At 39.7% G+C, this 64,628-nt stretch overlaps 7 protein-coding genes and 1 long non-coding RNA gene across 10 annotated transcripts; 2 read left to right on the forward strand and 6 right to left on the reverse strand.

Annotated features, from left to right (window-relative positions):
• Nucleotides 1-1,651: 1,651 nt before the first annotated feature.
• LOC135619883 (IRK-interacting protein-like) lies at nucleotides 1,652-6,045 on the forward strand. The gene is made up of 3 exons (XM_065122338.1): nucleotides 1,652-2,052; nucleotides 2,170-2,518; nucleotides 4,487-6,045. Exons 2-3 carry the CDS (start codon nucleotides 2,252-2,254, stop codon nucleotides 6,008-6,010), a joined length of 1,791 nt encoding a protein of 596 aa, XP_064978410.1. The 5' UTR covers nucleotides 1,652-2,052; nucleotides 2,170-2,251; the 3' UTR covers nucleotides 6,011-6,045.
• Nucleotides 6,046-7,638: 1,593 nt separating this feature from the next.
• Nucleotides 7,639-11,246, reverse strand: LOC103996259 (probably inactive leucine-rich repeat receptor-like protein kinase At5g06940). The gene is made up of 2 exons (XM_009417140.3): nucleotides 8,559-11,246; nucleotides 7,639-8,214 (listed from the first exon to the last, which is right to left on the reverse strand). The coding sequence occupies exons 1-2, from the start codon at nucleotides 10,882-10,884 to the stop codon at nucleotides 7,847-7,849; spliced, it is 2,694 nt and encodes an 897-aa protein (XP_009415415.2). The 5' UTR covers nucleotides 10,885-11,246; the 3' UTR covers nucleotides 7,639-7,846.
• Nucleotides 11,247-11,389: 143 nt separating this feature from the next.
• On the reverse strand, nucleotides 11,390-16,384 carry LOC135619885 (uncharacterized). Of its 2 annotated transcripts, XR_010489521.1 has the most exons (3): nucleotides 15,562-16,384; nucleotides 13,424-13,465; nucleotides 11,390-11,789 (listed from the first exon to the last, which is right to left on the reverse strand). XR_010489521.1 is itself a non-coding variant. In XM_065122342.1 (2 exons), the coding sequence occupies exon 1, from the start codon at nucleotides 16,167-16,169 to the stop codon at nucleotides 15,600-15,602; it is 570 nt and encodes a 189-aa protein (XP_064978414.1). In that variant the 5' UTR covers nucleotides 16,170-16,384; the 3' UTR covers nucleotides 11,390-13,465; nucleotides 15,562-15,599. The 2 variants fall into 2 exon arrangements, 1 of the variants encoding a protein (XP_064978414.1); XM_065122342.1 differs by having other exon boundaries at nucleotides 11,390-13,465.
• A 1,963-nt stretch (nucleotides 16,385-18,347) lies between these two features.
• LOC135618469 (arabinogalactan protein 23-like) lies at nucleotides 18,348-18,635 on the reverse strand. Its single transcript, XM_065119332.1, has one exon. It carries the CDS (start codon nucleotides 18,565-18,567, stop codon nucleotides 18,385-18,387), a length of 183 nt encoding a protein of 60 aa, XP_064975404.1. The 5' UTR covers nucleotides 18,568-18,635; the 3' UTR covers nucleotides 18,348-18,384.
• Nucleotides 18,636-20,237: 1,602 nt separating this feature from the next.
• Nucleotides 20,238-27,347, reverse strand: LOC103996256 (E3 ubiquitin-protein ligase makorin). 2 transcript variants are annotated; one of them, XM_009417136.3, is made up of 5 exons: nucleotides 27,254-27,347; nucleotides 25,410-25,497; nucleotides 24,504-25,303; nucleotides 23,462-23,531; nucleotides 20,238-20,747 (listed from the first exon to the last, which is right to left on the reverse strand). In XM_009417136.3, exons 1-5 carry the CDS (start codon nucleotides 27,292-27,294, stop codon nucleotides 20,460-20,462), a joined length of 1,287 nt encoding a protein of 428 aa, XP_009415411.2. In that variant the 5' UTR covers nucleotides 27,295-27,347; the 3' UTR covers nucleotides 20,238-20,459. The 2 variants fall into 2 exon arrangements, with proteins under 2 accessions (XP_009415411.2, XP_064978415.1); XM_065122343.1 differs by lacking the exons at nucleotides 25,410-25,497; nucleotides 27,254-27,347 and adding an exon at nucleotides 26,405-27,238.
• A 12,507-nt stretch (nucleotides 27,348-39,854) lies between these two features.
• Nucleotides 39,855-41,951, reverse strand: LOC103996255 (zinc finger protein WIP2-like). The gene is made up of 3 exons (XM_009417135.3): nucleotides 41,900-41,951; nucleotides 41,214-41,808; nucleotides 39,855-40,408 (listed from the first exon to the last, which is right to left on the reverse strand). The coding sequence occupies exons 2-3, from the start codon at nucleotides 41,733-41,735 to the stop codon at nucleotides 39,962-39,964; spliced, it is 969 nt and encodes a 322-aa protein (XP_009415410.2). The 5' UTR covers nucleotides 41,736-41,808; nucleotides 41,900-41,951; the 3' UTR covers nucleotides 39,855-39,961.
• A 6,228-nt stretch (nucleotides 41,952-48,179) lies between these two features.
• On the forward strand, nucleotides 48,180-52,934 carry LOC135619886 (ADP,ATP carrier protein 1, mitochondrial-like). Its single transcript, XM_065122344.1, has 4 exons — nucleotides 48,180-48,312; nucleotides 50,458-50,970; nucleotides 51,667-52,038; nucleotides 52,386-52,934. Exons 2-4 carry the CDS (start codon nucleotides 50,464-50,466, stop codon nucleotides 52,680-52,682), a joined length of 1,176 nt encoding a protein of 391 aa, XP_064978416.1. The 5' UTR covers nucleotides 48,180-48,312; nucleotides 50,458-50,463; the 3' UTR covers nucleotides 52,683-52,934.
• A 487-nt stretch (nucleotides 52,935-53,421) lies between these two features.
• LOC135619887 (uncharacterized) lies at nucleotides 53,422-54,463 on the reverse strand. Its single transcript, XR_010489522.1, has 2 exons — nucleotides 53,735-54,463; nucleotides 53,422-53,655 (listed from the first exon to the last, which is right to left on the reverse strand). It is a non-coding gene; the product is annotated as an uncharacterized LOC135619887 (long non-coding RNA).
• Between the last annotated feature and the right edge of the window lie 10,165 nt (nucleotides 54,464-64,628).

Consider the following 64,628-nt stretch of genomic DNA (forward strand, 5'->3'; position numbering starts at 1 on the left):
TTCACTCTTTTAAGACCTGCATCTAATTCTCATCCACAACACCAAGTTGGTCATAGGGTACATTAATGTTACACTGCTACATTTATTTGCCATATTAGTGTCACCATCTCTGTAAATTGTGTCATTTTCTGTTCCAATACTTAAATGTACATTTGCCATATTAATGTGCTGTCTCTGTAAATTATAGGCCATTTTTTTTGTTCAAAAGCTTCTCATGCAAAAATGCATGCATGTGGCAAATTATAAATCCTCAAAGATCTTCTCCATCATCCATACATGGGCTTTGCATGTTATTTTAATTCATGATGCTCTCCCTTGATTCTCTGATGCAAATTAGATTGAAGGGATGAAGGAAAAGTAGGTGTTCCTTTTATTTCATTGGAGCAAGCATGGAATGATAACTTCAAGGGAGTCAAACCTCAACCAAGAAAAATGGAATTGGGTTGGAAACACTAGAATTCTCCACTGCAGTCTTCTCCATCTCAAGTCAACAAGGGAACAAAGCAGCGGCCGCCGCATTGCTCAATATTAATGGTGTGCTCACTGTCCAAGAACATGTATTAAAATGCTCTCTTCTCAAAGCCAATTACCTTCTTATCTTTTCCCCCAGCTGATAGAGCTATGTTCGAACAGGGAAAGTGTTCTCTGGGCAACGTGACGAGGGGACCAAGGCAAAAAGCTTTTTGCCTTCTTCTTCCTCTAAGCCGTTTTAGTGGACCTCATAATTCTATCTGGCAATGGCCCCTACCATGTACCAGAAGGATGCAAAAGTGACTGAGAACACAGCGGAAAGCATATAGGGGCCATCACTGGGTTGGTACTGTTTATGTTTGCAAGGCTTCAACAAGCAGCAGGAAGGAAAGAGAAAACTAGCAGAATAATATTCTGCAGAATATGTGCATCTCCAACCGCTGTTTCTCTTTCTTGGCTTCTTTACCTCATGAACTGTTGTAGAAGTTCGTTCTTATGCCTTGGATTGCAGGGGGGCTTTTTGTGGTTTGTAGCGGAGTTTTGACTCGCCCAATAGATGTGCTTCTCGAGTTTGGAGAAAGAAAGCACGAAGCAGAAGGTTTGAACTCTCGAGGAAGTGCGGCCTGCAAGCTCCTTTTTTGCTGCTGCTTACGGCGCATGCATGCCATGGGGCATTATGACAAGAAGCAAAACATGATTGCCATCTCTTTCTCTTTCTCTCTCTCTTTGTTTAGAATAGAAAAAGTATGAAGCAATTGCATTTTGCATAAAATCTCTCTCTCTCTCTCTCTCTCTCTCTCTCTCTCTCTCTCTCTCTCTCTCTATCTATCTATCTATCTACTTTTGTTAGTTGTTGTAACCTGACACAAATCGACTGTGGTAACTCTAGCCATAATAAAACTTGCAGCTGCTCACAGAGGTTAAAGAACGAGAAACTAATATGCTATCTTAGCTGGTTGATAATGACATCTTCAGCATCTATAACACATAATTGAAGCTCCATATCTCAAACAAATCCAATAAAGATTAGATGATGAATGGGGCACGTACTAGTGATGTGCCATCTCCAACAAACAGCCCACTGCTTGCGTCGGTTGTCCTAATAATGCCATCTCCCAACTCTGGAAACAAGCAAGCAACACTAACTCTTATTCTGCAGGCTGATAAGCTAGCTAGAGGACCATGGAAGAATGGATAGTGACAAATGCATCTTCTGATGTTGGACCAAATCCAACAGTCTTAAAGAACATATAGAACCAAGTCCAATCTTGTAACGTAAAAGCATTTTGGTGATTTAGGTTCTGAGATGAGCTCAAAGCAAGAGGAGTTGATGCATTCAGATCTCCATGCCACTCCATGTGATGTGACTTTAATGTTGGTGCATTTCTAATTTGCATCATCATGCAAGCAGCCCCTGGAGCTGCCAAGCAGATCCAGGTCAAAGAAGAAAGAGAAGGTTTCGTTCATGGAAGTAGTAAATAAAGGCCATGGCAAGTGGTGGAGATGGTGCATCTCTTCATGGTCATTCATGCCACTGAGCACTAAATTATGGAAAGGAGCTTTCTTTTTGGTGGAATACATGTATTTAATGCTTTCCTCCACCCTGTCCTTGGAGTTGTGTGTGCCTTTTACCCAGAACTTGGATTTGCTTTCTCACCCTCTTGTCTCTGCTTTTTTATGCTTCCCTTCCTGCCAAAGGTGGTGTTGTTGGATATGATCACCTCACTCAGGCTACAGCTAGTACCACCACCCCTTCCTGCCGTTGAGCTCGATCCCACCCATGCCATGGAAGATGCTGAGCTCCATGGATTTGCCTAGCGGCGGTGGTAGTGTTGCTGCTGCTGCGCAGGCTCATGGGATCAACAGGCAGCACGTCCAGGCGGCCATTGTAAAGGCAGCTGAGCTGAGGGCGCTCCACGCGGCGCTGCTCCAAGGTGGCTCCGGCGGTAGCCCCGCCGCGGTGAGGTTGCCCGCCGGTGCTTCCCCTTCCGTTTCTCGCGGAGCTAGCCAGTTCACGGTACCTGAAGATTACCCGGTCTTCACGCCGGTGAGTTCTTGCTACTCATCTGATTCGGCTTTTGCGCCGCTCTCGCTTGTAAAGTTTTGGTTTTTCTGTCGAGTGTACCGCTCTCCAGTGAGGAAGGTGGCATTTTGTTACATGCTTTCTTGATCGATTGGGGGGCATGTCATGGCATCTCTTGACAGATTCTTGCTGATTCCTTTGTTTCTTGTTGGATCAATGACGTTGAGCTAACATTACTCCTTTCTAACCAAGTTTATTGATCTCAGTGAGTGTTTTGGTTACGGTACGGATTTTAAGCACTTGGGCTTCTGCTAGCTTCCAGGGTTTCTGCATCCCCTTCAGTCTTGTTCTAATCACATTTTAATGGATTATACTATCACTGTATTGTATTCCCCATAGGAGCTGTGGGAGTAACTGTGTGTCTTGGTTTCTTTATTTGGATTCTTGCGTGTATGATGTGTAGTTGAATCATCTTATTATTGCCTTCGATACTTTGGCTGAATGGTTATTTGCTAGTTTACCAAAAGTTCATTACAGCTTGATGAGTGGTTAAAGTGTTTGCTAGATAACAATTACAAGCTTTTGGTGGCTTTTCTCATTAGATTGTCTTCATGTATGGAAATGAAACAAGGAACAAAATAAACTCTTGAGGAAAGGAAACCAAAAGCAACAAAAGTGAATACCAATGAGTAACAAATGGTCTGCATGACTTAACGAGAGGGCAAAATTGTTACTTTTTGAGAGGACAGCCTTAGTTTTGAAGCAAACCTTTAGCTGAGAAAATAATCTCATAGTTTTGAACCTCTCTTTTTAATGCTTCTATTTCATGTCCTATTGTGAGTATTTAAATTACCTGCATTAACCCAAGAGGAAGCACCTGTGTGGTTGTCTCTTTATGGTTCTTTACATGCTTAGAAATCCATGCAAAAGAATGAGAGAGCCGTGTGTTATCTGTTCTCTCTCAAAGTAGGAACTGTCTTGCAATTGTTTGAATGGATAGATTGGACTGCTAATGTCCTAGTTTTGTTAATCTCGCTTTATATCCTCTTGCTCTCACTTATCTTTGTTTTCCCTTATTTTTCTATAAATCAGCATATTTACTATCTTGCCGAACCTTTCACAACACCAAGATTGATCTGTGTTAGTTTTCCCAATTTCAGGTTGATGAACATCATCCTTGTCCCAAAATACACTCATGCAAACATGAGCATACTATATGTCATGAATCTTCATGGTGCTCTATACTCAGTTTCTCCTCTTTAATCAATTTGTGAGGATCTTGAGAGTATCAGAATATTTATTAACCTTGGTAGCTCTTTATTTTTTGACTCATTTATGTTATCCTTTGAGTTGACTTTGACCAATTCATGCAATGCAATATCTAAGCTTCTCCCAATTCCTTCTACCAATTAGTATGGTCATGTGACGGAGTGAGATCGATCAGTTCCTGAAGCTATTCTAATTAAAAGGGCCGCATTTTGGTTAATTTTCCATCTATTGTAGAAGAAATATGATTTTACATCTTTCTGGTTATTGTAGAGGAAACATGAGTGCACTAGAAATATTTTGTAATTTATTATCATCTATCTTGATCCTCTGTTGTACATAGATACTAGACGAGAATGAATGCCAGCATGAAACAAGTTACTCACTACATTCCTTTTTTATCTTATTTATTGGACATGCTTCTAGAGCAAAATTATGAAACAATTACTCTTAAATTGTGTTTTTATAGGATTCTCATGCTGGAATGTTAAAATTATTCAATTTGGTAATTTCCTGTAAGTTTCTGGTCTATTTCCAGAACATTTCACTGAGTTACTGGGGATTATACTAATTGTTAGATAAAACTGATAACATTCTAATTGCTCAAAAAAGAAGTGCTATTTGGAACCATGCTTCCAGGATTGTTGTCAATTGCTCTTCTATTCAATTTGTTTCATTGTGTGGTTTGTCAAATAATCTTCCCTTCTTTATTGAGACTTCCAACAGAGTTATGAAGAGGACCCCCTGCCCGGATACCACTATTTTCATCCGGAGAATAGAAGCTTATCGCAAATCTGGAATGAAATCGGTCTGGAAGAAGGAAAAGATAGTGAAGCAGTTGCCTTTGTTAATAGAAGTACGAATAAGCTTTCTCCATCAATCAGTGAACTGCACATTCCCTCTGCAATTGAGAATGTATCCAATGGAACCTCATGCGCTAACCATATGCCCCCGCTGCAAGCCTCTTCGGAAGCTGATGATGTCAAGTCCTTAGGTAGAAGAACAGAATCTGGAGAATATACAACAGTCTTGACAAACGATACATGCAACCAAGAAACTGTAAACATGGAAGTGGGTGGTGATCGGAAGAACCTCAAGAATGCCAAGAGCACAGAGGTCTCACACGATCCCGAGCAATCTGTAAAGACACACATAAAACACAGAGGGTCAGGTCTTTCATGGTTGTTTCCAAAATCAAAAAAGAAATCCAAGCCGGAGATGTCACCGAAAATGATGGAATCTGAGGGCATGTCCCAAATTTTAAAGGAATGGGGGGTTCTATCACTGGAATCGCTGAAGAAGGAGCTCCTCGAGGCCAATGAAAACAGGGATGCTGCACTGGCAGAAGTCTCAGAGATGAGGTCCTCATTGGGAGAGCTGCAACAGAAGCTAGTCAGTTTAGAAGCATATTGTGCAGAGCTGAAGAAGGCCTTAAAACATGGTATGCATCCAAAGAGTTCCCAGATTTCGGACAGATCTAATTTGTCAAAGAGAACAAAGGCCATGAGCAGCAACAGAGACAATTCGATGCCTGTGAGCCAAGAGGTAATGGTTGAGGGCTTCTTGCAGATAGTTTCAGAAGCCAGGCTCTCAGTCAAGCAGTTCTGCAAGATGCTCATCCACCAGATTGAGGAATCCGATGATGATCTGCCAGAGAAACTAAATTTGCTTCTCCAGCCACATCAGATGGCACTGATCACTGGTAAGTACTCAAAAGGAGTTATCTATCATTTGGAAGCATTCGTAAACCAAACTCTATATCAGGATTTTGAGAACTGTGTGTTCCATAAGAATGGTTGTCCAAAATTTCTGGATCCCCGGGAAGAGTGCAGGGAGAACTTCTCATCTTTTGTTGGGCTTCGGAATTTGAGCTGGAACGAGGTGTTGCAGAAAGGGACCAAGTACTACAGTGAGGATTTCAGCAGGTTTTGCGATCAAAAAATGAGCTGCATTGTTTCCATGCTTGATTGGTCAGCGCCATGGCCTGAGCAGCTTCTGCAATGCTTCTTTATCGCCGCCAAGTGTATTTGGTTGCTCCATTTGCTGGCCTTTTCCTTCAGCCCACCCTTGACGATCTTGCGTGTCGAGGAAGATCGTGAATTCAATCCCCTCTACATGGAGGATATTCCCTTGGACAGGCACAGACCGCAAGGCGCTACCCGAGTTAAGATCATGGTGATGCCGGGATTCTATGTTCAAGATAGGGTGCTGAAGTGCAGGGTCCTCTGCAGGCATGGTTCTGTACCATAATCATTCATTCCAAAGAATTCTTTTCTTTTTCTTTAGCACCACATTTCGGCTTTCTGGAGTGATCAAAATTGATGTTTCATCTCCATAACTGCATGCTTCTCTTTTAATCTCTCTTCTCGAGTACAGTTTGTAATATCCAACTAACCACAAGTGACCATTTGGAGAACTTGTAGTGGATCCTGTCATAATTATGAACAACTAAAGAAATTTGATCACAGTTACCTGATCGATTCATTGGATTGTGAATTGTTGAAAATATAGAGTTACCGAATGTCAACTATGATATTTGTCTGGTTTACACTAAAACTACTGCTTGTTCCAATATATAAAATGAAATAACATTTATTTATTTCATGTAATTATTACCTGATAACATCCATGCTTAATTGAGCAGATGAGGCCAATGAACACAGAGAACAGTAAACTTTTTGCTCAAGATCTTCCAAAGACGGCCAAAGTTTCGCAGCTCCAGCTCTCCTAGATTTTGATCCTAGAAATCAATGAGAAAAAAAGTGGGCAGAAGACAAGATTTTTCTTTCAGAAGTCTCTGAAACGATTGAATAAAGCAGAATAAAAGACCTTTAAAACTTGGTGAGAATAGAACTGCTATAAGTCAACGCAAATTGAGAAACAAAAAGGAAGAAAACACTATCTGCAGGCAGGAGCTCACCGATGTGAAATTTTCTTTCCATAAGAATTTTCTTTTCCTTTTCTTTCTAAAGGACATAAATCAATTGAAGAAACAAATAGCTAAAGCTCCAATATCAGAAAAAAATTTATAGTTCGCGTATATACTGAAATGTCAGTCATGAAGCTGCTTATGTTGAGTGCAGTGTTGTGAGCATCCATGGAGGTTTTGGTGGGTGTTGTGCTAATGTTCTTCCTCACTCAGAATCTGTTCCACAAGTCCTTAAAAGATCGAGACCATATCCATCGACTTACTGCGATCTATTCAGGTTGTAGATGTTCCCAACGAGAAAGGCCACCAAAAGAATCAACAGTTATTTACCTGATTGAACTGTTTGATGCAATAGCTTTCTTCCAAGCACCTTTGTGCTTCTAATATCCAGTCATGGAAAATTTGATGTAGCTCAATAAGAATCGTCAAAGCTATTCATTCTTGATGGCATCATCTATAAATATAACAGGTGCATATTAGAAGGAAGACGAAGGTATCGGGAGAAAAAGACTGTAATTTGCTAGCCGGGTTATCTTCTAATCTCTGCCATTGTTTCTTTGCATCTTCCAGTTTTGGGATTAAAGCTGCTGATGTGTTGAAGAAAAGTTTAGGATTCTGTCCTTTTCAGGCCACGCACAGTAGATGAGAGTTGACTTTTGTCTAGCTCGAGAGGGTTGAACTGTCCTCAAAGTCAAACATAAGCAGCAATAGGACACGAAGATCGGAGTTGCTTTCTCATATTTTTCACACGTTATTCAACTTTGTTTGAGGAAGAAAATCGAAAAATACATATTTCTAATTTTTGTAGGCCACGGGGGATGAGGGTTGACCTTGGCCAAGGGTCAAACGTAAGCAGCAGCATGTGAACACGACGATTGGGATTGCATTGTCATATCGTTCACAATTTCTTCTTGAAAATAATTATAAGCTGATAACTCAAAGTAGCAAGTCAAATCTGGTAGCTGATAACTCAACTGATGCAATAAGTACTACTCCATATCACTATTTCTCACTGTACAAACCTCTAAATCAAACTAAAAACCTCAGAAAATACAAATAAAAAACAACAACAAAATAGATTAAGCTATGTAAAACATTTTATCCTTTCTCACACTCTTTGCAGATTGGAACCACTAGAACTGGCAGAGAGTTCTTGTTCACTGCTGGCCCGAAGGCAGCAACTCACCGGAGCACATTGGAGGGTAGATGATTGGCTCAAGTGACTGCAAAGACCGGACAACCTCAATGATCGAGGGTCGCTTCTCGGGCAAAATAGCAGTGCAGCGAAGAGCAAGCTCCAGTACTTCCAACATGTCTCGCTGTGCCGTGCCAGAGATCTTAGGATCCAGTATTTGTGGAGCTCCATTGGTCATGTTTACTTTCCTTCTTACTAACTTGACGACGTCGAGCGTCTCCCGAGCTTCTGGCTGCTCAGCTGGCCTTCCGGTGATGAGTTCCAGTAGCACGACCCCGAAGCTGTACACGTCCATTTCCTCTGTTGGTTTCTTGCTGCTGCAACCATACTCTGCAACCATTATCAGCATACATTATCATGCAGTTTCCAGTGCCAACTGCTTATAATGAAGCAAGGCAATGTTCTTGGCATCTATAGCAAGTAGATCTTTCAGCTAAAGGAAATTATATTAACCATTACTAGAGTGCAGTGCATTACGTCTGTAGCATAAAAGAGACTCATCTACTATTTCAGTCAAGAACATCATGTGGCTGTAATTTGTATGTCATCAATGTTATCGTGATTTCAATCCACTTCAGTACAATTGATGCAAGAAGAGTAAAGGCATCTCATGATTAAATTGGCTTGACACCGAAAGAACTGCAAGCAATGTTTTCTCACATTATATAGCTTACCTGGAGGCATATAGCAGTAGCTACCCAACTCGGAAGCTACTGATGATTTGTATGAGGTCTCCCCAATCACACGATCAAGGCCAAAATCGGATACCTTTGGCTCAAAATCATCTCCAATGAGAATATTGTTAGATTTCATGTTCCTGTGAAGTATCTGCGAGACATAATCTTTGTGAAGGTAGAGTAATCCTTGTGCAGATCCAATTGCCAGTTTGAGGCGAAGACTCCACTCGAACGAAAAGCCCGGTCGACGAAGAGCATCTCCTAAGCTCCCCTTTCGCAGGTACTCGAAGATGAGAAGAATGGTGCCTTTGGAGTAACAAAAGCCCAACAGCTTGGTCAGGTTCCGGTGCCTGGCCTTTGCCAGTATCTTGATCTCCGACTTCACCTTTCTGAAAGATAAATTACTGGAGTTCAGCAATCTCTTGACTGCAACAAATTCTCCCCCTGGTAGCTGGACGACATGAACTTTGCCGAAAGCTCCTTCACCGATTGCATTTTTCTCAACTAAAGCCATCAGCAGTTCCTCCTCTGTGATCCTGAGAGGATAAAAGAACACCGATTTCCATGTACATGGATTCGACTTGCTTCGAGACAACCTATATACCACATACAGTCCTGCAGTTAATACCATGAAACCAACAGCAATGGACATCACGATTACTGCCCAAATCAATCTGTTGGTGTTGAATCTCTGCCTTCCCGGTGGCACATTGCATGGATTAGGCAACCCAGGTCCACACAAGCCTGGATTCCCCTGTAGAAATGAAGCTGGAAGACCAGAAACCAGAGAAGGTGGAACACTTCCTGATAGCTGATTGAAAGAAACATTGAACAGAGCAAGTTTCAAGTTTTGAAGCTCCAATGGGATCTCGCCACTGAGTTTATTGTTGGAAATGTCGATGTACGTCAACACCGGCAAATGTCCAAGAGAAGGTGGGATGTTCCCAGTGAAACTGTTGTCTGCCAAGGATAAAGAGACCAACTTTCTGCAGTTCCTGAGCTCCGGGATGGATCCAGTGAGAGAATTGTGGGACAAATTGATGATGCTCAAGACAGGCGAATCAAAGATGCTCTCAGGGAGATTGCCAGAGAAACAATTAAGCGACGCCGAAAACCTGTACATGGTGTGAACCAGACCGAGACCTCGAGGAATTCTACCCGTGAAGCTGTTGTTGTCGATCTGAACTTGCTCGAGCCGAGAAGACACTCCAACCAGATCGGGTAGTTCGCCCGAGAACTGGTTGTTCTCAGCTCTGAAGAGCTTTAACTCTGGCAATGACCATAAACCAGATGGAAGTTCCCCAGCGAAGCTATTGTCGTGCACCTGAAACCTCTCGAGACTCGAGCATTTCTCGATGATGTTAGGAATTGGACCAGTGAAGGAGTTATCGTGAAGACTGAGCTCGATGAGAGATTTCCCATAACAAACATCAGTAGGAAATGATCCGGAAAGCATGTTCTGAGAGAGATCCAGAGTAGTCAGCTTCAGAAAGGCCAACCCAAACCCCAAGGGGATTTTCCCTGTCAAATTGTTCTGGGAAAGGTCTAAAACCTTCAGTTCACGAAGACCAAGGAAGGATTGAGGAATGGCACCGTAAAGACCAGATCTTTGCATCAGAAGCCATCTCAGTTTAGCCAGTCTCCCGATTTCTTGCGGCAGTTCAGATGCCAAAGATGGGTTCTGAGACAGGTCAAGAAGGACAAGCTCACTCAAGTTTCTGAAGAGGGGAGGATGGAGGATACCTGAGAACAGATTACTTCCCAAGTTTAGAACCTGGAGGCTGCCCAAAGAACCCAAGCTGAGTGGTATCTGCCCTGCGATGCGGTTCCTGCTGAGATCAAGTGTGGTGAGATTGGAGAGCAGAACTATCTGGTCAGGAAGAGTTCCCCAGAGGAGATTGTTGCTGAGGTTGAGAGTGACGAGTCCGGCGCACTCAGAGAGCTGGAGAGGGATGAGCTGGTTGAAGAAGTTGTTGGCAAGGTTGAGGTGGGAGAGCTGAGGGAGGTGGCAGATGGAAGGAGAGATGTCACCAGAGAGGTTGAGGTTGTGGAGATCAACAGAGGTAACCAGAGAAGTGGCGTTGGAGCAAGTGATGCCAGTCCAGTTACAGTGGGTTGTGGAGTTTGGGGACCAGTTGGACAGAGCCAAGGTAGGGTCCTCGATGGAGGACTTGAAGGTAAGGAGGAGGTCTGATTCAGAGGAAGAGCCGAGGGTACTGAGAAAGGATAGAAAGAGAGGAAGGAGGAGAGTGCGGAGAGCTGAGGAGGAAGCCATGGCAGCAAGCTCTCTGGTGTTCCTTCTTCCCACTCCTTGTGTCTGCATCAGATTTGTATTCTGCTGCGAAGGAAGGATTGTGTTTGACTTCAGATGCAGTGACGCTGCGGCACTGTTTGCTGTCTCTGAGTCGCCGTGTTGGCTGTTAGATTTAGTCCTTGGGCATTAAAGAGAGACAGATACAGAGAGTCCTCCTCGGTCAGTGAATGTACTGCAGCAGTCAATCCGACTACATTAATCGATGATCAGTTATTCATTTCAACATCATTGTTGCTAAACAATTAAACATTGCAGATAAGACATGCTTGGGATAAACAAATGGAGAAGATTACTGCTGATAGGGATGCAGAATCCAAAGAACCCGTGAATCCGATATGACATGTCAGAAATCTCTGAAGCAACAGCGGAAGAGACAAACCGAGTCCACCCGCCCAGTTCTCTCTCTCTCTCTCTCTCTCTCTCTCTCTCTCGCTCTCTCCCCGATAGTTGATACAGCTACGTCCAAAAAGGCGCATCGCTGTGCACTTTAAATTGCTGTACTCGGATGCTCTGCTTTCTTTTTTCCTTTTTCTCCCCTCTGAAGTCTAAACCATAGGAAGTGGCAAGTCAATGCACATGAAATGTTTTTGGCTGGAAGCTACCCGTGATTGATTCAATTGTCATGCTCTTAATCTGCGGTGGATGTTGTTGTTTGATGACCAAATGCTGCAGCCCATCCAGCGTCGATGGACAAGAGATCTCCAAGAGCCACAACATCCTTCATCCAAGTTCTTTCTGAAGGTGTCAGCCATGAAATAAGTCTATGGGCTTAATGATCACAGACACAAAGACACAACCCACTCGAAGAACATGACAACACGGTGGTCTTTTGTGCTCAAGCACGTTCCCCACTAAGTCCAAACCTTAAGCAGGGGATTGCAATGTACTTTCCCTCTTCAAATTATCTTCTTTACCTGACAGGTAAAATGAACACTGATCAAATTGATGTAGTCTTGCTCTACTACCACTTCAAATTACATGATCTGATCTCCCAGAGAAGAAGAGAAATCCTAATCCCATCAAAGGGCTCTTTTAGATAACAGTGGGGCCATTGCAATGAGTTAATGGCAATGGGTGTGGCCTGCTGTGGTGTGATGACTGATGTCCCATGATATGGACCTTTCAAGTGGTGAGGACTGCGTCAGCTCTGAATGAAATAAATTCTTGAGCAGGAAGACCACTGCACACCAATATAGTAGCTCTTGTCCTGGAACACATGAATTTGGGGCTATGATGCAAGAGTAACATCCATGGAGCTGACCTATCTCAGCAAGGATGATGAAAATTGTTACATTGAGCATGTTCTTAATGCACATTTTGCACTATTATTATTAAACTATTATTTAGCATGTACACTGTTATGTTATTCTATGTTTGCAAAGGATTTCTTGATTGGTTTGGAGAGTTTGGTCTTCTCTGGGAATGTGAAGTTTCTATATGGTTTACTTGGGCACTGTTCTAAGCACTTGTACAAGGTGGGGAGCCCATTTGGACACTGAGGTAATTAATTGTATTTGGTCATATTTTCTTGCTTAATGATATGAAGTTATTTCACAGCAAATAGCAAATTTTACTAGTATGATGGAAGGAAGAGAACCCACATTCACTTTTTAGCTGTACACCATCCAAGGAGAATGCAACATGCCGAAGTTTAGATCACAATAATGTTGCAGCATGTAAATATGTAATTGTATGTATATGCTGCAAATGATATATTGTATGCAATCAAGTATTTGTAAGTAAATTACTTCTAATTAAATTTACAGATGGCATAGATTTCTAGGCAATCAAATAGCTTGTTAGTTCAAGCCTACATGCTAATTCATTGGGGGATATTATTCAAGATTATCCAAAACTATAAGTGCTGGGTTTATTTTGAAACTAAGTTCTGAGTTGTAGTTGAGGTGGTAATCTAAGTACAGCACTAGATGGGTTTACAAACACTAATTTGATCTTAAGCATTTTATGATAGTGATTAAAGCTTAATAAAGTTAGTAGATCTGTTATCTCATCAAGTGAATTATCATAAAATGATATCATAACTAACCTAGTACTAAACATGATAAGATATTTAAGTAAGAAAGGACTTTTGATCCTAACTTGACGATTCATCACGATGTGTGAAGTCACAATTGAACTACAACTTACATGCACCATGTTATATTTTGATTTTGAGTTATTTTTGTTTACATGAGAATATTAAAATACTAAGTGAGAAAGCTTGTAATGAAAGACGACCAATCAACTAATAAAGACTAGACAAGTCTACTACCATTAACACTAGCTTAAAATGGAAAGTTCGATAAGGTTGATAAATCAGTTATAGTTATCTGAACTGTGACATACCATCTATGTAAGACCATTTCTTTCATAATTATATGGGCATCTAATATGTAGAAGAACATGAATGGGGTTGCACAAGGAATATAGTCCAATCTAACAGGAGATTCTCATCAGCACTTTAGCCATTTAAGGGTAACCCAGAAAGAAGTGGAAGTGAAAACATGCAAAAATATTTCGAAACCAGTTGTAAGGAACTCACTCATACCTATCCTTGAGTAATCCATAGATCCACAGCCAGCATCATAACCTGTTCAAAAAGACCCTTTGGGTGGTTGAACATTAGAAAGATAAGGTCTATGGCATCATCAAGTTCTAATTTTATAGGCTGTAACGGAAAAGGTTACATTTTGAGGTCCTGACATTTTGCATATTCTTCTGACCATAATTATGCAAAACTGGGGAGTGAAATCTCTTTACCAGTTAAGTAGTGTGCAAAATACATTCACTATCAGAAATTTCAAGTTAAACAGCCAGTTGATTTTACTGGTCTCAGTCCATGAAAGAACAGAAAGGCAATGACATACTTTGAGAGTTTGAGTAACACTTATCCCAGTTCATTCTTTCAGCTTAGAGTGCCAACCCAAATGTCAAGCTGTTGCATAATAATCAATAACCCAACAATAGTACTTTCGGGACAGAGAAATATATCTCTGCTAACATGCGGCTCTAGTAATTGTTATCAGCTACTAGCCATAAATTACAGCAAATAGATATCTAAAATTGAAAAGGAACAGGTGCAAAATTATATTCAAAAGCCACATTTGCTTGTTAATGAGAATCACCAACAAATGATTTCTGGCATGAAATAGGACATTCATAATGACAACAGAATAGCATGCCATAAAGACATCATAGTGGTAAAGAAGAGAAGATAAAGATTTATGAGGTCCCCATGGTATTAGTCAGATACAGCAACTTCAAATACACTTGCAAGTGCCAAAAAAAAGAAAGTACTGCAACTCTGCATGGGATTAGTGATTATTGGAAAAAACATATGAAGAAGAATGCATAGAGGAAAAGAGATAGGGTGCCATAATTATGAAGAGAACCAAATAGGATGTATGGTCATGACCCATTAACTTGTTAAGCGACTTGGCCAAAGATGCTTAAAGTCAAGTTAATGATAGTACACTCATCAAATTCTTATAAGTGAACTCAACTATTTATCCACTACTAATATGGGATTAAATTTAGTGTTATAATTGCTGTGTTACAATCTTACAATGTATCACTTATCAAAAAACAATTTGCAATGGATGATTAATTGATTAAGTGAATGAAATCATAGTCAGATCTTTAGATTTTCTTTTTTCAATGGGAAAAAGGGTGGATCATATGTTTGCACCAGCAAAAGTTTCATGAAATATAAGCATTGATGGTCTTAGAGATATGTACTCAATAATGAAAGGCAAAGCAAAATTAACTGAAGCCGAATGATTAAAAAGCAGAAATTTTGGATTGGAAAGTAAAAGACAATTGAATAAATTACTCATCAGATACTTCACATCAAAGGACTGGAGAGAAACATAAGCCAACCAGCTAAGCTGAGGAAAAGAAGAGTGTTGACAAAAATAATGTTAATTGCATGGAAATCATAAAAGATACTGGCAGATGTATGCTACAGAATTGTTAGTAGGCAGATAAACCCTCCTTTACATTGAGGTCATTTAAACTGCCATTTTAGGTGCTAATGTTCTGTAAATTATGGAGGATCCTAGAATAAGGTAAGATATGACAATACAGGTATGCAGTCAACAAGATTTTTCCTTTTCACCCCATGATTAGCTCAAATTCAAGATGAATCCTTAAATATTGTGACTGTTCATCTCAAGATGAATCCTTAAATACTGTTCATCTCAACTCCAAGTGCATCGAGAATTAAACTGGTATCAGTTGATCGAGGGTAAAGATGATAAATGAATTTTATCCTTGTAACTAAAAATGATTCTACTTTTTATTGTTTCGACAAGAGAGGAAGGCCTCGAACAAGATGCGCATAGATATAAACTACCAATAATCCAAATATATCGAAAGAGAATTAAAATGAATCGCATATCCCATTGATCAGCAACCTCAAGTTTCCACAAGGAGGCAAACTCCAACAATTTCTATGCATCTAGTTCACCAAATCACACAATTGTAACACAGCTCTATGGTAACAAAAAGAAGCACAACAGAAGAACAACAACACATCCGAGCTTAGGCAACAACAACAAGGAATTGCTGACAGCAATTTCTGAAGCATTTCTGAGTACATTATCCAATAAAGGACCATCAACGACAACATCATAACCTTATTCTATGGATTTCAAATGGATCGCAAGAGGGGAACAACACCCTTACCTTTGTCTCGTGTTTGTCCCTTCACAGATTGCACGGCATCAGCAAGAAATGGCCGCGGAGGCCTCGGCCTCCAGATACTTGCAGATCCTCTCGACGACCTCCCTCCCCTTGACGCTGTTCTGCTGGAACCTCTCGGCGCACCGCTGCTCCACCTTCTCGGCGACGGCCGCAAGCGCCGAGAGCGGCTTGCACCGAATGCTGGTCTGCTGCCGGAAGGCGGTCCACCCCTCCGGCAGGTCCGGGTGGGGCCGGTAGGTGGACCGCTCCTCCACCTCGAGCAGGCCACGGAGGCTGGCGTTGCGGACCACGATCTCCATGGACCGCCCGCGTGCGTCGACCACCGTGGACTCGACGCAGTGACAGACGACGGCATCCTGGCCGAGGATCCGGCGGAGGATGAAGGGGAGGGGTGGCGACCGGACGGTGATGGAGCGGACGGCGTGGAGGCGGCCGGAGGCGGGGTCGAGGCGGCGGTGGAGGGTGTGGACGTCGACGATGTGGGAGAGGAGGGCCGGGGTGTCCGGATCCGTGAATTTGCGCCAGGCGGCCGTCGTCACGCGGTCCCACGGGTGGTGGTACACATGATCCTGTGTGTACGCGCGGACCATCGGGCGGCACCGGAGGGGGCGGACCTTAGGTTTCAGGCGGAACGGAGATTAGGCTTCTGTGACAAGCCGAGGAGCTTAGGGTTGTGCGGCGGCGAGGGCGTAGTGAGGAGGAAGAAGAAGAGATCAAAAATGGAAGATGGGGTTTTACATATGCATCTGAAGACAGAGAGAGACGGTCGGAGGAGAAAGGCATAGAGTCACTCGGGTCGACTCGGCCGAGTGGGAGCCGAGTTCAAGGTTCGGGTGGCAGCATGCGGGGCTCTACGGTCAAAACCCGGTCGGGTTTTGTTAACCCGACGAGATGGACTCGAGTGACAACCGAAGACCGTCTTTTTCTATTGATTGGGTCAGAAACGGAGTCTGAGCTAAACCCTTTTTTTCTATTGATTTAGATACGTGCAAAGCATACGAATAGGGAAGGCCTATACATTAATTTCTTACATACGAATAAATTGTTATCTTTCTTGATTCATTGTATGCTGTCTCTTTTAATTAATAAGCCGATAGGAATCACAATCGTAAAGTCAAGAAATGGTTGATCAGATGGTTCAAAATTTTTCTTTGCATTTTAGTACATCAGATAATTTTCCGATAGGGAATAAACTCTTAATATTGAGTTAATAATTACAACAATCATCTCACCCTTATAAATCTATTTATTTCTTTTGACTTTTAGCATCTATCTAAACAGAGAATAGAATATTAATAGTGCAAATAGATCTTTATCATATCATCATTGAGTCAACAAAAAAAATATTTTTAAGCAATGTGATAATAGTAAAAACTAGTTTTCTGATATTGGAAGAAAGTTGTATTGAGATTTTGGAATCCTTGATAGATTAAAATTTTATTATGTTCGTAGATACAACAATAATTGGTTTCCTCTAACATCTCAGTAATTATATATTTTTTTCTTGATCAAAGATTTAGTTTAAAAATATCTATGACAAAATAGACAAAGATGGTATCACAATACTTGTGACAAAACTCAAGATACTAACTCTTGCTAGACTTATAGCATGTTGTTCACCGAATCATGGTTTGATGATCATATGATTGCTATGAGTTAGTTCTCAAAGCATGAAGTGGTCACACAACTCACCCATGTTTCTTGTTAAGGGATCGATGCATGAAGTTCTCAGCTTTTTTTGTATTTTGTTTTTCTCGTTTGAAACTCTCTCAGCTTTTGGATATATGTTATCCTACATCTTGCATGATTTTCCAAGAGTTCAATTTATGGAGCTCATATTTGTAGAACGATTCCAAGAGTTGACATCCATCTTTCAGCTTGAACTCGGGCATGCTTCATAGTCTATCAGCAAGAGAAGACATAAAAGTAATCCAAAGTCAACTGTCACTCTTCTATGGCCTCTGAGTTCACAGCCTCACCAGTTGACTTGGCTTCTCTTTCTCTGCAGGGAAGATTTGTATGCAGTGTGACTGACTACCTACTGTGCTGATGCCGCCTCAGCTTGCATCTGCTATGCTCTTCTCTCATTTCTAACCTCCACAGAAACAGGGCTGTGATAGAATCAACAAGGCCTCAACTTTCCATATCACAAAGCTGAAACCATCCCTTAGCTCACTGTAATCACTTGCTAACTCAAATAAAAAAAAACAAGACACACTTTTGTTCTTGATTCATAAACAGCTAACTCTTCTCCGTCGACTCACCGGGATGATATTTTCGATCAATCATACAGACAACTGTTATGTTAATACTATTCGATGAAATTTTATTTAGAAAATATTCTCCCACATTACTCCACCTAAGAATAGTTTAGAATTCGAAACTTTTCCTTTGATTCTCGCATAGACCCTCGTACTGACTCGAGTATGGTAGTAGGCTTGTATTTAATATCAACACTTTGTAGAAGTATGGGACAAATTAGATCGATCGATTCCTACATTAACATCATTAGATCATAGTAAATTATATTGGTGATTTGTTACTTACGATTCTCGACCAGTTTGGTTGTCACAGATAGCAATCTCATAGGGAGTCCATTTGGCACAAACTCCGGAGAAGAATAGTGATACCAAAGCGATGTGAGAGAAAGACGAAGTAACATTAAACATCAACGTTGTTCGCCAATCACATTATTTGAAGGAGGAGAACAATGAATGCTAGAGATCAAAAGATGTCAACGGTAACAATAACCCCCACTCGTTCACTGTTCACGTAAGCCCTGCATGAGGCTCGCCTTCCCTTCTTCTACTGCAGGTAGAAGGCGAAGAAGGAGAGGACGGAAGCTCCGATGACGGCCCCAACCGCGGGGATGGCTGCGAAGGAAGCACTGGCGGGGCCTGGCGCCGCGGCCGGGGCCTCAGTCGCCAGGGCGGTGGTGGCCGCGGCAGCGGCGACGAGGACGGCACAGGCGATCTTTCTCATCTCCATCGCTGGGTCGCTACTGCTCTCGCCGGCGTGGAGGAGATGAGAAAGATTGGTTCTCAAAGAGTCTTTGTTATGGCAAGCCTGAGAGGAAGGGAAGGGATGAAGGGGGGTTTTAACGCGATTCTTCGAGGGGTGGAGTGATCTCTTTGGAAGCCGTCAAAGGATTTGTGGCCTCTGCTGCGTCTTCTTCGGGTGCACATTTTGAGGAGGGGTTGGTGATTGACGAGGGAAGGCTTGACATGGTTGCATGTGCTTGGAAGGTGGAGGGTTTGTTGACCACGCTGTTATTTTTAGGGCACCAAAAATTGAGTGGCTAATTTAGCACAACAGCATAGTTTTGGATAATTCATATGTATGATGAAATCAAGATGTTTTCTGTTGTATATACGCAGAATATTACAATAAACTTTCAACCTATATTCTTCAAGAATATACTCTTCAAAGAAAATATATATACTCAAAGTTACCTAATTATTTTTTATTAATATCTTTCTTGTTATTCGCTATGAAAGTACTTATATTAATTTGACAAAAATTGAGTGTTGATATCCTTTCATATTCTATTTTTCATTTGTCCTCCTTCCGACGAGTTAATTATATATTACCTTTTATACTTAGACTCTATTAACATTATGATTTTTTACTTAAAAATTTATATTGAGATCCCTATAATTCTGAAAATAAATAAATAATTTTATTTGAACATTAACTGTATTGACGAAAAACATAACACATGATAATATATGCTGAATCAACATGAAAATAATAGACAAAATGATAATTTTAATATTCCTTCCATTTTTTAATACTTAACTTGTAAAAAAAATAATTTTAACATTCCATATGCTAAAAATGAAAGAGATATTAAAATTATCTTATTACTCATCATCTTTGTATCGATCCAACACGTGATACTATTTGACGATATTTGTACAAATTAGATTATTTATTTCACTTTCATAACTATAAGAATCTAAATATATTTTTTTTAAATACAATATATAATTAGCCCTCTCCCAACTCTTATATCCTTTTTTTTATCTCAACATCCATACTCCCTCCACATCCTTCTTCTCCATTTTAGACTTCTACTCCAGTTTTTTATCGACTTACAACGTGACATCAACTTTGACTACGCCACAAAGTTCAGGTTTGATTGATGGTTTTCACCGTCATATTAAACATGTTGTCAGTGTCGTTTACTTTGGACAACCATGCACATTACAGACATAAAACAGTGATGAAAGGGTGTAAAAGATAGTTAAGAACAGTAGCACAATGAATTGCAACCAGCAGAAAACAAGCAGAAACATAAGAGGAGCTCAGCCTTAACAAGTGTTCATCAACTGGCACTTTATTTCATGCTCCAGAGGAGCTGCAGTTTGACTTTTACTGAGCTTCAACAACAGTTGAGGATTAGAACTCCCACTGCAAGTGGCCAACAAATCATGATGACCCCAATCACCTGATGATCATCTCTCCTGCTAGCCCTGGATAACATCCTTTAAATTCAAGAACTAAAGTTTATATCCATATTGGGCTGCTACTTGCAAAATATGGGAGATAAGGTCATGGAGACCTCTGGTTGGATCAATTTTAATGATATGCAAAAATCATAATCAGTCAATGACACTGGCATAGTGCCTCAGGAGAACCTTCTCAATAAGTGAATAGGCATCGACTAAATTCCAGTTGCTAGTGATTCAGAGATTTGTGCTCAGCTGTAAATTTTACACCAAAAACATATGGCACATGCAAGCACAAAACTAGATGACAGTAAAATGCTGCCAGATCAAGATTTGAACATAACTCCGTGATAAAAGTTGAAGGAAACTCAGGAGACTAGTAGTTTAATCCATTGACAAAATATATATGGCAGCAGCACATTATCAGAATTAGTTGTCGTCATCGCTTAGTAGTTCTTCATCATCCATATGCATAAGAAGAAAACTCATATGCATGAGTAGTAAACTGCCAAAATCCTCTTCATCAAGATCCTCAGATTCTTCTTCGTCCACATCAAGCAGAGCAGCAAGATTGGCTAACTCATCCTCCAAGGCAAATGGGTTGATAAAATCTTCTATTTCTTCTCTTTCCATTATCTGTCGGGACCTGTGTGGATGGGGCCTGTTTCTGTGAGGCCTATATGCACTTCGCCTATTTGCATGTGGCTTGTAAGTGTGCTGGAACATAATGAATTCGACATTGGTCATAAGTCCAAAACCTCCATGCATGTGACTAATAAAATTACAGAAAGAGGTACTCGAAAAAAATTGCAATGACAATGACAATAATACCTCGATTTAGAAAAAAAAAATTAACATTTTATCATACAGAAAAAGGACATACTTGGACTAACAAAGTATATGCTAAGATAAGGGTTCATCTTTTTTTCCATATGTCCTGAAGTGGAACATAATCTCATATCATCATCATAAGCAAAAAATTCAGGTTCTCAGCCAATCCGTAAGCACTAATTTGTGTGGTCAAGAAAGTCCATGTTACACCCCAGTTTTAGTTTGACGTTGGATGTGTGAAGCCAATTGAGTTGTTCCATCAGCTAAAGTGATGTGCAATGTAAACTTAGATTTAAGCACTTTGGATTATAGAATCCTAGGTTTATCAAGTTAATGGATCAATTATCCTATCAGACCAAAATAGTATTAATGGATCCAAGTGAAAAAGGGTTATCTGTTAAACTATTCAAGTGGGCTAAAACATTTCGACCGGAAATTCATGATCATCAAGTGAAAGGGTTAATTATCCAATTTTGGTGAGTCATGACAAACGTATCATCGAGAACCAAGAATTAGACATGATGAGGGATCCAAGTAGGAAAGGACTAGCCCATGGATGGAACAAGAGGCACCTCACGACATTGAGTTACCATTGTGCCTCGCATGCACCATACTAGAGTTTAATTTTAGGCTATAATTGCCAAGAAATCAACTGGGCAACCACAAGATCCACAATGGCATAACAATTTAATGGTGAAATTTCTTTAGAGGAACTTTGCACACAGACCATACAGTACATTGAAATATCCTGGTATTAACTAATGCCTGGCAGCAGTCATTACAAGTCTGACTTTTTAAGACGACTAAAAATTACATTGCTCTAGACATGATAATCTAAACAATCTCATGAAACGACAGGAACAGAAATTGCACATATGAAACATCACCATTTATCAAATATAGTAATCAGCTTTCTGGAAATTTAGTTGCCTAAGTATACCTAACTAGCCCATGATTTAACCAATAAAGCAGGGCGCTTCTGTCCAGTTTCCTTCTTACTAGTGGGGTATCAAGAACCAAGCCAAGAAAACAACAACGAGAACTTCTTGATATTAACTATCTCCTAATCCCACATATCGTCCCTCTCAAAGCCAGGAACATAAATTCTCAAGTTACAGGTAAAAAAAATACTCTTGATAATTGCATAACTTGATCAATCTCCCTAAAAATAAATTATGTAATAAGGAAAAATAAATAACTAGATTAAAAAAATCATTCTAGCAACACATAATAATACCACAAACACACAAATTCAAAATTGAAAAACTTCAAGACATGCATATTAATGGGGTTTGATCTGGGATTTGGAATACAAGTGCTTATATTCACAAATCTCTAGCCTTCATCCATGGTCTTTCAGAGCTAATCATTGCATTTTAGCAATGCATACTAATTAGGTATGGGCCACAGTCATGCTAATATAGGAAAGCTAATAGTCCACAATTTTGTAAGAACTTAAAGAATGACATGCGCTATACAGTCACTTAACTTCTATTTGGAAGATAGTTATTGGCAAATATATAGGCATATAATGTTTATTTGAAATGCTAACTAATAGTCTGTTGTAAATTAGACAAAAGCATTAACCATGCAGCCCATGCCAAACATTGCAATTTTGCTTCCACACGTCTAAATTAGGTAATGACCCAGAGATAGTATGCTAGAGTTCTTATTTGATTCAGCTGCACAATATGATGCTTGAGAGACATGCAAACACATGTTCACATGACTAAAAGAGAAAACATATGGCTGATGCAAGTAGTGTTAGCTGGATCCCCGATCCCAACAACAACACATTAGACACACATCACCATGCAATCAATGTGCCATAGACAGCATGCTTCAGTCCACTGACAGATGGACACACTGGGGAAGCTGAGAGGAAAATAGGAGGGAAGGATAGAAAGAAGCAAACGAGAAAAAGAAAATACCACTAATCACAGAAATATTCATGTCACTTGCAAGGGCAGTGAGAAGGGAGAGCCAAAGCGGGTGGGAAAGGAAGATGGATATGGGATAAAGGAAAGGGCTCCCTGATCCCATGACAGTTAAGGGAATCAAACTCCATCAACAAACAGATTAGTTCAAGTGGAGATCCTCTCTGTACTTTTGATAGAATTCTTATTTCACGCATCACAACTATCCACTGACATAAGCCCCACCTAACCAAGTTTCACATCTCAATTGTTGATTAAAAAAAGGTGAAAGGAGCAAAGGAGAGAAGAGAAACACAAAGGGGGAAAAAATGTATATATTAATTATATTTTGCCAGATTGGATAAAATTTTCTATCATAGATAATTTATTCTAAAATATATTAATATAGAAGATAAAATTCTTCAATGACATCTACAAATTTATGTTTCTAGCATATAGAATATAATTAAAATGCATAAAAAATAATTTTGTATGCATATCCAGCATTCCTTTCTTTTTTTATATATTTACTTCTGCCTAGCAAGCTATGCACACATATCCAGAAAGAAATGTACCACCTTGAAGCTATTTTTCAATTTACATGAAGTTGTTCCCATGATTTAAAACATTCGCATATAACACCCATGTGAAACAAAGAAAGCCAAAAGCATAAACCACACTAACCTTGTAGAAACAACTAGCCCCGAATGGACATGTTCCGTTACCAAAGTCAAAATATTTACAATCAATCAACCTGCCAAAAAAATGGTATGAATCCGACCACATTGTGCATAATTAGATTAAGAAATAATAAAATTTGATCATCATTTGAAGTCCATAGAAGCTACTACATGATTGCCTAAGTTATTAGAACAGCTTCATAAATAATAATATAGCATTGTCTTGCAATGAAGCATTGTCTTGCAATTAATTTTAAATTATTCGTAATAAGATTTATTCCTTGTTAACGTATTCATCTTGAGTTACTTCACAGCTTGTATGTACAGTCCAGCAATATAGAGTCCAGCTTAATTTTAAATTGTCAGCACTTTAGTCAGCTTGTATGTCAGAAGTGAGTTACTTCAGAGTTTGTTTTGGTCATTACTCTTGGGAGTTTCTAGGTTCAAAAGCTAAGCAAATAACCGAATAACAAATCTAGCTGATGCACAGACATATATGCAACATAGATATCGTTGTTTATGTATAATTTACACCAGTGGAAGCTCATGAAGCACCCAAAAGAAAGAAGCAAAAACCAAAAGTGATAGAGAGTCAGGAAGCTTAGCAGATATAAGAATTGATAATCTTCTGGGATATGTCACTCATGCCTATATTATTTAAATGGCTTAGAAGATAATATCTGAGTCTGAGCTGATAATCAAGCTGAATTTTCATAATCCAAATTTATCTGTTTCCATTTAGGAGAAATTGATAAAACACATTGGGGCAAAGCAGCATTTATAACTAAACAACAGGAATTTCGTAATACATGTACTCATCATTTATATAAAGATGAAATCCCATAAAATGGAAACTATCATATAAAATTATACTTACAAACAGAATAACTAATATGTAGTCATAGATTACAAAGGCATTAGATTAATTACTTCACCACAAATTTTCTAACATTACATAGTCCACATGAAAAAAAAAAAAACTAGGTTAGTGCAAATAAAATGCAAAACAACTTGAATCAGTATGCGGATATGTAAACTTTACATACTTGAGCTTGTCTTTGTAGCTAGTGATTATTTCTTGTTTTTCTTCCTTTGTGGTGAACCAAGTAACACTGGGAACAACGAAGTATGAATGCTTTCGGCACACCGGGCAGGCCCTTAGTGCAGTGTCCAAATCAATCCCAGAAGCTGGAGAATTCCGACGCCAGTTCCGAATACATGAAATGCAGAATGGGTGGTCACACTCAGATAGTATTCCAAACTTCCGTTCAGCATCTGTGGGCTTAGAAAGTACTCGCTCCAGACAGATACTGCATTCTATCTCCTGACTGTATTTCGTAGTTTCATGGAGCTTGTTATTTTTCTGACACATTGTTATGTGTTCTTCTCTTTTGTCTTGATGGAATGGATGCAAGCAATGCATTTCGCAAATGGAACACATGTCCCCATGAACATCAGGGCAACTTTTGCCATGCAGGCAACTACCAGTGATGTGAAGGGCACAAATTTCTGAATCAGCTGGCCTCATGTGTGCAGGAACATGGCTGCCCTCATTGCTTGGAGAAATATCAGCCCCATGTTTCTGCTTTTGTGCATGTTCCAAAGGAGGGGTATGAGATTGGCATGAAACTGGCAAGTCCACTGGAATTCTAAAAGCCTGACTAGTTTCTCCTTTCAAAGAAGCTCTAGGTGGATGAGCAAATTGAGAAGAACTAGATTCTACATGATAACTCTGATGAGATATTGGTGATGCTGGATCATATGAATTATGAGAAGAAACTCCAATATGGTTATACCTGCACCTACTTCCATAGGTGCACAACCCTCTTTGATAGAAGTTACATACCTACCAACGCAAATAAGCAGAAAATAGTTACAGCAAAGCTCTATGTACACTGGAAACTGAAAGTAACCAACATGATTGACAAAAAAAAAAAGTATAGTGATATTACATTATTAGATTGATCTCTCCAATCATGTGAGAATTCACAATACTCCCCTTTTAAGCATGTTCCACGTGCAAAGTACTTGCAAAGAATTCTGGGTTATAAAAATATATATTAGATAACACAACCAAATGTTCATGTTTAATAAGGCCATAAAATAGAGTGAAAATATGCAATGTCGCTTATATAGAAATAGTTCTTGATACTGATGACAGTAGAACATCTGAGAAATTCCTACAGCGAAAGCATGGTCAAATGTCTAATACTTAAGCTTTGACTTGTTGATATTAGGCCAACCCTGGGCAAGTATCAGTTCTGCACAAGATACACTGATAGCATCCTCTAATTTGGAGTCCTAAAAATGTTACCATAAAACAACATACATAAATAGTCAACTAAGTTATTCAACCTGGAAGCCGACTACACATGAATCATAATGTAGAGTAGATCTGGAAATCAAGTCCAATGTTTTTGGGAGATCTGAGATAAAATATCAGATGCACTATTATAGATGTAATCCAAAGTCAACTCCATATTTTGAATAGAGATCTACCGATGGGCCACGAGGATTCTCGAGGATTCTCATAATAAAAATCTTGGGAGAAAAGTTTGCATGAAATATTATAACAATAGCATACCTTATATGGCTGACCTATACTGATATATAAAATCAACTTTAATCCAAAAATAAAAACACCATGGTTTACAAAATCAGAAGATCCAAATATCAACTTGCAACCATGTCCTCAAACTCAGATAGATGGACAGCAATAACAGCAGCTATAGGAGCCTCCTACATTGAAGTTACACACTTTGGAAAATCCACAAAACTTTCAAACTTCTAAATCCAGATGTTAGACGTCCCTAGAACACTGAAGCATCACAATCTGTTTTTCAAAATAATTCTAAACTCTGTGTGAATCAAGCAGCCTCCATTAAATTTCTGTTTTATGGCTAAATGGTGATACTAATACTCATGAGCCCTTTAAAGCAATCCTCACCCGCACAATCAATTTGAGTAGCAAGATTCTCCATTGACACTGTCGAACCCAAGATGCTCCACTTCCCTCTCCATCTTTGTCCCCTACCATTGTCTTTTCTAGCAAATTAAGGTCCTCATATAACCATTACAAATTGCTACAGCTTGAACTATCAATCAGATAATGGAACCAACAACCTATCTTGGCACAAAAATCTATTTTGTCTTTTCCTAGAGTTCTCTGAAGTCTCTCTAGTATCCCACCAAGCTCACAACAGTATATCTTATCTCAAAAACCTATTTTGTCTTATCTTAGAGTTCTCGAAAATCTGTCACACTCCATTACAAACAAGTCTTCTACAGTCGATATCTCTAGTACCCCACCAAGCTCACAAAAATCTATTTTATATCAAAAAACTATTTTGTCTTATCTTAGAGTTCTCTGAAGCTGTAACAGTCCACTAAAAAAAGTCTTCTCCAGTCAATATCTAGTATCCTACCAAGATCACATCTCTTCATAAAAATCCAAACAAAAGATGCATATGAAATCCAACATCCACAGGATCCTCATAGTGCCCCGAATCATCTTCGGAAGAGCCCCAGTATCATCAAGTTAGGTCATTAAGACATCGAACCACATATTTTTCATTCCACGAACTGCTATTAGCATCCATACGACACCGTTATCAACTCCCAAAAGATTATCACAGCAGAGAAATCCACCTAACAACCAGAAAGAAGCATCGAATGTCTTAACAAGGAAAAAGGATACCAAAACTCAATCGACGACAAAAGAGACGCAAATAGATCAGCGAGTAAGCTGTTCAAACTCGGAGACTGATCAGAAGGTGAGGAATCCAAGTGACATCACCTTCTCGGCATGGAGGGAAGAGGAGAAGACGAAGTCGGCATCCAAGTCGGATTGGACGGAAGAAAAGAGAATAGTAGGGTTTAGTAAATTATATTGTATTTGCTTCTACGGCTTGCAACGGCTCGCTTCGTACTCAAAACACCTTGGTTCGAAATGATCCTCAATTTTGGTCTAAAACTACGAATGTACTCCCTCACTGAAGACTCCGTGAGAGAAGTATGTAAGTGCTATTACTGTAGTTAGCTTAAACTACAAGGGTTTTGTATAAGTGATGACCGTCGGTTTAAATTAAGTTTGATCTTATAAGTACTTACAGAAGGATTGGGTGAGCTATTAATCGCATAGAGGAAATGGACCCCACGGTGTGGAAAGCCGCACAGAAGGACGGGTAGATTGTGAGGCTACTGCGTTTGAGTGTGAAAAGAAATACATCGAGTCAAACAACGAAGGTATTGACTCGAGAGGACTAAAAATTTAAGATATTGCTGAAAAATAATGAAAGGATTCGCAACTTAGTCGCTACCTGTTGCGAATAGGGTCGTTCGTCTTCCAAAACAACTCGAGGCACGGTCAAGAAATGGCTCTAATTCTTTTACTGCTCTCAAATATATCTTTTTTTTATTTGTTAACTTTTTTTTTTCTTTTTTCTTATATAAGACGTTAATATATAATAGAAAATCTATCTGACACGTGATTGACACGAGATCCTAATCACAAAGATTCGAAGCAATGATAAGCTTTTCTTTTTTTTTTCGTTTCACGTTTTTTCTCTTTCTCTATGAAAGATAACCATAAATTTTATTATGTCAAGAAAAGTAATCTTAAATTTTATCTTTTTATATGACAAGAAAAATTATCACAAACTTTCTTTATATGACAGGAAAAAGTGAGGCTTTTTCTTTTTAAAACTATTCAAACCCATATTTCAGTAAACTCATATTACTAACTTGAGCTTAGAATGAATCGAGTTAGAAAACTTCTTTCGACCTCGATCTTCGTATAGGTGACACCTTGAGAGCATAGTATTTCTCCCTTAGGAGTATAGTATTTCTACCTCAAACATTCGTACATATACGAGTTTAGAGTACATTAGGCTAACCAAGACGTTAATAATATTTTGATATTAGAAAGAGAGCCCAATGTCTCAGGAATGTCCGCCTACCTATCCTCTCAACGAATGCTCCAATAAGAAGGCCCTGCCTCCAACCTATAATCTTTTTACTCAAGGGAGGCAACCGATATCCTTCTCACATGTGGATGCGTCCACCTTGACGCAAACGCTAACAAGGCACCGACGTTTGTTTAGTGACCTAAGCCCCCTCATAATCGGGGATAAACTCAAGCCACCTGCTCATTTTCCATTAAGATGCTTTTGAACTTCACCCATCAGATGCAAACACTCATGGGCATGTTGCAAGTTATTGCTTTGCTCCTACCTTAGCTAGCCCAATAAGTGATGCTACCATCTTAGTTATGGTTGATGCCTCAATTGCCACTAGCACCGACACCCATTGAAATCTACCCGACAGCATCGCAAGATCGCTTAAGATCTGTGGAGCTGCCTGCCTACTGAAGGAGCCCCCCACTCTCTAATGGTGGAGTCTAATATACTATTGCACCATCGCTTTACTCCGAGATTTGATCAATGAATTCAATGGATAGCTCCTTGAAGGTTCAATAGAGGTAATTGACCATTGCATAGATGAGATGCGACAAAAATTTCAATAGTTCGGTGAGGAGAATCCAATAAATCCTACTTTGAATTAGTCCTTCGCGTAGAATATCCAAGAGGAATCAATCCCAACCAACTTCTGCCTCTTGTTGTCAGAAACCTTTGAAGGTAGTACTGGCCTGGTTGAACACACTGTTATCTTATGCACCCAAATTTCCCTCTATAACACCTCAAACACTCTGATGTGTTGTGCATTCTCAATGATGCTGAGAGGCCCAGTGCAAAAGTAGTATACCTATTTGAAGTTACTCTTGGTTGGCTCCTTCGCTTAGCTTGCAAAAGAGTTCGAGCTCTACTTTCTTAAGAATGTACACTCGAAGCCCTCAATGGCAATACTGCTTAGGCTCAAATAAGGGGAGGAAAAGACACTCTATATAGAAACAAGCTCTATGGTTCAAGTTCAAAATCTCCAATAATTAGGTCAAATATGAAGCACTTCTCTTCATGCTTTGACTCACCCGAGAGCTCTAAGTAAGTGTCATAGAGGATCATCTGCTCTCAATATCATGAGAGAAATATCATATATATTCTTACTTAAACAAATCCTTGGTCAAGGTCATTCGGATTAAGAGAAAAAGAGTTCTTCGGGAGAATCTGATTAGAGCGAGACTCGAGGAGAAATCGTATAGGCCTGACAGCACCATGCCCAGTATATGGTCTCTAGGATATTAGATGGATGAGGGACTATATATACATTGTAACTAAGGACAGATAGGTCCAAAGGATTAGATTTCCTTGTATCGTTTGGGGACTACGGTGTAGTGGCCTAGTACATCCGTAGTCGATAAGTCGAGTGAGTAATTATAGAGATAAAGATTCACTAAGTCATAAAGAGTTCTAACATGTATGACTTACGGTCAGCTCGATATTGGGCTTAGAGGGTCATACATATATGGTAGGTGTTGCGACGAGCAGAGGTTCGGATATGATATATCTATTGGAGCGCCTATCTTATTAGATATCCAATAAGCCCATGAATTATTGGATCTCATAGATAAGATCAAATAAGAGCTAATAAGAGATTATTGGGTAGAGACCCCATAATCTAAGAGACTTGTGTAATTAGATAGGATCCAATACTCAATATGGCATGATCCATTAGGGTTAACTAAGAGCCTCTATAAATAGGAGGGAACTAAAGGCTCATAGGTTGGGGCTTCTTAGTTGCCACCTCCTATTCTCCTCTTTTCTTCTCCTCAGATAGCAGGTATGGAGATTTGAGGAGCGTCGTCATATCCCTACTATGTGGATCGAGAGGAGGACGCTTGATCTCCTTTATCCTCTCCTACAAATTTATAAGGATTCAAGGATATACAATCTCCCCAAGTAACACAACTATCTCACATGTGGTTTTTTGTTCAGTGGGTTTTGCACACCAATCTTCACATGACGATAAATATATATTAGAAAATTTAAGGTTTTTATTTTATGTTCTTCCATTGCTCATGTGATGTTGCCCCTAGATTTCCCTACAGGTAATTTACTCAACTTATCGGCTATAGATATACTAGGCCACTATGTCATAGTCCCGAGACGGTATAAGGGGATATAATTCATTGGACTTGTCTTTCCTTAGTTATCATGTATCTATAGTCCTTCATCCACCTAGTATCTCAAAAACTGTATGTCGGGCATGGTGTTATCAAGCCCATACAGAATCTACTCGATTCTCGCTCTAATTGGATTCTTCCAGAGAACTTCTTCTCTCTCAATCTGAATGACTCTAGCTAGAGATTTTCTTGAACGAGAACACACGGGACATTCCTCTCATGATACCGAGAATAGATGATCCTCTAACGATACTTAATTACCCTCGTAAAGTTAGCTATCACTCCCGATGACTGGTTATGCTAGATTTGAAACCTCCAGATCTGTAAGTCTGGTATCAAAGAATAGAGTACTCATATAAAGCATCCATGGTATCTCGAGTTTAAGGATTAAACACAGAATTGGGATCACGGAATCACTATCTAACAATGAGGTACCATTATCCATCCACCATTCTATGAGCGGATCATTAAGTGAACTCATTATCCAATAAACACATGTACTATATCCCTAGTGCCCTTACACAAGCAGCTACAAGACTAGCTACCTCTATCATATGGACATGTATATAGTACATTGGTATGTCCGACTATCTTGATGTCTCTCTCGAGTAACCTATGATTGGAAATATTTAGAGTATATGTTTATAAGCGAATTCTCATTGGTGTTATTATCATGATCTCATCATGATTCAATTCTCATTACATAGATCCAAAGACATCACAATATATCAATCAAATAATATAAAATAAGAAAATATAATAATAATAATAATAATTATTATTATTATTATTATTATTTTCAAAGAGACTATCATAATTATTATTATTATTATAATCAAATGGACTATGCAATGTGTCACATGTATCATCACTCACGTGATTATCTTGTAGGACACCTATAACTGGCAAAAGACACTCAAGTGGAAGAGCTACCAAGCATTCTATAGGCCTCTCAAACACCCAAGACTGGCTCAAGAGAATTATCGTTTAGTTTGGCATTCAGTATAGAAGCTGTCTTGTTACCCAAAATAGTCTTCTCGACACCTTGGGTTAAGAGCTTCAACAAAGAAATATTTAAGGAGGGATTTTGAGCTAGACTTAACCTGATTAGTAAACTTAGAGCTGAAGCACACCTATGAGAATTGAGATACAAAAGAATAGAACTTTTGACGTGAGGTACACTAAGCTTTTCAAGTTAACGATATCAAAGGCTTTAAGGTTAGAATTATTTCAAGTTGGTGATGTGCTATGTTCTCAATAATGTCACTCTCTCTAAGAGATACTCAAGATGTCAATGATAGTTTCTCCTAACACTTAATAAAATTTTCAGAATTATATTGATTATACTGGAATATACTCTACCATATTCTAACTTATTTAGAACGATACTCTTACAACTTAAATTTGATAAATTGTTCAACAAGATGTAAGTGATCCTAAACCATATTGTCTCCATGATATATACTGTTAGGGGAAAGTATCATTGATATCTTAGTCAACCCGATGTGGTCTAGACTTGTATATATAAGAATATCTAATGTATCTTTGAGGTAAAAATACTATGCCCTTGAGGAGAAAATACTACACTCCCGAGGTGTAAATACTATGCTCCCAAGGTGAAAGTATTACGCTCTTAGGGTGTCACCTTCGTAAAGACTAAGATCGAGAGAAGTTTCTCAATCTAGTCCCTTCGATGCTCAAGTTAGTATTTTGAGATTCCTAATTGTATGTTTAAGTAATTATAGAAAGGAGAGAACCTCACTTTTCCCTATCTATGATTGTTTTTATACCTTGAAGATGAGAAGGAAGTTTGTGATAGCATTCCTTATCATAGAGGAAGAGAAATGAAGCTTAAGATTGCTTTCCTTATTATAAAGGGAGAGAAGGAAATTTGTGATTGCTGTCTTTGCCATAATGAGAAAAGGAAGCTTGTGTTTCTTTACTTAATCTTTGTCATAACGACTTAGATCTCACATGACAATCACATGTCGATAAATTCCCTATCACCTAAGAACTTTTTATATGTGATTTAAGTAATTAATAAAATTTAATGGATAATCTCATGGGACATAATTTCATAAGATCATTGAGATATTCATGTTCTAATAGTTATTAGAACCATTATGTATCACAGTCAATATCATCATGTTCCAATCATGAAATTAAGGGATATTCATGTCAAGTTGAGAGTGACATGAAATTCAAATACGCACGTGTAATCATTTTTATATTATTTAAATACTAATTAATGATTTATTGTTTGATAAGATTTCAAATATTTGATTCACCTATTGGTAGAAATATTTAGAATTAAAATTTTTATCTCAGCATGATAGAGATAATCCTAGTATTCCCCAGCTCCCCTTACCACATAAGCAACACCTAAATAAAAGCCCGGGAACCACTTACTCTCTACAATTGTCAGTAGAAGGTCACGTTGCTTGCCCTAGCTTCTCGAAATGGGTTCGTGAGACCTACTCCTCACTGATCCCATAGTTAAGAAAGAAAATTTAACTCTATATTAATGGTCGGCAACATAGCCTAGCCTTACCAGCCTTCTCTTCCGATTGGACGATGAGGAGACCATGTCCTACCTGACCAAAGAAGCAAGAAAGTTAGACCAGAGGCATCATACACTCCTCACTGATCCTGTAGCTAGGAAAGAGAATTTGACTCTACATTTATGGTTGGTAACATGGCTCAGCCTCACTAGCCTTCTCTTCTGAGCAAACAATGAAGGGATCATGCCCTACCTAACCCTAACAGTCTCTAGGCGTCGCCCATGGGAGCACACGCCGACAAGCCACATGCATTAAATGCCTCATCCACGTAGGATAATGGGAGCCTTGATGTAGACCTGTTTGCTCCACCCAACTCCCAGGTATAAAAGCCAAGCCTCGAGCCAAACCAAGGCAAGCAGGTGGGCAAGAGTTCTTCACTCTCTCACTTATATTGTTAACCTCCCTCTCTATCACTTTGACTTAACCATCGGAGGGGTTGAGCTAGGACATCCTCGATGCAGGCCTATTATGCAGGATTATCGGTGCAGCTAAGATGCATGACCAGGAGGCTACCCAGCAAAGGGGATCGCCCAACTCCCCAACCAAGCTTCATCGCTCGAAGACCAAGCCGCTCTCGGTGAACTACCTCTCCCTATAGATTCCTTTGCTCTTCCCGGAACACCTACTCTTCACGTCAGTTAAGAGGAGTCATCAAAAGAAACCCATACTTTTGACAGCGCACTAATCGAGGCGACTCACCAATCCACAATTTATGTGTATCAGAGGAAAGGTAATGCACCTAAGTATTAATAAAGTTATTTTTTTTGGGAAAGGTAGATAAAGTTTTCATCACATTAAAGAGTATAAATATTGGAAATGAAGGTTATAAAAATATGCATCATATAAAAAAAATAAATATTGGAAATAATGTCTCGCTAACATGTATCTTATTCTTGTAACAAAAAGAAAAAAATAATTGGTTTCTTCCTGCCTTTCTAGCATACTATGAGTTGCTTCCCAATTTTGTACATGGAGAGAGAACTTTCATAACATCGTCATAAAGGAGTAACTTTTTCATGCTTCAGCAAGCGTTTGAGATAACACCAGAGATTTGTATCTTCTATCTATCTAAGATGGGTTTTGGTGTTCATGTGAATTGCCTTGAGGAAAACTATCATCACTGTGTTAGATATGACTCTTAAAACTTGACCATCATCTCATCCTGTATCTTTGTTTTAATGAACAATATCTTCTCTTTATACTTTAGATCATAAAAGATTTTCTTATGATCCAAGTTCTTAGATGCTGTGATTTGCATGTCAAATCTAGTGAATGGCGAAATCCAAACTAGATTAGCCAAGATTTTGGGTATTAATTGCTTGGTAATATGATCTTTGGCTAGTTCTTGCAGGCATATCACTGGTGTAGAGTAGTATAACTATAATCCCCTGAGGAGTGAAGCCACTGAATTTGCCAAAAAGAGCTTCAAGTTCCTCATCCCTAACATGACTCTCTGAAGTCTTCAAGGATCTACCAAGTATACCTCAAAACCTCATTTAAACTTGAAGTTCATCCAGAATAGATCTACAGATTTTTCGATTAAGTTGATTAAAATTAGTGATGCAAGAGAGGTACATATAGAGACTGGAGAAAAGTTATCATTATGGATAATGAAAGGAGACATGAGTACTATTAGCCAAGGTTTGGCTATTTAGTTAGTCTGAAATAGAACTCAATAATGACAAAGATCTATGACTGCTTGTTGTCCCCATCGTGAAACATTGAATTGATCCACAAACATACATTTTATGAGTCCTCAACCTAGTTTAATGATGATTATTGAAGCTTCAAAGTAATTCACATATGATTTATGTTGGAAGTCCAATCATCTTATTTAAGATCTTTTGGGTTCTTCAATGGGCAATGAGTTCCCAACAACACTTCATCATGACACTCATTCCTTGTCTGTAGAAACTAGATTTTACTGGAAGATAAAGTACCTAAAGCTAAAGTGAACCAATAAGGCCATGTAAAGAAGAAAGGATAACTAATTTGTCATCTTTTTTATTTACTAAGCTGCTTTGTTGCATATACACTAAGCTTAATGAGTTCATTGACCACTAAATAGGTAGAAACAGTCCTGTATTAGGAAGACATGGCAGAAGTATCAAGTAAGATGCTCCTCAAGTTAATAGTTACTGAAATGATATGAGGAACTCTTACTGATGAGATCGATATAAACCCACTCTCTTTCTCCACCATGTAGGTGGTGCTGTTATATTTAGAATCTTCCTCAAATCTCTTGCTGCTATTCACAGCTGAAGAAAAATAAATACTTCACTTTTCATGTGACAAGCCTTTCCAATTACACAAGTAAACAATCAGGTGAGATATGCTTCTTTTATCTGGTTCGCTTATCTTCAATAAAACACTAGCATTTCCTCCTCTGTATGGAGGCTGAGGAATTAGTTTGCACTTTTGTACTTCAGTTGGTAATCAAATTTAGCAAACAAGTATGGTGATTTGTACATCATCTCAACATTTTCATTTCATGTTATTACCAAAACTTTCACTCTAGCTTCAAGTTTTCAGCAATCTCAAGAATTAGGTAACTTGATACTCAAGGAAAAGCTTGTAGGTGCATCATTTTGATGGCCTTGTTCATGAAAAATTGAAAGATTTCTGAAAGCATGATATGAGTAAAGATCGAAAATTATCATGAACAATTGTGATGTGAGCTTCCCTTTAATCAGTCATGCCTAGACTGTATTCATTAGTTCATCATGTTCAGAAATCTTTGACATCTGCAACTGTTGACTAGTAAAATTACTTTCCATGGTATAGCCTTTTTTTTTCCTATTTGGAGCTGTCGTTTAAAATTTAACTATCATTTTTTATCCTATGCTGATAAATGTGTGCAACTAATCCTCTGTTTGCAATGCTTAGTTCATCTAACACCTTCTTTCATGACTTCTAGTTGTGTTTGCTAATGAAATAAGTGCAAGAAGAACATACAAAAGATCTCTGAAATGATATGATTAGTACCATCAAAGAAATCCTGTAGGAATATGTCAGGTACCAACCCAGAATTAGAACAGGCTTTATGAGGCTCTGAAGTGCTCCATGCTGACAAAGGAGCAGCATCTGCATTGAACATCTGGTGCTTCATTTCCTGCCACTGTAAACTATGCTCATCAGACAAGCAGACTCAGATGACAGAGGCAAAACTGATTCTTTTTATTCCTCCTTGCAGAGTTACATGGAGTGCAGAAAATAACTCCCAAATCTACTTTTCACATCCCTTCTTCCAATCATTTTATCCCACAGTAATCTTCTTTTTTCCCCCTTCTTCAGAGTGTCTTTCAAGAAATCAGAAACCAGCATCAGAAAAGAAAAGGATAAGGTTCTGAGCAATGACTTGTTCAGCAGTTCTACTTATCTTGTTTTTGTTTTGTGTTTCCTAAATTTCCACACAAAATTTTTACATAGACTCCTCCTCCTTTTTAATGTTTGAATCAAAAAAGAACAGCAAAACCATAGTGTTGGGTACATGGCTTCATTTCTTGACCAAGTGAGACTGGTTGGGGGATCAGGACAGTCCAAGCTGAAACATGCTGTCCTTGATCCAGACAAATCCTGACCGCACAGCAGAACCCATGTGAAATTGATCAGATGGTCCTAATTGTGCAATTGATGAGCTATTCTGGTCCCACCAACAACAAGAATCTAAATGGCACCAGAATCCAATCACTCATCCAGGGGGTGATATTTCCCTTTCTCTGGACCACATCCAATGATGAGGAGGTATATTTCTTTTCCAGACTTACTGCCAAGTTTCTTTTGCATTTGGTAAATGGAAACATCAACTAGATTTATTTCATGATGCTATGAAAAGTGGAGAAAAGCCATTACTGAAGAAGGTAAGAAAGGGTAGATGTAATTCCAGACAAAAGGAAGAAACCTTGAATCAGCTGTTACATGAACTTGCAATGTCTATCTCTCTCCCTCTCTCTTCATTATCATCCTAAATGAACATGCTATCTGCAATAGAATGGTTAGACATTGTTAGAAAAATGGTGGGGTGAAGATACAATTTGCTGTCACATAGATGAGTAATCCAGAACTTGGAATTGTTCCTCATCAAGGATTCTCCTTATGAACAAGTGCGAGAACTTTAAAGGCAGGCATGCATTTTTGCCAGCTACTAATCCTTATGAACAAAATATTATTCTTGCTTAAAGTAAGATCACCTTTTCTTTTTCTTTTGTTTACCAGAGTAGTAGTGCAAATCCAAGAAACATGATCCTCTCATGAGCTCCTAAATGGTGCTATGATTCAAAGAGTTTAGAGTTACATCTTTCTGTGATGTTGTTTGAGTGTATTTTATTTTCTATGTAGAGTATGTTTTCCTTATTTTTGTGATGATAATATTGCCTTTGTAGCCATGCATATATTATTCAAGCCAGTTTTTGAATGAGAGTTGTTTCTTTGGAGATCTTTTGGAGAAAAAGAGAAGAAAATTCTTTTACTCGTTTTTGGTTGTCAAATAATATTCTTATATTTGAATTACATAAATTTATGAAAATATTTAGCTTGTGTTTAATAAAGTAATTAGGACATTAATATAACTCGAAAGGATAAATTATTAAATTATGAATCAAACCTAATATATATCGTCAGACTCCTTCGATACTTAAATAGTTCTTATTATTTTCTTGACCTTTGTCTCACGTATAAATATTTAAATATATAAAATGATTAATTTGTTCGTCAAACTTAAACATATAAATCCTCCCTCTCTTTTAATGCTTAATAGTGTAGGACAATTATTAGTCATTTTTCAATCTTTATACCATATATAAATAACATCTTTCTTTCATATCTTGGTCAATTGGGCCCTTTACTTGTACGGATTCTCACCTTCACTAAAGTCAAATTGCAAATTGACCTTAAGTTGGCTGTAGTCAAATGGATTCATCTAGCTTTTTGTTTCACTCAATTTATCCACCCGGTGCAATTTTAATCTTTCATCAATCATTAGCTCTAACACAATATTAGCATGAGTTTAAATCAAACTAGTTAGACTAAAAAGATATTTCTTCAACAAAGATGTTCATTAGAAAGAATTAGTCGATAAAATATGAACTAGAGACACATCCCTTCAATGAAATGACTCCCGGATCTTCAGAAGATGAGAGAGAAAAATTCTCAGTACAAGAAGAAGGCAACTGAATCTTTCCATCACTCCTATTCTATTCTCAATTTGTTTATGTTTTAACATTCTTACCTCCTGTGAGGTTGAACAGTGGAAGTGTTCATGTGTGTGTGTGTGTGTGTGTGTGTGTTGCCTTCTTCTGGACTTACCGTGTGCGTGCTCTTTTTGATGTTCCACGAGAATTGTAGCTAGGGAAGTCGAGTCCATCATCATCATCATGTTCCGTCCTCTGGTCACAGTAAAGCATCAGCACATAAATGCTCTTTTGTCACCCTGGGAGACATCTTTTTGTCTTTGAACACATGTTCCGTCCCTGTCTTCTCCCTCAAGCCCCTCGAGAGTCTCCTCTTATTCCCCCGGTAAAAGAGACGCAACCCCCAACCAACTTGAAGCTTCTCCACAGCTTCCAAAGCTTTGCACCCTGTAGTTTGGTGGCCTTTCTCTCCTCGCCACTCCTTTCTTCTCTTCCTTTCTCGGGAGTTGCCTACATCTTTCATAATATGACTACGTTCTCACATTTCCATCCGATGGCTTCTTGAACTTCCACAGCTGCCATTCTTCTCTCTCTGATCAGAGCTGTTTATATCCGAATGTTCTCAGTTCTTTGCGTTTGTATTCTAATACTTTGCTCATTAATCGATTTTAGAGATGTTATTTTGTCGAAGCAGCCATGCAAGATATCTGCAAAGTTGTCTTGTAGAGATGCCTGAGGAAATGAGACCAAACCTAGGCCTAGTGTTTCAGCTTAGGGGAGACAAAGCTGTCTCCATGTGGAGAAGGAACAGGAAAGGCGAAGATACATTCCGAGAAGAGCCTTCTGTCCCCATGACAAGCTCATCGCATTGGACCGGAGAAAGGCACAAATATTTAACAGGACAAAATTTATCGCAAGTTCTTTGGGATTTTAACCTGCACCTCCACCACCATACAGGAGACAATAAATATTCATTGTCCTCGTGTGGGCAATCTTCATGTCAACTCCATGTCTGTCTCGAATTATTCACTCCAAGATGGATATATTGATAAGGAGACATGCATGCATACCTCAAAGGTTTTGACATATGTTTACAGCACATACTATCTACATTGGATGTTAGGATATGTGCTGCTACTAGGAATTCCAGGACTGCACACATCCTAGTGCTCTGGAGAATTCCAAGAAAAAAGTAGAAGGTATTATGTTTATTATTTGATGTAAACATATTGTACCACCCTCAATAAACCCACAATGGAATCACCCTAAAAGCTGTGTTGTTCGCAGCATCTAAGAAGACTATCAAACAGCAACCCCACTGGTTTGACAGGCATGACAGATCATAGAAAAGGAAGAATGAGGGCACAGTATTGGTGAAAAGAAAGATCCATGCGTTCCTAAAAGATTTCTGCCTGCCTGAGAAGCTTAAAGTAGAGGATCTTTCAGAGAGCAACAGATCAAGCATGCCCTTGGTTATCTTTCACTACAAGCAAACCGAAACAAGAAGCAATAGCTTGTTTCCCTTTTTTGAGAGATAACTCGAAAAGATCGTAACAACAGCCAGAAAACACTACCTTGCATATAAGCCTAAAGTGAACTACAGGAAAGAAAGGAGATCCATAGCTAACCTGACAGCATAAGAACAACACATTTCCATTGATCTATGAGAGTTATTAGTAAGCGTGAAGAGATGCTGAGATGACTCTCCGCTTACAAGGAATTATGCATTGGCCATATTACCTCCCCTTGTGAGCTTGTAGAGAGTCTTGTTCGATCTCGGACAGGGGCTCGTCGTCGTCCTCGAAGCAGTCGGCGCCGACTGGCGCGTGGCCCCGGCCGAAGGACTTGATGTGATCCTTGAGCGACCTCTTGTGCTTGAAGTCGGAGCCACAGATGCAGTACCACAGCTTCCCGCAGTTCTTCTCATGGGTCCGCCAGTCGCCGCGAACCGCGAGGGCCTTGCCGCATTTCCGGCACACGAAGGGTTTGATTCCGTGCTTCCTTTTGAAGTGAGTTTGGAGGGTCCTGAAGTCCTTCAGTGGCTTCGATCTCGGATGGTCGATGTTGTTCTGGCAACCGGGCGCGCAGCAGTAGCATGGAAGCCGTAACATCGCCGTCGGCTGGATGCCTCTTAGCGACTCTGGTCCCTTCCTGTACTGTGATCCATGTCCCCACATATGCATCTGTTGCCATTGAAACACCACTATCAATTTAGCTATCTTTGTGCAATATCTTCTGGCGATAGTTACAAACATGAAATGAGGAGAGTTCTACTTCATCTTTTCTAAGGGTATAGAAAGAAGAGGAATCAAATTTTAGGTCATTAGCGTTGCTTGACAATCTTGAACTCGGTCTTCAGCGTATGAAGGTTAGAATTATTCTTCCTGCCACGAGGGAGGGGCCTCTGGAAGAATTGTACTGATGAAAACCTGCTATCATCTTCTGACACTACGCTGTTGAGCTTGTCCTATTGGCAAGCTGGGTTGCCGCCGGTCAAAGAACTCACTAGATGAAATCTAAGAAACGAAGGAAAAGACTCACTGCATGAGTTATCACACACACCCACAGAGAGATCCTCTCTCTCTTATTTTGTAGACAAAGCCCATATAAATCTAAGGTCAGAAGACACAAGGACCTCGATTTCCTGATACAGTGCACTTTGGGTGCAGAAGATTTTATCCTTCTCTATGTATGAACCGAAGGTACCCTGAAAGGACTTGAGATCTTTTCAGTGTTGCTGCAACTCCCAACGCACAATATATGTATGTATATGTCAACAAACTCCAAAAAGCACAAAAAGCATGAATCGGAACATAGGTTGCGTGTAGTTCCATCACATAAAAAGTAGAGGAGGCATACAGTATCCATCCCAGTCTCGGTTAGGCCAGACTTGGGACAATGATGAGTGCAAAGGGAATAGCTTAAAACGAAGATCAGAAATCAACAGAAGTGATTTGAAGAACCGAAGAGGAAGGCAGAAAAGATTACCTGCAAGTTGTTGTACCTATTGAAAGATTTACTGCACACCGGGCAAGAGAACTGGATTGGACCAATGAGGATCTGATATGGGGTGGGAATCCAATACTGTCCCTTGTTGATCCTTCCTATGGGATTGGAAGGGTAACCTAAGGGAACCACATCACCATCACCTCCTCCTCCTCCTTTTTGTTCAGTATCAGCCTCCGAAGAGTTTCTTGATATTAGATCAACTGCACCGGGGCTTGGAGGGCCTAAGTGGAGAGCGATAACCGCAGCATCAGCTTCGCCATCGATGCACATGGCCTCGTCCTTTCCACCTTCATCAAACACGCTGCAAGAGGTGTTGTCCTCCCCTGGGTGCCTTGTGGGACTCAGCCTGAGGAGAGGGAGGGCCTCTCTCACAGGAGGAGAACTGGTGTGGCCGTGGGAGAAGCCGTAGGTGGTGGCAACTGCCGGAGAGGATGGGGTGGAGGAGGAGAAAGTATTGTTGCTGAGGAAAGCCTCGAAGAAATTAGTGTAGTGATCTGCCATGGTTAGGGATGCTCACAGAGAGTAGAACGAAGCGAGACACACAGAGAAGGAACAAGTTCTAAGCCACCAAGATCTACAGATGATCACAAAATCAGAAGAAGACTAGACAGTAAAACATCAAACAAAGAACAATTCATGAAACCAAAGAGAAGGAGAGGAACTACCTGCCAGACAACGGTAGGGACTGCGGGAGAGAAGTGATATAAGAGCCGCGATGTATAAGCTTGGCGACAATCATAAGCAATTCTTATTGGAGGATAAGAAGTCAATATACAAAACTCTTTTACTATAATAATAATAATAATAATAATAAAATAATAAATCTTAATTATTTGATCAACTACATGAATCTTTTGCTATTTTAATTCTTATTTATAATCTCTATTAAAATTTTTTAAGCTTTTTTTTTATTGTTTCTTGTATTACTAATATTTGACTATTGTATCTGAGCATATGTCTATATATCTTAAATGATTTTCTGTCATATATCCTCTATCAAAATGATACTTAGTTTTTCATAAATAAAAATATTTATTTTTTTAACTTTCACATATATATCAACATTCTCATTTTAGAAAAATAAATTTTTATATATGTTAATTTTAATTATTTATACTCACATCCACAAAATATTATTAATCTCATAATTATTATATAATTTTTTAATCTTAAAAATATCCGATGATCATACAAAACTTCTAATCATCTTATTTTTACTTTATAAATAATAATTAATTCAAGATACCTAAATATTTTGCTTAAACTAACTTTTCATCCATCTAACTTAATTATATTCTCTAATTTATTTTTAAAATTTTTAAAATCATATTTTATATATTCAATCTTAATCCTAATTAATCTAAAACCTTAGTTACTAAAACTTACCTCTATAATTTAAATTTATAATTAATGTTACGTAGGCTTGTCTCCATTGACAAGTCACAACACCAAGTCACAACAATCAAATAGGAGAAAAGGAAACTTTAAGAGAATCTTAGGCCAAAGACAAGCAGTGAGACTTTTGGCCTAGATGCTGTTTCCACCAAGTAAGATTAATATCAGAGAGAGAGAGAGAGAGAGAGAGAGAGGGGTGGTTTTGGTCTTGCATTGTAGGTTTCTTCTTGTACGTTTCTTTGTAACTCTTACAAGTGCGATTCACAACGTTACTCCTCGTGTGCTTGCTACAGTCCGGCATTTCCTTTGACGGTCGAGCCACGGTCGGCCTGGAACCTACCGATGTATTAATATAACTCCCATCCCAATGCTACTCCACCACCTTTTCTTTCGATTTCATGAGCTCAGTGTCTTCTAATTAACCCCTCTCATCTTCTCGTAGTTTGTACAAGTCCATGCAAATCTACGTCCCCCCTTCCATGCATGGAAGCATTAAATTAAAGCACCTGAAGATCCAACTTAGGCTTACTTGGCCTGTGATGATCATGCTTAAGATCCTCAAAACATGTTTATTGAGGGTTTTCTATGATCATATAATCAATTGAGGTGACGAGGACAATCCTTGTTAAAGTTTTTGTTGTTATCCGTTTGCACAATACCATTATTCAGTGTTCAACATTTCCATGCACTGGGGAATTCAATGATTAGGTTCATGTAGGCCATAGATCTAAGCAAGCACGCATACATGTATCAACTTGTACATATATACACATGAGTGGTGTCGTGTAATCTTCTTATACTTAAATAGATGTTTTAATGCAGATGAACACTCAATTGGTTATTCTGAGAGATGGAACTGTAAATGCTGGAAGTCATTGTCATGAGAGTGACATTATCTGCTACACTTATTGCTCCCGGGAGCAACTATTGTAGCATCAATTATCCTATTGCTATTGGAAATCTTATAACATTGTAGGTTGTTTAGCATTGTATAAACGTAGTGATAAGTCTAATAAAGTATACTTAAACATTAGTGATGAACCTCATTTACCTATCTTAAGTTAGGGGTTTAAAACATTAGTCTCTTTCTCATCCCTTAGTACATTGAATAAGTTGTAAAATAAAAGGGAGTAGTGGTTGATTGAGAGGGTGGTGAAGGAGAGTCTTTATACTATTTAGTTACATTTTTCACTCTATATAATTTCTACACACCCTCGTACATCATAACCCCCTCATCTATATAGAGAAAGGTTAGAGGATGATTTCAAACAAAAAATATCTTGTAGTGGCATAGTTATTTCAAACCAAATTGTACCTAATGTACTAATTTTCGTGTTTGGAGGGGGCCATGACAGTGATCTTATATACTTGCCAGCCAGGAGGAGGAGAAACTTGTTTTCGTCACTCAAACAAACAAGAAAAAGAAGAAGTCATTCTTCACTAAATACCTTTGTTTTCGTGATTCGATTCCTAGGAGGAACTTGTGGGACCATTTGTGAAAATTACCCTTGACATCTCATATTAAGATATTATGTTAAAGGCTTTTTACTGCCACATCTCTTTTGTGTTTCCTGAGCTACTACTCCTGACTCTATAGAGCATTGCTTCTTGTGCCACTTTTAAGTTTTTTTCTTTTTCTACAGTTGATGAGCAAAAAAATTTAATCTTAATCTCCCCAATCCTACACGGTGGTGTACGGGTGAATGGATTGATGTAGGAGGAGCTCGAGTAGATGGTAATGTGGATTTGCGGGTGGTCGTCCTTGTTACGGGTTTGTGATGGGTTTGGAGAACTCGCAATGGGACTTTGTTTAATAATTTTAAAATATTTATTTCCAACATCTTTTTTGGTTGTGGGTTTTGATGGCAATATGTAGGAGAGGACTTGTGTTAGGGTGATGCTGAATTGCGATGGTGATTTCATCGGAGATGAGCTAATCAACCCTGTAGGAGATGAGATAAGTTAAAAACATCAAGATGAGCTAGGAGACATCAGTCTTCACGGCGAAGTACTCTCACACTTTCCACTTTTCTTATATTATCGCCCATATCAAGAGACACACCAATCTTGCTTGCCCCATCTACTATGTCTCTTGGCGCCATGCGTCCTTCCTCTCCACACTTTATCGTCGAGAAGATGATGCATTTGCTGTCGAGTAAGGGACGTTGTGAGAGATGAAAAACTAAAACCCGAATAGGAGAACTACCAACGATGATAGTCAGAATAATAGTAAAGGTGAGGAATGACAACTAGGGGAGAACATAGTAGCTACAGTCGCCACTATTCCGGTTGCTACTAAAGTTTATAATGATGACAAGCCACTTCTGTTTATGTCGAAGCCCAACCAGAGAGAGAGTGTGCAATTCAATCCTATATCAAAAGCAGCCAATGAGGACAAAGATAACAAAGCTTACCGCGATAATGAGGAGATGGAGGACGAGTTCCCCCTTGCGCCTGATTTGCCAGTCACATTGATAGAGTAGTCCTTCGTCAGTCGACACCGAGGTCCAGGGCTGATGGCATCCTTGCGAGTGTGATTTCACAAGCAGCTCTGCTCTCGAAAGAGCGGAGGCACCAAAGCTATATTGTGGCTCTTAAGGTGAAAGTGCCTCCGATAAGATCCCTCACCCCTCTCTACACCTCGATTGATTTGGTGACGATGTTGGACGTTAGCTAAAGCATGACAGGGGAGAAAATTTGGATGTTAAAGCGCGCAATGCGGCAAGTAGTTTTCTCTTTGGGCCTAGGAGATCGGCTCTCCATTGTGGCCTTAGTCATCATAGGTGCTAAGAGGCTCCTCTCTCTACAACGGATGTCAAGACAAGGCTAACGCACCGCCCGTCAGATCATGGAAATGCTCTTTTTGAAGGAAATTGATAAGATAATCGATCCACGTTTTCAAATCCACCGATCATCAGCTTTTTTAAAAAAACTTAAATTACATGTATCATTATATTAATGATTTATTGTGAGTTAGCATGTCACGTAAATAGACTCTAATATATGTTAACTCAAACTTGACAGGAGGAGCTTTTATACTATATTTTTAAAAATATATAGATTATTTTAGATCCGAATAAACTATAAGGACTTAAAGTGCATGATTAACTAAAATCACATGGACTAAATAGACTTTAACCTAAATATTTTAATCGTGTACCTCTCGTTTAAGTTTTTTTTGTTACACTCCGATGCCTCAAGTGTTTTATTGTAATGAGTTAATTTAATTTATTAAGTATATATATATATATATATATATATATATATCGTATGAGACTATTTTGAAGTGCTACGTTTGAATTTGTGGTAGAAGCTGTGTAGACCATTGAATCTATCACAGAAAGTCTGATGAGAATGTTGGGTTTTAATAAGTTCATCACACCTTCACCTCAACACCCACAGCAGCCGAGTTCCTCAAGATATCAAATTCCTTGCAGAATCGGAGGTGATGAATGGTCTGAGAGCTCTCCATGTCCCTTCTGATGATTCATGCCTCTATAATGGATGGTTGGTCAAATCAAGCGACTATGATTGATCCAACACCCATTGATTGCATCTTACTTACAAAATAATGCCGCAAATGTGTCATGGTAATCCAAACACGCAGCGAATTCCGACAGCATCTTGTTTCGTCATGCTTGTGATAGCAAGAAGCCGCGTTGCTCCACCTCCACCGAGGCATCCATCAGAGCTTGGCCTTCACAATGATTGGAGTTCGGCACTCCGTAAACGAAAAATATAGCCTCTTGTGATGATTCCCTTTGTTCCCTCACATGGAGATGATGTGTTGTCTGTGTTTGATGGTGACACAGCCATTATTGTGGAATAAAAGCTTAGTGTGGCTTAGTTATCGTACAGTGCTTGAAAAGCCAAGCTCGGCACCATACCGATTGTACTATATGGCCAATATGAGGTGAGGTCTCTATTTGGGGATCATAATTCATGTAATATAACTTGATGATGATTTGTGATAATTAATTTAGACAGATGAAGTGCATTGTCATGTAAATTAATATAGGCTAAGAAAATAAAATTTATGATCGAGTGACCATTGTGGATAGACATAAATTATATAAAACTAATAATAATCAATTTTAGGAAAAGATATCGATGACTACTGACTAGGATTGTTGGCCTTGGTCTAGAGTCAACTTATCTTCCCTATGAAATAGATAAACATTCTTATCTTCCCTATTTCCTTTGTAATTATTACTCAAGCTAATATCTGAGTAGGATGACTCCAACATATTTAGATTTTTCGTGGAATATCTCTATATATTCCAAGAATTGTTGTATTAAAAAACACAACATTCTCACCTCCAGCTTTATGCAGCATTCCACTCCAAAGGCATCTTTGTTGCCAAGAATAAACACCCACTTGAAGAACAAGTTGCATCCAAAGGACTGATGAAATCCTCCTTTTCCCTGCAAAATATCTGTGGTGGTCTTTGCTGCAATCTCCAAAGTGAGCTTTGTCTTCAAAGTCATCAGCAAGCATAAGGCATCCTCGGACTGAAAAGAAGGATTTAACAGTCTTCATCCTTTAATCATTGGACTCTGTTTCCTGTTTCACTCTTTTTTCACCTTTGCCTTTTCTTTGTTAGACTCACTTTTCCTTCTGCTGCTGCACTTTGAAGCACTTGGCACATCTTTGCTACATTACATTATGGCTTGGTTATATCAGATGTGAGGATTTAGATGCAACCTTCAGTCTCTTCATAGAATGATGAAACTGTAGTCCAAGAGGTTGCACTCCCCAAATCATCTGTTGGTGGCACTGTCCACTAATCTTTGTGATGGCCCCCATATATTTATTTATACATGCATTTTCAAATAGTGACAAATATCTTACTGAAAGCCTTTTACTGTCATCTTTTTCTTAATCCTATCTTAAAAGATCTTTTTAAAGATAAATGATGAAGGTGAGATTTGAGCAATATCTTACGATGGCATGTCAAAGTTCTTACGAGTTTAGTTTGCCAACTCCGGATGAGATTTAAGTGTGCTTCAAGGGATTTGCATTATAATACTAAATATATCTTATACATCACATTTCCTTTCTTCTACTGTCATGAAAGGAAGCCACCATCCATGTGATATGGGCTAAGGGGAAAAGACGAGCGAGTGCAGCGATAGCTTTGCTTTCTCCGTGAACATCCATCGCCGAGGGGAAGCGATGCGGGCGTTCCCTCAGAAGCCCCTGTTCGCGGCGGCCGCGGTGGCAGCCCTCGTCGCGGGCGCCCTCCTCGTCTCCAGCTTCCTCGTCGGCGCCGACCGCGGCCTCCTCTACTCCATCTCCCCTTATCCAACTGGTAAGCCCACTGAACCGACTGAGTGAAGGAAGCCCACTTAAAGCCCATCATTAACCATGTCAGGTCTACCTGGAAATAACAGGATGGTTGGGGGTATATTTGGAAACAAAATTCTAAAAGCGAAGTCAAAATAGATGTTCGTAGACAAATTGTCAGTTGTTGCAAGATTTGACCGTTACTCGCCATCCACGTGCAGATACATACGGTGACGATTCGTATCGCATATAAAATTTTATGCGTGAGTCAACCTTTTCGTTCCCACCTCTCGAGTTAGCCCCGCATAATTCTCTTTTGCCTCCTATAAAGTGGGAGTCGTAGAGCGCTACGGAAGAAGAGCGAGAAAGCGAGATCGATCACGCTTCCCAACGACGGTAAATCCTTGATCTCTCCTCGGTTTCTTGCTTCTCGATTAGTACCGTTCGAATGGTTATGGTAGTTGGTCATCGATCTTCTCGGATTGGTGATCATTGCGGCGTTTCGATGTGGTTTGCTTCTTCCTTTTTCTGCTTTACGGCAGATGAATGGTTCGTGATTTTTAATTCAGCAATCGAGTGGGAAAAGCAGCGAGTTTTTCACTTGTTGTCCTTCTGCGCTTGTTTTTTGGTCCATTCCTGCCGGATCTGACACATTTGTGCATATCCGAAAGATGGGTATTTGATATCTACAGATTTTAGCTTTAGGATCATACTTGCAGGATTTTGGTTTGATGTTTCCTGGTCTTAAAATCGATTGATCTGATGGAAGGAAAGATCTCACGTTTAAGATCTTCGTTTTCCTTTCTGAATGAGTTCTCGCCCTCATGATCTGATTCTTTAATCAGGTTTTGCCTCTCGGGAGCCCTTCTGGGCTGGTGGATTTCTAGGGTTTGATTTTGGTTTTCGGATCTCGGCTTAGTCGTTTCACTCTGTAGGCTGTATGATCAACGTTTATCTAGCCAATCCTAATTGTCGTAGGATTTTCCTTTTAATTCTGGATCTGTATCTATACTTTATCCACATCAATGTGCCATGGGATTTTGGAACTCTTGTTGAAAATCTGGACAATCTTTAAAACATCAATGCGCACCCAGACCTCTTAATCCTTCCTGCTTCACCCTCTGAAATCCCTCCCTCCCAAGTGCTTCAGCACTCCCTTTGTAGGGCATCAGAAGCGATGTGCATTGCACAATCAGTAGCAACTATCAGCCCTTGTGCTTTCTGTACCACAGCCTGAACCTGCATGTTCAAGATTAGAGGAAACTGAGCCTTGACAATCTAAACAAGGAATAGCCCTGTAATTGGGCATATTTGATGGATTGTAATACATTATTAGCCTTGGACTCTGAGATTGCACAGTCTGTCTTTTTTGTAAGAGAAAACTTGGATATGTACCAGATGACACTAGGTGGGAGACTATTATTCCTGTCTTTCCAAATCAACCACAGGGAATTTACAATAATAGCCCTGATTATGCTTGAAGACTCCTTGTCCAGGGAAAAACCCTCTTATGCCAATCTCCCTGTAGCCACCCTTCCCTAAACTGAAAATAAATATGATCGGTGAAATCCGTCTGGGAAGTTGTTAGGATAGCAGCGAAGAACCTTTGAGGATTGCTTGGAAGTTGACAACCTTCTTTAAAAGAGTTTCCACAAAAGAACCTTTGTGCAGTGCATTTGAGCTTCACATTGCCTTCCATTCCTCCCACCTGCTAGTTTCATTACTCTGCCTCTCTTGTAAAAACTGATAGGTCTTTAGATATGGTAATCCCTAAAGTTTGTGGAGTCCAGGCCCGTTTATAATTATAGGATGTAAGAGTAATGTGAATCCTTTGGATTCTGTCAACTAAGGTGGAGTGGAACAGATTAAAGGAAATGCATATCCCAGGATCCCTCTCTAATAAGATCAGCCATAAGTTGAAAATTCCTCATCTCATTAACATAGAAAAAGTTTGGCCATCTGCTATGAGGATTATTTACAATCCAGGGGTTCTTGGTTGAGGCAACCTCTCTGGCATCATCAATGATGAAAGATGCGTTCAGCAGGATATCCACTGACACATTGGAGTTCTCAAGGGAACACAAAGCAGAAATAAAAAACTAAAACCATAACCCTAATTGAGTAACACTGAAGTTGCGGTAGCAATGTGGAAAAAAGCTGCCTTAGCTATGTTTTTCAACTAGCCAATTCATTCTTTCAGTTAGTTGACTGGTGGAGTAACAACAGGTTACTGTTTATTTTGTGATTCACAGGTCTGGTCTACTTTTTGTCTTAATCTAGATCAAATAGGGGAGACATTTAGTTATTCACAGATGACAGTTCTTCATTTTTATATTTATTTGATCTCATGGCAATGTTGTTCACTTATTCATATTAATTCCACCAGCAAACCAGACATTAATAATTCTGAATTGTTCTTCCTATTTAACTGAGTTGGTTGTTCATGTTGTGTTTTTATGATTAGACTTCTGGAATAACAAATTATTTGAATCTTGAAAAATGTTCCTCTGAACTAATAGATTCTTCTCTATATTCTTTTAGGAAGTAATGGCAGATCAGGTTAACCACCCAACAGTGAGCCAGAAGGTTGCAGGCCAGTTCCATCTTAGATCCTACTTTTCACAAGATCTACATGCTCGGAATCGCAGCTTCTATGGCCCCTCTTTGTATGAGAGGCGCATTACAACAGGAAACTTTATTAATCAGGATTTTCAGAAACCATACATGCAGTTCTGCAGTGCTAACTGTGGAATACTCACTGTAACATCTGTCTCACCTGTTTTTGCCAATGCTCCTGCCGAAAAAGGTTTTGCAAGCTTTGCTATAGACTTCCTTATGGGTGGAGTTTCTGCTGCGGTTTCCAAGACTGCTGCTGCTCCAATTGAACGTGTGAAACTACTGATCCAGAACCAAGATGAGATGATCAAGACTGGTCGTCTCTCTGAACCTTACAAAGGAATTACTGATTGCTTTGCCCGAACAATCAGAGATGAGGGTGTTGGATCTCTATGGAGAGGGAATACAGCTAATGTCATTCGTTATTTTCCCACTCAGGTAAGTTCTGTGTGTTGGTGCTGTCATATCATGTTCTTTTAATTCAGCAGGGGGGAGTTCCTCAGAAAGCATGATGTATAGACTACTAGTGTCATTAAGCATGATCTAAATGGTTTACATTCTCTAGGTTTAAGTCAAGTTCAATTCTGTGCCTTCTTATTTTTGCAAGTTTACAGGTTATTAACTGTTGGAGCTTTGGGCACACATCATTTCTTTAGATTTGTCATGTAGCCTGTAGATTTAATATGTAATTTAACCTTGAGCTCCATGGTGAAGCTCTTCTGGCAGTGCATTTCATGTGTCCTTTCTGTGTTTTACTGAATTGTTGGTGTTTGAATGTAGATTGAGATTTACATTTGATAAAGCAATATGCTAGCAGTGGTTTGGCACAACCAACCAAGTGAAGTTGAAGCATTTGCATTAATGTGATTGATTTTTTAGGTGTTCCCTTTCTTTCTTAGTGTCACTGTTTGAGATTGTTAAATCTTTTTATATATTAGTTTAATTCCTTTTTTTGCTATTCAACTTCATTAGAAAACATAAGTCTGGAGATTCAGCAAAATACTTTGAGCTATGGGAAAAGCAAATTTGTGTCATCATTGATTTTGTTACTCTTTGAAATAACATACAGATTGTGTACTAATCTTTGCATTTTGTCATGTTAATAATTGTACTTACAAAGACTATTACTGGCAGGCTTTGAACTTTGCATTTAAGGACTACTTCAAGAGAATGTTTAACTTCAAGAAAGACAAAGATGGGTACTGGAAATGGTTTGCAGGCAACCTTGCTTCAGGTGGTGCAGCCGGTGCTTCTTCTCTGCTTTTTGTGTATTCTTTGGACTATGCTCGTACTCGTTTGGCAAATGATGCAAAGGCAGCAAAGACGGGTGGTGAAAGGCAATTCAATGGCCTTGTTGATGTGTACCGGAAGACATTGCAGTCAGATGGTGTTGCTGGACTTTACAGAGGATTTAACATTTCGTGTGTTGGGATCATAGTATATCGTGGTCTTTACTTTGGAATGTATGATTCTCTAAAGCCAGTGCTCCTCACAGGAAAGCTGCAGGTCTGTATCTCTAGCTTTCTGCATATTCTACCAACTCCCATGTTTCATTTTGTGCTAGATATAAATATTGGTTTTTAGCACTTTGGTTCTTAAATTTTGTTAACGAAAGTAATCAACATGGATATAAGGTTTTGGATATAATTGCAACTTGTCTCTGTATCAGTTGGAGAACTTTTGTTTGAATTTTGAAAGTTGTAATTACATGGCTCCAAAAACATGAAACTAAGTGATTCCAGTTTAATGACAGTTTTAAATCTTCCATCAGTTTTAGTTTTCTGTTTGTCCTCCTACTGCATTTAAAATTGTATCTTTGCTGACAACTGATTCGCCTTTATTTGCAAATGCAGGATAGTTTCTTCGCAAGCTTTGCCTTGGGTTGGTTGATCACAAATGGTGCTGGACTTGCATCTTATCCCATTGATACTGTTAGGAGAAGAATGATGATGACATCTGGAGAAGCTGTCAAGTACAAGAGCTCTTTAGATGCTTTCTCCCAGATCCTGAAGAATGAGGGAGCCAAATCATTATTCAAGGGTGCAGGTGCTAATATTCTCCGTGCAGTTGCTGGTGCAGGTGTGCTTGCTGGTTATGACAAACTTCAGCTCGTTCTTTTTGGAAAGAAGTATGGTTCAGGTGGTGCTTAAGGATACACATAATATTTTATGAAATTGAAAACCAATTTTCTCTAAACCAGATGCAAATCTGGATGGCATTTTTTTTTTTAAATTTCAATAAGTTCTGTTGAGGGAGATTCTCATTACAATTTTTTGGTGGAGGTTTGTTCTCCCAAACCTTGATAATTTTCAATTTAGATGATAGTGGTCCTGTCAAACAATATATGTTTGATGGCATTAATGAAGTTGTCAAGACTTGGATTAAATAGTCATCTTCTGTTACATTGTTGTGATTTGCCATGGCATTGTGGTTTCTTTATATATCTTTTGATAGGTACGATTGTAATATGAATAACTTGTGTGACCGAACAATCAGAAGGTGATCACCAGAATGGATGCATGGAATTCATTCTCAGGGAAGAACTCAATCTGACACATGGCGTTTGTGATTATTGTGAATATGCTACTGGTATGGATACCTTGTCGCATGGTTAGTAGAGTTGGGTAATTACATATTTCTACAAATGGATGTTCGCAGAGTGATTTTTCTGTATTCCTGTTACATAAAGTGATCTTGAGGCTGATTATTTTGTGTAGAATTATTATGCACTCTTTTTTTAAAGCTCTCTGGAGGAGTTGACTTGAGCTTGGCTTGACTATAAAAGCCCAAAGATGGTAAATTGTTAGCACAATATTGTTAGTTGGTCAACTGGTGATATTTCTCCAGCTTCTCATGACCTGGAAATATAATGCTGTTGAGATGATCAAATATAAAGTTTCTCCCCCTCTTGCTTTCTGCTTTGTGATTATGAACAAAACGGTAGCCATCATCACCTGTACCGGAGAAGAAATGGATTGGGATTAACCATTCCTGTTACACACTCGATTGCTTCATCATGACGGGGGCTTACACCGACTGTTCCATCATCCACGTCCGTGGAAGAGAGATCTCCAGCTAGCAACCTCATCTGAATCATTTTATCATCCACAGGAGTACCACCAGCTGCACAGGGATGCAGACGAGCTGTATCAGTTCCTACGCCATTTCCGTGAAGGATTCTGATGAATGCTCGGTCACTTACTGAAAACACTGTCAAGATCATCTTTTCGGCGAAATCCATTGGACTTGTACGTAGATGAACGAAGGTAAGAGATCTTTTCAGCAAAATCCATTGAAGCAAGTTTAGCGGACGAATTCCCGAAATTTCTCGGAGAGCATTGAAAATTCCCACAATGGAAAGATGATTCTGCCCTCGTCCTTCTAAGAAATTCTTACCCAACCTTAGCCGCGCCTCCGCCCCGCAGGCAACCTAGCTTGGCCTCACACGCGGCCACCCTGCTCGTCAGCCCCCCGCCCGCCCATCGACCCTCATCATCATCGCTGGCCGCGAGGGTGAGTCACTCCCCCCTCCTTCCGTGCCTGCGGTTGGCGACGAAGAGGGGGCACGAGGAGGCTGAGGGCAAGAGTGTAGGATTCCTTGGAAAGATAAAAGAGGGCAAAGCATAGGGCGACTGCCAAGGAAAACCAATGAGAAACCATGTGCTGAAGCTGATGGGGTCTCCACGGGGAATGAGCTCGCCCACCACAACCCCACCATTATGAGATTGACATCTGTGCCTGTCAGCGTTCTGATCCATCTTATGGCCGCGTAGTAAATCACTCCCGGTATCACCGGCTTGCGGAACTGGTTCACGGCGGGGTTTACCGCGGCGTCTCCTTCCGGGAGCCACTGCAGGACGCCGATGCCCACCGGCATCATCATCACTGCCGTCGCCGTGTTCTGCATCCATATGCTAACTGATGAGGATAGTAATTATGATAAGACTCGATTGACGTCAGCCGACGCCTCATGCCTCGATCAGCGCGATTGCCCACGATCAACCGAACCAGAACACCAGCCGAGGTACATTAACGCCTACTCAGGCGCGGTTCTACACGTCATGCCAACCCCCATGTCAGACGCTATCAGCCTGCCTCCTGCAGGCGGGCACATCAAACAACAGTAAGCTTCCTTATAAATACCCTCGCATTCTGAAGGAAGCGAGGGGGGAAAAAAGGGGACAGACACTAAAAACACTTCTTCTCCTGAAACCCCCTCCACATTTTCTGCTAACTTGAACGTCGGAGGGGTCGGGTCGAGCTTCCCGACCCGACCTTTGTGCAGGTGCGAAACCGAGGGTCCCCACCGGCCGCGCGGACGACGAGCCCTTGCTCGTAGGAGACGGGGTCGACCCCGTCCCGATCGGACCATTGCACCGGACCGACCCCGCGGGCTCGAGGCACGCCCCGGAGAGATCCCCGACGTCCGGACCCGAACCGAGCCACGTCGGCCCCGAGGCCACGGCTATCAAAGTTGTTTACCGCAACAGATTGGCACTAGAAGGAGGACCCGAAATGTCGGGTGATCACCCGAGCGGCTTAGATGAGCCCACGGCTGAGAGGTCACACCCGACCGAAGCCTCGGGGGAACATCCCTCGCACGGAGACCATCGTGACGAACACCTCGCCATGACCTCCAAACAATATTGGCGAATATTCAACGACCCGGGCTTGTCGCCGCCCGACGGCGCCCCAGCCGACTCAACGCCCGTGTCACCCGAGGCCTTTCAGGACCTCGCCCGTCAAGTCCGAGCTCTGATGGAAATGGTGCAAACCATTATCCCGCTCGTTTCTCGTCCGGCTCACCCACCCGCGATCGAACCACTACGACAATGCAAGGCGCCCTTTCGGGCCCACTTGACACCACCGGAACCCCCCACTTCGCCTCGGGTCCGATCGGCCCCGCTCGGGGATCCAGTGATGACAAACCCGAGCGGCCGCCCGGAACCTGAGGTGCTCTCTTCGGACTCCCTGCGGGCCTAGTTGCGCTTCGTCAGCCAGTGACTCGACAAGGTGCAGGAAGAGGTTCGCAGGTCCAAGGGAGAGCCCGGGGAGAACGCACACCAAGGGTCTCCCTTCTCACCCGAGATACAGGACTTGACAGTCTCCCCGGACTTCCAGCTCCCCTCTCTGGACGCTTACCATGGTTCCACTGACCCAGCGGATCATGTAGCTGCTTTTCGCGCCCAAATGGCGCTATATGAAACCTCTGATGCCCTGATGTGCAAAGACCCTTCTGAATCTACACGGCTCGGTCGCAGACTGCCCGAGCTCACCTCAGCGCGACCTGCCCGCCTGAGTCGTGTCCCTCGGCCCGAGCCACATCCCCCGGTCGTAAACTCCCGAGCCCCCCTCAGGGCGGCCTCTTAGCCCGAGACCACGCCTGCGCGGTCTACTCGCCTGCGTCGTGCTACTCGGTCGCATGATGCCCGAGACCACACCTGCGCGGTCTACCCGCCTACGTCGTGCTACTCGGCCATATGGCGCTCGAGACCACGCCTGCGCGGTCTGCCCGTCTGTGTCGTGCTACTCGGCCGCATGATGCTTGAGACCATGCCTGCACGGTCTGCCCGCCTGCGTCGTGCTACTCGGTCGCATGATGCCCGAGACCACGCCTGCGCGGTCTACCCGCCTACGTCGTGCTACTCGGCCATATGGCGCTCGAGACCACGCCTGCGCGGTCTGCCCGCCTGTGTCGTGCTACTCGGTCGCATGACGCTCGAGACCATGCCTGCACGGTCTGCCCGCCTGCGTCGTGCTCCTCGGCCCCATGCTCCCCGAGACACACCTGCGCGGCCAGCCCGCCTGCGTCGTGCTCCTCGGCTTCATGTTCCCGAGACACACCTGCACGGCCAGCCCGCCTGCGTCGTGCTCCTCGACACCATGCTCCCCGAGACACACCTGCGTGGCCAGCCCGCCTGTGTCATGTTCCTCGACACCATGCTCCCCGAGACACACCTGCGTGGCCAGCCCGCCTGTGTCATGTTCCTCGGCTCCTCGGCCCCTTGACCCGAGACACACCTACGCGGCTTGCCCGTCTGCGTCGTATTCCTTGGCCCTATGCTCCCCGAGACACACCTGCGCGGCCAGCCCGCCCGCGTCGTGCTCCTCGACTCCTCGGCTCCTCGGCCCCATGCCTCGAGCCACACCTGCGTGGCCTGCCCGCCTGCGTCGTGCTCCTCGACTCCATGCCCCGAGACACACCTGCGCAGCCAACCTGCCTGCGTCGTGCTCCTCGGCCGCATGATGCCCGAGACCACACCTGCGCGGCCTGCCCGCCTGCGTCATGCTCCTCGACCCCATGCTCCCTGAGACACACCTGCGCGGCCAGCTCGCCTACGTCGTGTTCCTCGGCTTCATGCCCCCGAGACACACCTGCGCGGCTTGCCCGCCTGCGTCGTGCTCCTCGGCCCCTCGGCCCCATACCCCGAGACACACCTGCGCGGCCAGCCCGCCCGCGTCGTGCTCCTCGGCTCCTCAGTTCCATGCTCCCCGAGACCGTGCCTGCGCGGCCAGCCCGTCTAAAAGCTAAAGCCATGCCTCGGACTCCCGTTACAACGTCCGACGCATAGCTTCTTTCCGGGGGGGAATATGATGAGGATAGTAATTATGATAAGACTCGGTTGACGTCAGCCAACGCCTCACGCCTCGATCAGCGCGATTGCCCTCGGTCAACCAAACCAGAACACCGGCCGAGGCATATTAACGCCTACTCAGGCGCGGTTCTACACTTCACGCCAACCCCCATGTTAGACGCTATCAGCCTGCCTCCTACAGGCGAGCACATCAAACAACAGTAAGCTTCCCTATAAATACCCTCGCATTCTGAAGGAAGCGGGGGGGGAGGGGGAAAAGGGGACAGACACTAAAAACACTTCTTCTCCTGAAACCCCCTCCACATCTTCTGCTAACTTGATCGTCGGAGGGGTCGAGTCGAGCTTCCCGACCAGACCTTTGTGCAGGTGCGAAGCCGAGGGTCCCCGCCGGCCGCGCGGATGACGAGCCCCTGCCCGGAGGAGACGGCGACCCCGTCCCGATCGGACCATCGCACCGGACCGACCCCACGGGCTCGAGGCACGCCCCGGAGAGATCCCCGACGTCCAGACCCGAACTGAGCCGCGTCGGCCTCGAGGCCACGGCTCTCAAAGTTGTTTACCGCAACACTAACGAACGTGGTCGTGGCGCAGACGCCCAGGAGCACAAGTGTGGGGTTCAGTGGATCCCCGCAAAACAATAATGTCACTTGTGCTCATTCATTTCATATGCAAGGAGCTGGTGGGTATCATCATCACCGTTGCCGTCGTGTTCTACATCCACATGCTAACGAACGTGGTCGTGGCGCAGGCGCCCAGGAGCACAAATGGGGGGTTCAGTGGATCCCCGCAAAATAATAATGTCACCCGTGCTCATTCATTTCGTATGCAAGGAGCTTAGACGAATGAAGAAGAATATTACGAACTCGGAACTCGCATTCGAGTCAACCGACGGTGGATGATGTAATGTTCAACAGCCTGATGCGGATATAAACAAGAATAATCTTTATATATAAATAAATACTAGAAGATCATAATATGCAGTGGAATTAAATGAAACCACAATCAAATAGAACACCAAGATATACGTGAAAAACCCCTTCAATGTGAAGGGTAAAAATCACGGGACAAACTAGAGATAATCCACTATGAGAATAATGAATATAAAAATTTCAATCTCTTGCCCTAAACCCTAGCAACAATCACAAGAGAAGTGGGATACAAGGATCATGTCACTATCCACGATATCTAAAACCTCCCCAAGTAATCACAGCAAGAGTCTACTGTAGATTTGATCTAACCTGAGATGAGAACACTGCTAGACTACAAGAGTCTTCTTCCCTTTCTTTCTGTTCCTTTTTTTGCCTTAGATTAGTCCAATTAGTCCAATTATATAAATCTCTGTGTACAGTATTACGACTCAGCTGCTATTGTAGTCTCATGTGAGGAATTTGCAAGTGGCTGACATCTAAAATAATAGGCATTTGCGTAATTACTTGAACTTGAACTTCCATGCAATGTAATCAATAGAAAAGCTGTGTGATACCTGAAAAACATAAGATGCTTCTCAAGTTGATAAAGTAATTTTGGGACATCTTAGGATGTTGCTACCTGTTGTACATTATGGAGAATCATAGTTTATCTTAAAGCTGCATGCGATAAGAGATTAAGGGTTAGAACAATCCAGTCAAAAAAGTCAAATCCAAATGAGTTGGAATACAAGAACCCATTTCATAGGGCTATTTGCATTCTTTACCAAACAAAGAATAAAGCTCTTTCAGAGGACTAAAATTGTAATTGGCTTAGGATAACTTATACTAAACTTTTCCAACACTGAACTTATGGATTTGGATTTGACTTGATTCAAAAGGATCCGATCTAAATCGATTTGATTTGGATCGAATTGACCCATGGATCGATTGTTGAAACAAGTGATATATTTTTATTAAAAATCAAATATATGAGCATCAATCAATAAAAAAACTTATTACTATAAACTTTTTTCATAAATTGTCCGAGATTAAGTGGCTCACAACATCTCACACTCGCAACACGGAACAAATCAGCTGTGGTCAAAGAAAATTAACTTTTACAACAAAAGTGGGAAAATGTTTTCAACCATCGTCTACTCAAATCTAAAGGGAGAATACAACGAGATAAACGTTTCAGAAATTGATTATATATATATATATATATATATATATATATATATATATATATATATATATATATATATATATATATATATATATATATATATATATATATATATATATATATATATATGTGAAGCCCTTGGATTATGTTTGTCATACTTGATGCTGAAAATTTTTTATCGTGAATTTAAACATCGGTTTGGTTGAGCAGAGGTGATTCATTGGACCTAATCCATTTTGGGTTTACCAACCTATATCATATGACGATAATGTGGTTACTAAACTTTAAACATATATAGTTTGTTGGATCAGCTGATTAAAATTAATCTGCTAGGTAATCCAGATTAGGATGAGCTTTCCCGAGCTTTATTCCACTAAGAAATTTAGAACCATTGGCATTTCACGAAATATCAGGCAGGATTTGATTGTAAACAAGAGCAATCAAATTATGATAAAAAAAATTACAAAAGTATAATTCAATGTCACTATTATAAAAAGTTTGATCATATAAAGATAGATTGTTGGAAAAGAGAAAAGCAAACAAGCTATGTGGAGAAAAATGAAGAAAATTGTAAGTTGTTTATGAGTCATTCACAATTTCATAATATCTTAAATGATATTTGGTTTCTGGACAGTAGATATTGTAATCATATGGTAGGCATAAAATCAATATTTAGAGATATTGATGAGACTCACAAGTTGAATGTTAGACTTGGAGATAACAAGCAAATCCAAGTGGAAGGGAAAGGAACAATTGAGGTGAAGACAAATCAAGGGAAAGTAAAATACCTTGATAATGTTTTCTTTGTTCCTACTTTATCACATAACTTGTTAAGTATTGGACAATTAGTAGATGATGGATATTCAGTAATATTTGATGATGGTTCATGCACTATTAGAGATAAAAAATCTGATTTGATTATAGTAAATGTTTGCATGACACAAACCAAGATGTTTCCACTTGATGTGTCAAATATTGAAAGGCATGCGCTTATCACAACTCAAAAAATGAGTCTAATTTATGACATTTAAGATATGGACACCTTAACATTAAATTTTTAAGGTTGTTAAGTCAAAAAGGAATGATTTTCGGATTGCCCAAGATTAATACACTTAATGTATGTGAATGATGTATTTATGGCAAACAAAATAAAAAACTATTTCCTATTGGAAAAGCATGGAGAGCATCCAATTATCTTGAATTAATTCATGCTGACTTACGTGGACCTATGAATACAAAATCATTTGATGGAAGTCAATATTTTTTATTGTTTACGAATGATTATAGTCGCATGAGTTTGGTATATTTTTTGAAATTGAAATATGAAATATTTGATAATTTTCGAAAGTTTAAGGCACTTGTAGAAAGACAAAGTGGTAGATATATAAAGATACTTCGGACAGATAGAGGTGGTGAATTTTTATCTAATGAGTTTAGTTCTTTTTGTGAAGAAAATGGTATTCATAGAGAATTGACAGCACCATATACACCGGAGCAAAATGGTGTAGCTGAACGTAAGAATCGGACTATCGTTGAAATGGCAAAAAGTTTGCTTAAAGGAAAACATCTTCCAAATCAGTTTTGGGCAGAAGCAGTTGCAACAACAGTTTATTTATTGAATATTTCACCAACAAAAGCTATTATAAATTGAACTCCTTTTGAGACTTGGTATAGTATGAAACCAAGTGTTAGACATCTAAGAATTTTTGGTTATATTGCTTATGCTTTGGTGAATTCACAAGATCATCACAAGCTTGATGAAAAATCTGAAAAATACATTTTAATTGGTTATTCTTTACGATCGAAAGCATATCGACTATATAACCCTATTAGTGGCAAAGTTATTATTAACAGAAATGTTATGTTTGATGAAAGGACAAGTTGGAATTGGGAGACCAATAAAGGTGAAACACAAATGCAGATTCCAGCAGAATTAGATACTCCGCAGAATCAAGTGACAGATCCTGCCTCCAACAAGTTCATTATCAACCTCACCCAATAGTAGTTCAAATTCGGATTCCTCAAATGAAATCCCTCTAAGAAATTTTTGATCACCGGTAGAAATTTATAACTCAATATTTGCTTTGTTTATTTCAGATCCAACAACCTTTGAGGAAGTAGTTGAAAAAGAGGAACAAAGAAAAGTAATGAATGATGAAATCAAGTTAATTGAGAAGAATGAAACTTGGAAGTTAATGGATCTAACGAAAGAAAAGAAAACGATCAGATTAAAATGGGTGTCCTTTGATTGATGTACTATTTGAATTGAATGAAGATGTGCCTGTATAGTCAGGAACTTATTATTACTAGGCAACGAAAAGCCTTCGTTTGCCTATGACTGATGTGTCGTTAAATATTATGATTTGTTTTCCCATGCATACGGACATAGATATACATGAAATGTACATCTACTTATTTTAAATGCAGTTTGCATAGTAATATGTTCTAAAAGAAAATGTAGCCTAATATTCTATCTTGATTAGTTTGCAAAATTAAGATTCGGGTTTGATAAATGTATTATTATTAACTTCAGTATAAAATATTTTGATCAATAATTTAGGTAAAATAAAGTTAATGAGTCAATTATTATATCATTTGATCGCACATCCCATTTTATATAAAAATAAATTATTATTTTATTATCCATAATTTATAGAAGATATATTTTTAATCTCTGCATTTAAATCTGTCTTTATAATAATAAATATTTTTAAATAAAAAAAATTCTTAATAGAGTCACATGTGACAAAAAAGAAGTCTCTTTCACCTTAGCCGCATATTTGCTTCCTTAAAAGTAAATATAAAACATATATAATCTTTAATATTCGTAAGATATATAAATATTAACAAGTTAATATAAAATGGTAATATATCAATTCATTATTAAATTCATGTAAAAAATAAAATCATTAAGGTACAACACATCTCAATAATATATATAATAGTTAGATAACAAAGACATACATCACACGCACTCGATGGTGTACTCTCCCAATAGTGGATGGAAATGCATATTCTACATGATGGATTTCTCCAACAGTGGATGGAGCAATATTTCTCACTTACCCAAGTGGAGATAGGTTCTTCCGAATAATGGATGGAGGAATCGTTTAACCATCACGTTATCAGTTTGCTAATTCTAAAAAAAAATCGCCCTACCTATTATCGGTAGGGATACATAATCAACTATAATCATTTATTTTATTCATCCATTCATGCATGTATCCAAAAAGTAGCCAACCATAATCATTTATTTTATTCATCCATTCATGCATGTATCCAAAAAGTAGTACGATAGAATATTACGAGAAATCATAATTAATGTATGATCTGCTAAATTATGTTCATTAGTAGCTCCTTTTATTGATGATGTGCTCATAACTCCTTTTATTGATTGCACATCTAATATGGACTATTAACATAGTCACGTTACTATATAGTAACAATCATATTAATATTAAAATTATAAAAAATCAATAATCATTTCTAAATGATACATTCAAATAAAACTTTCAAGATCATCCAAAACTTTAATTAGAATAACCCAATTGACTTGACTCAAGTTCAATTCAATTAGAACCTAGTAGAACTATTCTCAAATCCTTATAGAATAATCATCCTAATTGGTCTAATTTATATTTGATTAATTTTAATTAGGTCATATAGATTTGAACTAGTTAAATTGGCTTAGAATCACCCTAAACCGACTTGAGTCGATCAAACCTATATGATTCAATCAATTAACGATGTCAAACCAATAAAAAGATAGGAAATTGGATTACGTCGTATACTGCTAGCCTAAACTGAATTGACCCACCTAACTCTTGGACGTGTCACGTGCACCGCATATGCCTGTCATAGGTAATAAGTTGGGTTGAGGTACAATGGACTAGAAAGAGAGACGATGATGTGTCTAACGTCAGTCGCATAGTTAGGCGAGCCTAACTTCACAAGTTAGGCTAAGCCTCACTCACGAGTTAGGTAAACCTTAATACTAAACTAGGCCACACTTTTCATGAGTTAGGTCATGCTTAGACATATGGGTTGGACTATGTCTAACCATATAAGCTGGGTCACATCTAGCCACATGAGTTGGACTATGCTTGGTCAATTGAGTTAGGTTATACTTGATCACATAATTGTGTCATACTTACTACTACGTGGGTTACATCGTACATAACTATATAGGTTGGGTCATACCTAATCATATGAGTTACATCATGCCTAACCATATATGTTGGACTATACTTAACCATATGCACTGGGTCATGTCTAATCACATGAGTTGAGTTATACTTGGCTACATGAATTAGATCATGCTTGGCTATATGGGTCGAACCATACCTTGCCAACTAGTTTAGGATATGCCTAATAATATGGGTTGAATTATACTTGACCGCTAGGTTATGTTTGACCACATATGTTAGGTCGTACTCAACTATACGGAGTGATTTGGCCAATCAACTTAAATTAGGTCAAACCTCAATTTTGACCACTTTTATTAAATTAGATTTTAATATTTTTTTATTTATTAAAGAGTAACTCAAATCTATCAATTAAATCATTTAGATTCAGAGTCTTAAATTTAAAACTAATTAAATTATAAAAATTCTCACATAATTTTTTAAACATAGATATATTTAATTAAATAAATTATAACTATTATGTTAATCCAAAAATAAGAATTTTAATAATTAAATCAATCTTGAAATTCATTTAAGCTTAAGGGACCATTATAAATCATTATATATATATATATATATATACATAGTGTGTGTGTGAGTGTGTATGGGTAGTGACTTCTTTATTCAAATTATAAATAATAAATAATATATTACTTTATTTAAATTATTAATTTCTTTGTTTGTGTAATAGGTTAAGGAAATGATTAAAAAATAATTTTCTAATCATGTGAACAAGTTAAAAATTTTACCAATCAATTAAATTATAATTGATTTATTTCCTAATGAGTGATGTAATTTTTAGAAAGTAAATAGTTCAAATTCTATTTTTGGGTGTGAAACATAAAAATAATTATTATATTTTTATTTTTTTATGTGAAAGTAAATTAAAAAAATATATTTTAAATTATTACTTATCTTTCGGGGAGAGCTCAACTTCTCCTATATAAAAGATGCTCCTTCTCCCTTATTCCTCATATAATCACATAAATCTAGCAGTAGAAGGATCAAGGAGAGGATTATCAAGAAGTGGTAGGATCCTCTATTTTTTTTCAAGCCAGTTTTAATTCATGTTTTAAATTATTTCATAATAGGATTATTATAATTTTATGATATATAATAATAATTTAAATTTAAAATTTTATAATACATAAATAATACTAATTTATTTATGATGATTATTTGATTTATAATGATCTCTTAAGCTTAAGTGAATTTTAAGATT

This window comes from Musa acuminata, chromosome BXJ2-8 (genome assembly GCF_036884655.1).
Source record: "Musa acuminata AAA Group cultivar baxijiao chromosome BXJ2-8, Cavendish_Baxijiao_AAA, whole genome shotgun sequence".
Lineage (NCBI taxonomy): Eukaryota > Viridiplantae > Streptophyta > Magnoliopsida > Zingiberales > Musaceae > Musa > Musa acuminata.

Excerpts from the sequence above, each read along its gene's own strand:
- LOC135619883 (XM_065122338.1), top strand. The coding sequence starts at position 2,252 with ATGCCATGGAAGATGCTGAGCTCCATGGATTTGCCTAGCGGCGGTGGT. Across the intron at positions 2,519-4,486 it reads ATTACCCGGTCTTCACGCCG|AGTTATGAAGAGGACCCCCT; the intron begins GTGAGTTCTTGC and ends GACTTCCAACAG.
- LOC103996259 (XM_009417140.3), bottom strand. The coding sequence starts at position 10,884 with ATGCAGACACAAGGAGTGGGAAGAAGGAACACCAGAGAGCTTGCTGCC. Across the intron at positions 8,215-8,558 it reads CTACTGCTATATGCCTCCAG|AGTATGGTTGCAGCAGCAAG; the intron begins GTAAGCTATATA and ends TAATGGTTGCAG.
- LOC135619885 (XM_065122342.1), bottom strand. The coding sequence starts at position 16,169 with ATGGTCCGCGCGTACACACAGGATCATGTGTACCACCACCCGTGGGAC.
- LOC135618469 (XM_065119332.1), bottom strand. The coding sequence starts at position 18,567 with ATGGAGATGAGAAAGATCGCCTGTGCCGTCCTCGTCGCCGCTGCCGCG.
- LOC103996256 (XM_009417136.3), bottom strand. The coding sequence starts at position 27,294 with ATGCCGACTTCGTCTTCTCCTCTTCCCTCCATGCCGAGAAG. Across the intron at positions 25,498-27,253 it reads CTTCCCTCCATGCCGAGAAG|AATTCTTTGCAAGTACTTTG; the intron begins GTGATGTCACTT and ends TTTATAACCCAG. Across the intron at positions 25,304-25,409 it reads GGAGAGATCAATCTAATAAT|GTATGTAACTTCTATCAAAG; the intron begins GTAATATCACTA and ends TTGCGTTGGTAG.
- LOC103996255 (XM_009417135.3), bottom strand. The coding sequence starts at position 41,735 with ATGGCAGATCACTACACTAATTTCTTCGAGGCTTTCCTCAGCAACAAT. Across the intron at positions 40,409-41,213 it reads ATAGGTACAACAACTTGCAG|ATGCATATGTGGGGACATGG; the intron begins GTAATCTTTTCT and ends CAATGGCAACAG.
- LOC135619886 (XM_065122344.1), top strand. The coding sequence starts at position 50,464 with ATGGCAGATCAGGTTAACCACCCAACAGTGAGCCAGAAGGTTGCAGGC. Across the intron at positions 50,971-51,666 it reads TTCGTTATTTTCCCACTCAG|GCTTTGAACTTTGCATTTAA; the intron begins GTAAGTTCTGTG and ends TATTACTGGCAG. Across the intron at positions 52,039-52,385 it reads TCCTCACAGGAAAGCTGCAG|GATAGTTTCTTCGCAAGCTT; the intron begins GTCTGTATCTCT and ends TTGCAAATGCAG.